We start from the raw sequence: 70,994 nt of genomic DNA on the forward strand, positions 1-70,994 counted from the left end.
TGGGGTTCTAGCTCACTTAGAACAAAAGCCAGCCATTACAGGTGTTCAATGTATGACTCCCCCACCCCCACCCCAAGCCAGGGATTGCAGTTAGCATTGTAGCCTCTTCTGTTTCTCTCTCTCTCTCTCTCTGTCTTATATTCTCCCCTATTCTAGGCACACTGCCTCCTTGCTTCCCTTGACCATGCCAGACATTCCTGCCCCTGGGCCTTTGCATCACCTTATTCACTATGCCTGACTGCTCTTCTTTCAGATACCCGCATGGCTTACTTTCTCATATGCCTTGGGTTTCTTGGTGAGGCCTTCCCTGATCACTCTGAGCATGTCTCACATCCAACTCTTCCCATCCCACGTACCTGCATTATTTTTTGCTCTAAGATTTGTAACCTTCCCCTATTCTACACATGGTATTGACTTGCCAGGATTATTGCCTATATCCCCAATTGAGCTCCTGTGGGCAAAGATTTTGTCAGTCTTGTTCACAGCTGCATAGTAGATGCTCAGTAATAATTGTCAGATGAATGAATGTGTGTGTTCACAGGAGAAATCATACTTTGTACACTATTCTGTGTTTTGCTTTTTACCCTATTTTTTCTTTATTTTTTAAATTCCTGTGACTTTTTTATTTTATTTGTATATTTTTTTATTGGAGTTCAATTTGCCAACATATAGTTTAACACCCAAATTGGCAAAGAAGAAGTCAAACTCTCCCTCTTTGCAGATGACATGATACTCTACATAGAAAACCCAAAAGACTCCACCCCAAGATTGCTAGAACTCATACAGCAATTTGGCAGTGTGGCAGGATACACATCAATGCCCAAAAGTCAGTGGCATTTCTATACACTAAGGATGAGACTGAAGAAAGAGAAATTAAGGAGTCGATCTCATTTATAATTGCACCCAAAAGCATCAGACATCTAGGAATAAACCTAACCAAAGAGGTAAAGGATCTATACCCTAAAAACTACAGAACACTTCTGAAAGAAATTGAGGAAGACACAAAGAGATGGAAAAAATATTCCATGCTCATGGATTAAAAGAATTAATATTGTGAAAATGTCTATGCTACCCAGGGCAATTTACACTTTTAATGAAATCCCTATCAAAATGCCATGGCCTTTCTTCAGAGAGTTGGAACAAATCATCTTAAGATTTGTGTGAAATCAGAAAAGACCCCGAATAGCCAGGGGAATATTGAAAAAGAAAACCAGAGCTGGGGGCATCACAATGCCAGATTTCAGGTTGTACTACAAAGCTGTGATCATCAAGACAGTGTGGTCCTGGCACAAAAACCGACACATAGATCAATGGAACAGAATAGAGAATCCAGAAGTGGACCCTCAACTTTATGGTCAACTAATATTCAACAAAGCAGGAAAGACTATCAACTGGAAAAAAGACAGTCTCTTCAACAAATGGTGCTGGGAAAATTGGATGTGCTATCCACGTGCAGAAGAGTGACACTAGACCATTCTCTTACACTAGACACAAAGATAAACTCAAAGTGGATGAAAGATCTAAATGTGAGACAAGAATCCATCAAAATCCTAGAGGAGAACACAGGCAACATGTTTTTTGAACTAGGCCACAGCAACTTCTTGCAAGATACATCTATGAAGGCAGAGAAACAAAGGCAAAAATGAACTATTGGGACTTCATCAAGATAAAAAGCTTCCGCACAGCAAAAGAAACAGTCAACAAAGCTAAAAGACAACCTACAGAATGGGAGAAGGTATTTGCAAATGACCTATCAGATAAAGGGCTAGTATCCAAGACCTATAAAGAACTTATAAGGGATCCTTGGGTGGCGCAGCGGTTTGGCGCCTGCCTTTGGCCCAGGGCGCGATCCTGGAGACCCGGGATCGAATCCCACGTCGGGCTCCCGGTGCATGGAGCCTGCTTCTCCCTCTGCCTGTGTCTCTGCCTCTCTCTCTCTCTCTCTCTCTCTGTGACTATCATAAATAAATAAAAATTAAAAAAAAGAACTTATAAAACTCAACACCCAAGAAACAAACAATCCAATCATGAAATGGGCAAAATACATGAACAGAAATTTCACCAAAGAAGACATAGACATGGCCAACAAGCACGTGAGAAAATGCTCCTATTTTTTCTTTTAGAGATCTTTCCCTATCAGCCTGTATAGATCTAGTCCTATGACTTTGAAAGACTGCATGACATTCCATAATAGAGATGTACCCAATTTTATGTAGTCATTCCCTTATTGGTGGACATTTAGGGTTTTGTTGTTGGTTTTTGTTGTTGTTTTGTTTCTGTTTTTTTTTTTCTCTTCAAACAATGCTGCAATTAAAAAGAACTTTGTTCCCTTACATTTTTTTTTTTTTTTTTGGTAAATATTTTCATGGGGTGAATTCCTCACAGTGGAATTCCTGAATCAAAAACTTGGATTTTAGGCACCTGGGTGGCTCAGGGGTTGAGTGTCTGCCTTTGACTCAGGTCGTGAGCCTGGAGACCTGGGATGGAGTCCCACATCAGGATCCCCGCAGGGAGCCTGCTTCTCCCTCTGCCGCTGTCTCTGCCTCTGTCTCTGTGTCTCTTATGAATAAATAAATAAAATCTTTTTTAAAAAACTTGGATTTTTTTTCTACTTTTAACTCAATAGATGTCACAAAACTATCTTCCTGTGAGATAACATCCCCCATCTATTGCATGATATCTGTTTCTTCACGTGGAAATCAGTAGAGTATCGTCAACCTTGCACATTTGTGTCGATCTGATAGGTGGCAGGTGGTGCTCTGATTTATGTTTTTTAAATTATGAGTGGGGTTGAGAATTCTTTTCTATTTCCATCGGCCATGTATATTTATTTTTCTGCATTCTACTTGCTTAAGTCCTTTGCCTGTAATCCTACTGGATTACTTCCTGTCTCCTTAGATTTGAGAGAGTTCTTTAAAGTTAAAATGATCCTCTCTTTGTCATATCACCTACAAAATTTCTCAGTCTGTCCTTTGGCTTTGTTTATGGCATTTTTTGGTATCGAAGTTGAATAAATTTTTAAAAAATGAATTAATGTGAAATTATCACTAAAACCATAGAATTAGGAGTAACAGCTTCATATATCAGGAATTTCACTGGCTTGTTTAGAAAATAGTGGTCATGCAGTTGTCATTACTATTAAATTTAAACCTGATTTGTATCCTGTTGTTCTTCATTGTGGTAAGACACATACAAAATTTGCCATCGTACCATTTTTAAGTGTACGGCTCAGCAATACTAAGGACATTCACATTGTTGTGCAACCATCACGAACGTCCATCCCCAGAGCTCTGCCCATCTTGCAAAACTGAAACTCTGTCCACGGTAAACACTGCCTTCCCATCTCCTCCTCCAACCCCAGCCCCCACCATTCTGATTTTTTGTCTCTGTGATTTTGATATTCTAGGGATCTCGCAGAAGTGGAATCATACAGTGTTTGTCCTTCTACGACTGGCTTATTTTGCTTCCCCAACTATGTTAAATGGAAGAGGCCAAAGCAGGCATCCTGGGCTTGTTCCTGATCTTGTTCCTGAAGCAAATGTTCAGTCTGTCCCCATTGAGTCTGATTCTAGCTATAGGCTTCTCATACATGGCCTTCATGATGTTGAGGGTAGTTCCTTTCTATTTCGTATTTTTTTTTTTTTTTAGTGTTTTTATCATGAGAGGGTTTTGAAATTTTGTCAGATATTTTCTCTGCATCAACTGCGACCATCTTGTGTTTTTTCTCTTCATTCTGTTGATGAGATGAATTATAATGATTGATTTCTGTATGTTACCCCAGGTTGCATTCCAGGAATGAACCCCACTTGGTCCTTGTGTATGATCCTTCTACTGTGCTGTTGGGTTGTCTTTGCTAGTATTCTGTTGAGGAGTTTTGCATCCATATTCATCAGAGATGTTGGTCTGTGGTTTTCTTATAGTGCCATTGTTTGGCTTTGGCATCAGAAGCAATTAAAATAAATAATTTTATTTTACTCTGATTGGCATCAGAGTAATAAGTGAATTAGGAAGTATTCCCTCATAAAAGGAATTAGGAAGTATTCCCTCCTCTTCCATTTTTGGGGAAGAGTTTGTGGAGGATTTATGTGAATTCTTTTTTGTTCCAGGACAGTGACTAACAGATCTCTACATTTCTCAACTCCTACCATGGTAAGTGTGATCACTATCTGTCACCACACAACATTATTACAGTGTTATTGATTGTGTTCCCTATGCTGTATTTGATCTTCTTGACTTACCTGCTTTATAACTGGAACTTTATGCCTTTTAATCCCTTTTATCTGTTTCACCCATCTCTTTATTCCTTTGCACTCTGACAATGACCAGTTTGTTCTCTGTGTTTAAGATTCTGTTTGTGTTTTTGTTTGTCCATTTGTTTTATCTTTAGGTTCCACATAGAAGTGAAATAATATATATTTGTCTTTCTCTGTCTGACTTATTTTACTCAGCATAATACCCTCTAGTCTAACCACGTTGTCACAAATGGGGTGATCTCATTCTTTTTTATAACTGAATAATATTCTACTATATATATGTATATACCACATTTTCTTTATCCCCTCAGCTATTGATGGACATCTGGGTTGCCTCCATATTTTGGCTATTGTAAATAATGCTGCACTAAATGTAGGAGTGTATATATCTCTTCCAATTAGGGTTTTCATTTTCTTTGGGTAAATATCTGATAGTGGAATTACTGGATTGTATGGTATTTCCATTTTTAAGTTTTTGAGGAAATTGTTTTTCCACAGTGGCTGCACCAGTTTGCATTCCCAACAGTACATGAGGGTCCCCTTTTCTCCACATCTTCACTAACACCTGCTATTACTTGTCTTTTTGATACTAGCCATTCGGACAGGTGTGAGGTGACATCTCTTTGTGGTTTTGATTTGCATTTCCCTGATGATGAGTGATGTTGAGCATCTCTTCATAAATCTGTTGGTCATCTGGATGTCTTCTTTGGAAAAATGTCTACTCAGGTCCACCGGCCACTTTCAAATTTAGTACATTGTTTTTTTTTGGGTTGAGTTGTGTAAGTTCTTTACACATTTTGGATATTAACTCCTTATTGGATATGGCATTTGCATATATCTCCTTCCACTCAATAGGTTGGCTTTTTGTTTTGTTGATGGTTTCCTTTGCTGTACAGAAGTTTTTATTTTGGTGTGGTCCCAATGGTTTATTTTTACTTTTGTTTTTCTTGGACATCTGCTAAGGCTAATGTACAAAGGATTACTGTCTATGTTTTCTTTTAGGAGTTTTAATAGTTTCAGATCTCACATTTAGATCTTTAATCCATTTTTAGTTTATTTTTGTGTATGCTGTAAGAAAGTGGTTCAGTCTGTGTAATTCTTCTTTAAATGTCTGGTAAAATGAGACAGTGAAGCCGTGGAGTCCAGGGTTTTCTTCGTTGGGAGATTTTGATTATTGATTCAATTACCTTCTTAGTTACACATCAGGTGTAACTAGTATCATTGTCAATCTTCTATCTCTTTATGATTCATTCTCGATAGATTGTGCATTTCTAGGAATTTCTTTACTGTATCCAGAGTATCAATTCGTTGGCGTTGGAATTTTTCATGGTATTTGCCTTTACCCCTTTACACTTGGAAACTGAATGGGAAAAAATCAGAAAGGAAGTCAAGCCATGAGGGACTTTTAACTCTGGAAAATAAACTGAGGGTTGCTGGAGGGGAAGTGGGTGGGGAGTTGGGATAACTGGGTGATGAGCGTTAAGGAGGGCGTGTGATGTCATGAGCCCTGGGTGTTTTATGCAACTGATGAATTACTGAAAACTACATCTGAAACTAATGATGTATTTATTATGTTGGCAAATTGAATTAAAAAAAAAAGAGGGATGTTTAGGTGGCTCAGTAGAGAGTGTCTGCCTTTGGCTCAGGGTGTGATCCTGGGTTCCTGGGATGGAGTCCCGCATTGGGCTCCTCATGGGGAGAACTGCTTCTCCCTCTGCCTGTGTCTCTGCCTCTTTCTCTGTGTCTCTCATGAATAAATAAATAAAATCTTTTTAAAAATGTTCCCTCTTTCATTTCTGATTTTAATTGTTTGATTCTTCTCTCGTTTTTTCTTAGCCAGTCTAGCTAAAGCTTTGTCCATGTTGTTGAATTTTTCAAAGAACCAACTCTTGGTTTTGTTGATTGTTGCTATTGTTTCTTTTAAAAAAATTCTTTATTTTGTTTATTTCTGCTTCAACCTTTATTATTTTCTTCCTCTGCTAGTTTTGGGTCAGTTTGTTCCCTTTTTTCCCCCTAGTTTCTTAAGGTGTGAAGTTAGGTTGTTGATCTGATTTTTCCTCTTTGTAATGTAAATGCTCACAGCTACAAATTTCCCTCTGAGTACTGCTTTGGCTGCATCTTGTGAGTCTTGGCTTGTTGTATTTTCACTTCCATTTAATTTCTAATTTCACTTCCAAATAGTTTCTAATTTCTCTTGTGACCTCCTCTTTGACCGATTGGTTGTTTAAGAATCGTAATCTCCATAAATTTCTAGATTTTCCAGGTTTCCTTCTGCTACTGATTTTTTAGTTTTGTGGTTGGAAAAGTACTTTGTATGATTACAGTCTTTGCAAATTTCCTAAAACTTGTTTTGTGGCCTAATATATGGTCTACCATAGAGAATGTTCCCTGGGCACTTGAAGAAAATGTCTATTGTGCAGTCATTGGGTGGAGTGTTTTGTGTATATTTATTAACCCAGCTAGGCTCTAGTATGATTCAAGTCATTCTTCTCCTTAATGTTCTCCTTTCTGATTTCCTATTGATTATTGGAAGCGGATTATTGAATCTTCTATTACTGGGTTGCTATTTCTCCCTTCAAGTCTATCAATGCTTGCTTCACATATTTAAGAGCTCTGATGCTGGCTGCATAAATATTTATAATCACTATATCTTCTCAGTGAAGTGAATGACATATTTTGTTGCCATACAGTTTGCATTTTATAAAGTCAAATATATCAAGTCTTACTTTTATGACTTATGAGTTTTCATCTTGTTTAGAGAGACCTTACCCACTTTGGCATCAAAAGATGCATTAACCAATGCTTCCTTCAAGGGCATTGTTGTTTTTTAACAACAATGTTGTATTGTTGTAATGTTGTTTTACCGTGTGATCTAACCAGAGTTTCAAACACCAATATTTACTGTGGGTGTGAGTCTTTAACACTCTGTCTGATTGTGAACAATCACAATCCCCATGGGGAGCCCTGAGCACAGTGCCCCCAGACCGGGCATGAGTGTAGACCCCAGAGCTTCTTCCTTGTTGAATGATCTACCTGGCTTAGTCTCTTCTCTTTCCTCTTTGCTTGTCACACTCCTACCAATACCTAAACAATTAATTAGGTATCCTGACCCACTTTCAGAGAAGCCCATCTCCTGCCATTGCTGACTTTCCATGTCTGTTATTAAACTGTGGGTTTCAGCCAGCATTTCATCTTGCCTAGCACAGTGCCTGGATGATGTACATGCCCAATGCATATGAATTAAGTAAATACATGAATCTTACTATGATCCAGACCCCACACATATAGAGGAGACCTCAAGATAAGAAGATTAGGGACGTGCTCCTCACACTCATGCTTGGGCCAGGTCCACAATTCTTTAATGTCATCTAGGGAGGGGGCCTGACCTGAAAGAGTATGGTTGAACCCAGAAAGCCAGTCATTTCTGCATGGGGTTCACCATCTTTCCCATGAAGAGAGGAATGTTGGTGTTCTCATCCTTGATGATGACTAAGAAGGGCCAGTTGAACAAGATGGACAGATGCTTAGACCAGGTGTTCTCTTCTGAAGGGATGACTCCAGAATATTCTGTTACATTCTCATCGATGCTCAGCATAGCCTTATGCATGGCCTGGAGGGAAGAGACAGACGGACCTGTTTGAGGCAGAGACAGGCTTCACCATCTCCCACCCAGAGCGGGGAACAAAGCCCAATGTGATGAGATGAGAGCTGTTCTGGGGCCTCAAGGAGGGGATCTTTCCAAAGCCCCATTGAAAACTTGGGTATTCCTAGCATTTCCTTGAAATAAGACTGAAAACAATGACAAATGAGCAGAATTGCTGGCTGGGTGTCTACCATTTGAGCATTTTTATTAAAGGATCACAACATTCACAACTGAATCATCATGCTGTAGTAGAAAAAATATGACTTTCCATCACAAGGATCTGGGTTTAAATCCCATTTTCCCCCCTAACTAACTGTGTCACTTCAAGGAGATGACTACTCTTCTCAAAACTCTGATTTCCTATATGAGAAAATGAGACCTATCCCGTATGGACTCCCAGGACTACTAAGGTGCTTCATGTGAGGAGCCTCAGTAGCATAGGTGCTCAATAAACATATGTGAGTGCATAATGCATGTGTGCGCCTGCGTATGCATGTGTGTGTGTGTGTGTTTATGTGTATGTGTGAATGGGACCTAATAAGTCAGAGTTCTTTCTCTAGTAATTATGGGTCAACTGGTTACCTAACATCTTTGAGGACACTTCTCCTTAACCATTTTCCCCTATGGGTCTGGCTCCTTCTTTGTGTCTCATGATCATACCCAGGCCTCTCTCCTTCCTGGCAGGTCCTTCCCCATCCACGGCCTCCCTCCCTGCAGGCACACAGGCCTTCACCACCTTCCCAGGCCTCTTCTGACTCCACTGGCCGACCCTCACTTCTCCTTCCTCACCAGCCTCCACCGCCTCCCTGGGAAGCAGCCACAGCCTCAGCAGGGAGACTTCCCTGACCTTCATCCCAATGGCTCCTGCCTTGGTTCCAATTTCAGATGTCCAGTGCCCTGGGGCCCAGGACTCGGAGAGGGACTTTCCCTGTGCCTGGTCCACACCAGCACTCAGATCCCAGCCGGCAATTGAACTGTGGTTGTGTCTTTGGTCACCTGCAACTTTCCTGAATAAATGGCCTCCCTAGGTGAAATCCCTCGTTAACTCAGACTCAGTGGTTGGCCAATAGCTCCTGGTGTCACTGACACAGGGGACAAAAGTCCTTTGAAATCCCTGAGCCCAAGCCTGTCTTTGTAAATATGGGTCCATGGAGGCCCAAAAGAGGGAAAGCCCTGGCCAAACATGACACAGAGGGTCAGTGACACAAGCACAGAGGAAATCCCCAAAATGCTAGAAGCTCTTGAGGCCACCTCCTCCAGGGTCACCTGCCCACACTCCTGTTTGAGTGGCTCCAACGGCCCTCCTGGGGGACCTCAGTCTGCAGGTGTGCTTGTGTCCCTCTGTCCCTTCCCCCAGACCCCCTGTGAGCTGTGTCCTTGGACACCTGGCGACAACCCACCTTGGACAGCATCAAGGGCCCTTCCTCAGTGTCTCAGAGAGGTCAGCCTCAGCGCTGAAGACCTTGGTGATGCCCATTTTGCTCAGGACGCTTTTCAGATCGTAGGTTCCAGAGATGGACAGTTTGGGCAAGCGCAAACTGGCAGACCTGTCAGGACGGTTGGGAAACAAAGGCGTTTCACAGTTGAGTGCTTCATTTCTGGCTGTTTCTCCCGCTCAGTGGCCCCTCTCCCTGTCCACACGAAGACTGGGGGGTGTGCATGGGTTTATCCTATTTCTAGCTTCTCCAGCCCCTGGGGCAAGAGAAGCACAGGGGTGGGCTTGTCCTGTAAAGTCTCAGGCGCTGTGTCCTGCCTCCTCTGAGCAGCCCTCCAAGGCACTCCCCTGGGGAGCCCTGAGCACACTGCCCTGCAGGGTCAGGTGCCTCCAGACCAGTACTTCTCCGGGGGGAACGTCGGTGTGGTGCGGGTGGCGGGGGACATTAGCTCAGTGAGGCATGTGTGAGTGCAGGGGCTGAAAGCTCAGCTGTCCCCTCCCAAGGGGACAATATGTGGTCCCAGAAGGGTCTTCCAGAGTGAGGAGGAGGCTTGACGTGACCAGATCTGGGATGTACCCCACCTGGTTCTCCTTCCTCGACCTTGGTGCAAGGAGCACAGGACTGGGGGGCAGGGCTGGGGGTAGGAGAGGTCTTCAAATGCTCTTTCAAGCGTAACTTTACGCTCCTTGTATTTTCACATTCACTGGTGTGTGTGCGTGTGTATTGTGCGTTGTTCCTGATAGTAACTGTGTTCATTCTACTTGCAATGTCTTCCTTTTGCGTGTTCATGCACCTCATGCATACGTGCAAATGCGTTGTGGGGCACACACGATAGAGCGTTCCCGGGGCTTGGGCACCACACGGCTAGGAGCTGTGCACTAGTCCGGGCTGCAGGCTCTCGTGTCGCTTCATTCCGGGGACCTCATCAAACCGCCCCGGTCTAGCGACAGAGGAACCCAGACCTTGCTCTGTGTCCCCCTTCTCGGTTCCCTGAGGCATGTGCTAGCCCTGGGACAGGGGAGGGCCATGTCCACGGTGGGGCAGGGAGTCCCCCCGGAACAGGCCTGGAGCCCTGTGCCGTGTGAGTGTTGCGGGCCCGTGTCTGGAGCACAGAGTCGGGCGCAGTGGTGCAGCCCCCGGGGTGTGTGTCCAGCCTCCCCGCCTGGCCAGGCCTGCCGTGGCCGCTCCCTGGTCATTCTCCAGTTTGAGGATCACCTGGCTTGTCTTTTTTCCAGGAACTTGGCCAGGACCTCCTTGGCCAGCTTGCTCTCCAGCTGCTGCCTCTTCTTGAGGTTGGGCAGGATCAAGAAGGCGCTGACTCTGCCCTGGCAGCTCTGCCTCAGCAGCCAACTGGAAAGCTCCTTTTCCCAGTGGAGGTCAAACATGCCCAGGCGGCTCATCATGAGCACCTTGATTTTGGTGTTTTCACTCACGTAGAAGTTTCCTTCCACGATGTGCTCAAACTTGAAGTTATCCTCCCATTTGCCTGGAAAGTTGAAAGTGGGAGATGTGCATAAGCGTGCCAGGAGGAGTGCCCAGGTCAGGCGCTTGTCTCTGAGGCTCAGCTGCATCACCTGTCAATTGGGGTTACAAGGATCCCATCAGGTTACTGAAAGGCTTCATGGGCTTGTACTGAGGCTAGAGGAGGTTCTAGAATGTATATACTGCAGAAGCCACATGGCACCAACTTGGGTGGACAGAGCAAGCATTTTGATGTGGATTTGATGTTGGCTTGTGGATGGCCTGAAGATGATTAACGAAAATTATTAGGTGTAGTTGGAAACTCCCGAAGTCCTACTCAGCACCTCACTGTCCACATACCCCTGCCCCTTTTTTGTGGGAGGTTCTTGTCATTCAGGGAATCCCTCTCGCCCCCACTCCAAGGCTTTCCCTGGACCACTGTGCAGGACGCAGGTGCCTGGGCAGCTGCCCCCGACCCCCACGTCAAGAGAACCTCCTGTCTGGGCAAGTCAGAGTGGGAGGGTGCCTCAGGGACCCCTGCGCCCAACTCTCCCATTGGACAGAGATGGACACTGAGGCTGGAGAGGGGCCAGACCTTCCAGAAGCCCTCCAGCAGAGCCAAGAGACCTGCCCACCCTGGCCCCGGGCTCTCCATCATCCTGTTGCCTCCAGAGCGAGGAGCCCGCACAGTGAAGGAGGCAGCTCTGGCCTGGCTCTTCCCTTCCCCGCCCCAGCCCCTGTTCCTCTACCTCACAGTGCCCTCTGAAGCCTCCCAGGCCCCCCACATGGCCATCCCTTAGGGAGGAGGTCAGGCTGGGTTTCAAGGTCAGCTGAGCACCTGCTGTGTGAGCGTGAGATCCCGTGTTCCTTGTAAGGTGTTCAGTCCCCACAGAAAACTGACAACAAGGGTACTATCATGCCCTTATTGCAGAGAGGAAGCTGGAACCTCAAAGTGGTGCAATGACTTGCCCACAGTCACGTAGCTAATAATCAGCAGAGGAAGGATTGGAAACCTGGTGTTTCTGACTCCAAAGCTGTCCCTCCTCCCACTGCACTGGCGTTGTCACAAATGTGACCCAAGAAACCTCATTCCCTCCTACACTCTCCTAAAGCTGCTTATTTGACCTCCCTCCTTGGTAGAGATTGACAGGGCACAGTGGGACATTAAAGGCTCTGAAAAATCCTGCAGAGAAGATGACAATAAGACTGTCCAACCTGTCATCTCCTGACCTTAGTTGATCACAGAAAGTATGACAGTGGTTGTGTGTGGGGAAACTGAGTCACGCATGCAGAGATGCACCGCCATACCCCATCCTGCACTTCCCAGTAAAGCTTAGACTTGTTAGAATATTTTTGCGTGTTTCCTTTCAAACCAGCTCAGGCTGGTGGTAAAACCTATCGTGAAAGAATGTAATTCACCAGAATAAGAGTTGTGTCTCTGTCAAGATCTTGGACCAAATCCACAATTTTTCCTTGGGTTCCCTTCTCTATGTACTGGTTGATCTGTTTCGTGGCCTCCTCTGTGTCTCTGAAGTTGACGGAGAAGTGATACAGCTTTGTGACATCCTCCAAAAACTCATGCACTTGCTTCAGATTTTTATCCATGAATAACACACTTGTGCTGGTCAGCTGGAACTGGCTGGCTGACAAGTTGAAGGTGTCAAGGAAATGCTGCAAGCATTGTGGGTATTGGCCTTAGCTGTCTCCTTGAAGTTAAAATCTAGGCCCTGTAGGATCTGGGTGCCAGTGTTCCCTTTGGTCCCCAGGGAGAGCTTTGTGAAGGCTGTAGCGATGCTCACGGGGGAGAAGAAGATGTTGTTGTTGGATTTTGGGGCCAGTCTGCGGTACAGGCTGAAGGCAAAGTTGTCCAGTTTGGTGGCTATGTTGGGGAAGCGTCCATGCTGATGGAGACTGTGATCCTGCCTGGGGGCGAGCAGGGAGCCAGGAACCTGATAGCACAGACCTGCCAGCAGGAGGAGAACCCAGGGGATGGAGGATGGCATTGTCCTGCAAGAGAGGGAGAGAGGGAGAGAGGGAGAGAGGGAGAGAGGGAGAGAGAGAAGGGGCACCCGCCCAGGTCAGGCCACGCGGTTGAGTCCCCCGGCCGCTGACTGACACCATGTAGAACACAGAGTTTGCTGAACCTCTCCTGTGTCCTGGCCCCGGCCAAGCACTTTCCTACGTCCTCATCACAGGACAGAACAGTAGCAAGGCCCTCGCAGGGCTCGCCACGTGCCGACCCCCGTTCTAGGCACTGCGCCGTCTCATCTCGTTGCCCTCTTGTAATGACCTATGACCTGGGACAGTTGTCCATTCTCTGATGAGGAGACCGAAGGCCAGAGAGGTTTAAGCCACCTGCCCAAGGCCACAGAGCAGGAAAGTAGCAGGAGGAGAATCACAGACCCGGGCCAGCTGGGTGATGGGAGTTCACGCTCTTGACGGCCGTACAACCACCTGCAGTGGCCCTTGCCCTGTGCGCAAGCGCCATGCCCCTGTTTTGCATAATGGGAAATTGAGGCACAGGAAGCATGATGTACGGGTGCACGATTACCCAGGAAGCAGGTACAGGGATGACTGGATCTGGAATAGTCCCCCGTTGGCCCCCATTGGCATGAGGCTGTTGTCCGGAAGAGGTAAGCACTTGCCCAGTGACACAGAGACAGAAACCCAACCTGGCTGACTGTGGCCCAAACTCTCCCTGACTCCCTACACTTCCTGCTCCCTTTCCTTGCAGCTGCTGCTGCCCTCGGGTAGAGGCATCTGAGCCTGGCGTGGATTATGATCTGACCCTACAATGTTCCGAGTCTGGGGGATGCTGCTGACAAAAGCACAGAGGCCCCTTCACCTCACGGTGCTCAGAGGCATTAACTTCTGTTTCGATGACTTGGGGCTTGGAGAGCACGCAGTTCAGGGACTTTCTGAAGGCCACACGGCTGGCCAAGCAGCGCTGGCACCAGGCAGGTCTGCAGGCTTTGTGCCTGGTGCTCTGTACAAGGTCAGATTCGCCTGATAACTACCTCCCTGAAGCGGGAACTTGGCTGCTTCTGAGGCTGAGCACAGCGGGAGTCAGGGGTCTCAAGCTCAGTACCATTGATACTCTGAGCTGGAAGATTCTATGCTGTGAGGGGCTGTCCCGTGCATTAGAGGATGTTTAGACGCATCCTAGACAAAACTTGATGCCAGTAGCAATGTCCCCACTTGCAGGTATGACAATCAAAAAATTGTCAGACGTTTCCAGTGTCCTCTGGGGTCAAAGTGCCCTTGTGCAGGGGGAGGAGGGATTCAAGGCCGTGTGTCCTTGGGAGGCCTCCTTTTCCCTAGGTGGACAGACGTCTCATTTCAGAGCAGGTCTGGGTCAAGTGAGTTCATTGTTCATTGGGGCACAGAGTCCACTGGTCCCAGTTAGTTTGGGGTGTCCATGCTTCTTGGGTGGGAGCCCTGTCAGTGGGGAGGTCTCAGGATTCTGCTATGACATTTTGTGGCAGGCTTTCAGGACACCACAGCAAATCTCCTCACCTGACACTCAGATGCCCCTGTGTTTCTTCTGCCCTGGGAGTTTTATGACAAGCTCTTCTGAGTGTCAGGGCTGTTCCTCCCAAACACTCACGCACAGCTATAGCCCCTAGGAGCCTTTCTTGAGCTGGCCTCACGATGAGTCCCAGATCTAAGCCCCCAAATCGTCTGTGGTCCCCACAGCCAGCTCACCTACACCCCTGGACACCACCCGAGTCCCTGCCTGTGCTTGGATGGCAGCGGCTTTGGAGACGCTGGACCCTCAAGGGGACAGAGGGGTGACGTGGTGGGGAGGAAGTGGTTAAAAGCCCACTTTTTAGCTTCAGACAGACCTGGGTTCTAACCTGCTTCGCTCATTCACTAGCTGCGGACCCAGAGCAAAAATTTTTCATCTCTCTGATCCTCCTCTTTAAAATGAGATTGTTGGAGATGCGAGGGAAGCCGGGCTAGCGGTCAAAACTCACGGCCAGAAGGGACCCGAGAGATCCACTTTTGGGGGGAAGAGGGTGGTGGGTTTTGCAAACGAAAACTTTTACAATCAGTAAGGGGCCAACGAGTGGGAGAAGGGCCATGAACCTAGATAAGAAAGGGGAGGAGGTGACAGACAAGATAGCAGGGTTATCTGAGGAGTTAATGAATACACTTCAACCTTGCAGAGGAGGAGTTCCAGTGACAAGACCAAGGCCAAGGTCCACTGTGCGGGGGGTGGGGGTGGGGTGCAGGGAGTGGTGGAGGGGACCATGGGCCATCCTTTGGAAATCTGGGGAGCAGGCTACCCTGGGGGAAAGCTAAAAGGGCATGGGCATTCTCCAGTAAGATAGTTAAGTGAAGGGCATGGAATCTACAGGGCAAGGTCAAGGACTCTGGCTCTGGCTGGAGTTGAAAAGGAGCCACGTAAGACAGAAGGATCCCGACGCATGTTGGAGAAGCGTGTTGAGGAGCATGGAAGGGACCCTCCAAGGGGACTTGTCCCTGCCACCTGCAGGTGGGAGAGACACAGGTGAAGACCACCTGGACCACAGGGTCCTTTCCAAACCTGGGGAGGGTGGGAGAAGGCGAAGGCAATCCCCCAGCAGCCCCACCCAGCAGCATGCATCGCGATAGCGGGCCTACTATGTGCTGGGGGCCTTTGAATGGCGTGATTCCATCCTCCCCACTGGTGGTGCTGAGCAGAACGGCCAAGGCTCCGCTGCCTGCCTGCCAGTCCTGAGCCCGGCAAATCAGAGCCAAACCTATCGGTGCCTCAGTTTGCTCCTCTGCTGAGTGGACATAATAATCCTGTCACAGGGGCCCCCGCCTCGCTGACCATGTCAGCTCAGGAGGAGGCTGATGGGAAGGGACTCACTCAGTAGAATGCACTGGTTGCCCAGAGAGGCTGGCTGGGCTGGCCGCTCACTGCAGGTGTCTCGCAACGGCTCCTGGGGCTTCCCTTATTTATAGGGCAGCCTCAGGGGACTGGGACACCCAGTCCTGTGGGCCCACAACCACGTCCACTGCAGGAAATCAGCCTGGGGGGCTTCCAGAGTGCAGCCTGGGCATGCCTGATATCATCGGAGGGCCTTGTTGTTCTCCTTTGAAATGGCCTAGTCCAGCAGAATCAGCAGGTGCAAGAGCCATCAGAAGGGTGGGGTGCTGGGAGCCCCATGGCCATGCAAGACTAAGTATTTATTTCGTCTTGATGCTGTCCTCACAGAGCTGTTGAGAGGAGAAAATGAATTATAATCCCCCCAGAGCCTAGAATTGTGTCTGATACATGATTGACCTCTGCTGAGCATCAACTGTCTGATGTCACTGGACTTGTGACTGCCAGGGACTCAGCCCTTGGAATCTTCACATTGGGAGCTGGAGTCCATGTCCTTTGGGCTCCAAAGTCTGTCTGGGCACAGAAAGGAGGTGACGGGCACCTGCCAAGTGCCGAGGCTCAGGAGAATCATGGGGAAGATCTGCACTGGGCTGCCCTGAGGTGCTTAGTATCTTAAAGAATATCAAGACCCTTGGAACCTTAGTGCTCCCATTTTACTGGTGAGAAAAGCGAGGCTCCCAGAGGGGTGGTGACTTCCCCAGCTCCCAGGGCATGTTAGTTTGTGGTAGAGCCGTGACAAGATCCCAAGGCCATCTGACCCCCAGCTCAGGTCTTCACGAACAAAATGTGCAAATATCTGTCGTTCATCCCTCTGCTGATTTTCTGCCCCCAAATCAAGAGTCAGAGGAAGTCAGACATGTGCGTAAGCAATCAGAGAGATTTCTTTTACTCTGCCCTTACCAGCCCTCCTGAAATGCGGCCCGAGTAATACAGCGCGGAAGTGACTTCCAGCACAGGGAGTGGGCACCTGTCGTGGAAAGGCAGCTTTGACTTCTAAGAACAAATGTCCCTGGTCACTGGCCGTCAGCCCCTCTGGGACCAGGCCCTCCCTGCAGGACTGTCTGTCCCCCTGTTACCTTGGGCCCCGGGGACTCAGCCCTGCCTCCCGAGAGTCTCCGGCACCTGCTCACCTGGGCAGAGCCCTTGGCCACCATGCCTCAGCTGGCGTTAGGCAAGACAGGTGCATCCAGTGTGGACCGGGAGGTTGGACTCGCCCCTGAGATCTGAGATGGACGGGACAGCCTGGGCCTGAGCACGGCACCTGATTTCTAGGCCTGTGCCGGGCAGATCGTCTAACCTCTGTCCGTAAATGGGGGATAACGAATTGTAGCCTGTGTCCTTCGGGGATTGGGCTTGAGGGTCAGCCTAGACAGTGAATGCAGTTCAAAGAACAGGCAGAGCAGAAGCTTCTCCTGTCCTCTTACCACAAGGCTGCCTTGATGGTTTGCCCACCCGGGAATGGACCCTGTTGGTTCCCAGGAGCCAGTCAAGTGCTCCCTGGGGACTTGAATTGGGTTTCTGCCACCAGAGCCCAGACACATGTAACTGCAGGCCATTCTCTGAAGTGGAATGATGGTTTCATAGGTGAGTGCCCTCAGCGCATCCACCTTCTTGGTCTTTCCCTGGGCTCCAGGGGTCCAGCTGGCCTTTGCATCTGCTCCCTCCCTCCCCAGTGTGGGTGTGTGCAGTGTGATGCAGCCTGTTTGCTGAAGGCTGTGAGCTCTTCAACCTCCGGTGGGAAGGGCTCCCACAAGTCAGCTGCTTTCCCTCCGGGGCAGAGGGTGTTTTGTCGTGCAGGTGTCCTCGGCAGGTGGCTATGCCCCCCAGCATTTCTCACGGTGGGGCAGGAATCTAGCTTGTGGTTGTCTGGGAGGGAGCGTGGGTGATGCGGTGAGGTGTGCAGGGACAAGTAGCGCTCCCAAAGCCAGCTCTGCTACTTATTAGCTCCGTGACCTTGAGCAAGACAGGCAGCCTTTCTGAGCCTCAGTTTCTTCCTCTGGAGAATGGGCACATGAGAGCAGAGCCGCTCCACAGCGCTGCTAGGAGGAGGAAACGGGAAAATGCCTGCTTAGCCCCTAGCAGGGCACCAGGCTTACAGGGGAGCTCATGAATGTCACCAATGTCGTCCCTTACATCGACACCTGGCTCTGCTCCCCTTTGAAAGGTGTTTTGAGTCCCTGCTTGGAAGCATACACCAACTCGAAATGGGTGTTTAACCGTGATGAAGATGCGAGGCCCAGAGAGGCTTGGCGACTTTGCTAACATCACACAGCTGGGACGCTGCCAACTCTGAACTTGCTCTCACTCTGGCCTCATTCCAGGTGTCTGACAACGGTTGTCTAGGGCATGGAACTTGCGCAGGTTCGCAGTGTCCAGCCAGAGAAAAATCAGGACGACATTAGACTTCCCTGGGAGGCAGCTGAATTTTTATCCATTATATTGAATTATGTGGAGTTGCACACATGTAGCCATTCTGACTTAAAAGGTTTAAATATTAAATAAATAAATAAATAAATGGTTTAAATATCATATGATTCCACCCAGTTGTGTAGATATACATTCGGTCCCCATGAGTGACTTAGGTGGGAATTACTGTTTTTTTACGGGATGGGGCAGTCCTTCCCAGGGACAAGGGCTCCCTCGGGCTGGGTTCCTGCAGGACCTCCTGACCGCCGTAATAACCCTTCAGTGGGGACTCTGTAGGATGAGAAAGAGCCACATGGCCCTTAGTGAAAGGGCTGCTCCTGGGATGGCCACTAGCTGTGGTGTGGGAGTTGTGGTTTCCCTCTGAGGACCAGGGGGAGGGCCACGGGGCAGGATCAAGGCAATATGAAAAATGTCTCCTGTCAGAGCTTAGTCAAGGGAGGGCAGGTAGGGCTAGTGGGGCTGATGGCCTACTTCCCCTCCCACGACCATGAAATCATTGTAATAACTTTGCAGAGCCACAACTTGGCCACATGATTGGGAAGAAGACGACACACAGGGTAAGTGTCTTGGAGGGTGGGGCTGGCAGTTCGGGATGAGTCTGAGCAGGTGACGCAGACCAGGACCCAGAGACCCACCTGGAGAGAAGAGGAAGTGGAAGACCGGTATTGTGTCTGAAGGTCCCTGAGCAGAGACAAAAGGACAAAGACGGAAGATGTGTATTCCCAGTCTAGCCCCATGGAGAAAGTCTCCAGGAAGAATCAACCCTGGCGGGGTGCCTGGGTGGCTCAGGTGGTTAAGCCTTTGCCTTCAGCTCAGGTCATGGTCCCAGAGTATTGAGATCAAGCCCTATGTTGGGCTTCCTGCTCAGCAGGGAGTCTGCTTCTCCCTTCCCTCTGCCTCCCCGCCTGCTCATACTTTCTCTCTCTCTCTCTGTCAAATAAATAAATAAAATCTCAAAAGAAAAAAAAAAAAGAATCAACCCTAGCTTTTGGCAGGAAAGACCTTTGAGTGATGGGAGCCCAAGCTTAGCTTAGGTGACAGGGTGGGATGAGAAGGGGACCGAATATTGTCTCTTTACGGCTGGAGATGGGGCAGCTCCGAGCCCCTGTGTGAGCTGAAGGCTCTGGGAGCCACAGGGAGGCAGCCTCGTGGTCGGTGCTGGCAGCCCTGCAGGCCGAGGGGCTCTCAGGGGGGGGTCACTCTGCACACAGCGGGCCTGGGGGGCTTAGCAAGAGGAGGAGGCTGGTGGAGGTGGGAGCTGCAGGTTGGTATCTGAGCCCTTGCCATGCCCCTTGGGGATTCCCAGGTAAGATTCGAGCCTAGAGCTTTTCCACAGTGACTGGGGCAAAGGCAACCCTTCCTCCCAGCCTCGCAGGGCACCCGGACAGTGTAGACGCCTCATGCAGAATAAGACAGCAGGTGCACAGTGATGGCTGGGACCTCCCCCCCACCCCCACCTCTGCCTCTCGCCTCCTGGGGTTGGAGACAGAGACTCAAGACATGAGGGGCTGAAGGAGTCACGTGTCACACTGGAGCCTGGGGTGGGTCACTCTTTAATGGTATCTGGAAGGGACCTGACCCACAAGGCAGTTACTTTTGGGTGGGGTTCACCACCTTTCCCATGAAGAGGGGACTCTTGGTGTCTCTGTCGACGATGATGATGAGGAAAGGCTTGTTGAAGTCGACACTGGGCGGCATGGACATGGGGATGGCTTCCAGAAAGGTGGCTCCCGCAGCTTCAGTCCCTTTCTCGTCGATGGTCAGCACGGCCTTGTGCAGCCCCTGTGGGGATGGAGCACAGCAGGCTGATCTGAGTGGGGTGCTCCCCTTCCCTGGCCTGGGAGCAGGGCCCAGGGAGGGGCTCACTCAGGCCTCTCTCCCTCCTGGCAGGTCCTTCCCCATCCACGGCCTCCCTCCCTGCAGGCACACAGGCCTTCACCACCTTCCCAGGCCTCTCCTGACTCCACCGGCCGACCCTCACTCTCCTTCCTCACCAGCCTCCACCGCCTCCCTGGGAACCACAGCCTCAGCAGGGAGACTTCCCTGCCCTTCGTCCCCATGGCTCCTGCCTCGGTTCCAGTTTCAGATGTCCAGTGCCCTGGGGCCCAGGACTCGGAGGGGGACCTTCCCTGTGCCTGGTCTACACCAGCACTCAGATCCCAGCCGGCAATTGAACTGTGGTTGTGTCTTTGGTCACCTGCAATTTTCCTGAATAAATGGCCTCCCTAGGTGAAATCCCTCGTTAACTCAGACTCAGTGGTTGGCCAATAGCTCCTGGTGTCACTGACACAGGGGACAAAAGTCCTTTGAAATCCCTGAGCCCAAGCCTGTCTTTGTAAATACGGGTCCATGGAGGCTCAAAGGAGGGAAGGCCCTGGCCAAACATGACACAGAGGGTCAGTGACACAAGCACAGAGGAAATCCCCAAAATGCCAGAAGCTCTTGAGGCCACCTCCTCCAGGGTCACCTGCCCACACTCCTGTTTGAGTGGCTCCAACGGCCCTCCTGGGGGACCTCAGTCTGCAGGTGTGCTTGTGTCCCTCTGTCCCTTTCCCCAGACCCCCTGTGAGCTGTGTCCTTGGACACCTGGCGACAACTCACCTTGGACAGCATCAAGGGCCCTTCCTCAGTGATCCCAGAGAGGTCAGCCTCGGCGCTGAAGACCTTGGTGATGCCCATTTTGCTCAGGACGCTTTTCAGATCATAGGTTCCAGAGATGGACAGTTTGGGCAAGCGCAAACTGGCAGACCTGTCAGGACGGTTGGGAAACAAAGGGGTTTCACAGTTGAGTGCTTCATTTCTGGTTCTTTCTCCCACTCAGCGGCCCCTCTCCCTGTCCACACGAGGACTGGGGTGTGTGTGGGTTTATCCTATTTCTAGCTTCTCCAGCCCCTGGGGCAAGAGAAGCACAGGGGTGGGCTTGTCCTGTAAAGTCTCAAGTGCTGTGTCCTGCCTCCTCTGAGCAGCCCTCCAAGGCACTCCCCTGGGGAGCCCTGAGCACACTGCCCTGCAGGGTCAGGTGCCCCCAGACCAGGACTTCTCTGGGGGGAATGTCGGTGTGGTGTGGGTGGCGGGGGACATTAGCTCAGTGAGGCATGTGTGAGTACAGGGGCTGAAAGCTCAGCTGTCCCCTCCCGAGGGGACAATGTGTGGTCCCCAGAAGGGTCTTCCAGAGTGAGGAGGAGGCTTGACGTGACCAGATCTGGGATGTGCCCCACCTGGTTCTCCTTCCTCGACCTTGGTGCAAGGAGCACAGGGCTGGGGGGCAGGCCTGGGGGTAGGAGAGGTCTTCAAATGCTCTTTCAAGCGTAACCTTATGCTCCTTGTATTTTCACATTCACTGGTGTGTGTGCGTGTGTATTGTGCGTCCTTCTGGATAGTAACTGTGTTCATTCTACTTGCAATGTCTTTGATTCCTTTTCCGTGTTCATGCACCTCATGCATGCGTGCAAGTGCTTTGTGGGGCACACACGATAGAGCGTTCCTGGGGCTTGGGCGCCGCACGGCTAGGAGCTGTGCACTAGTCCGGGCTGCAGGCTCTCGTGTCGCTTCACTCCGGGGACCTCATCAAACCGCCCCTGTCTCGTGACAGAGGAACCCAGACCTTCCTCGAGGCGCCCCCCAACGTGCACTGGGCTGCTGCTCTTCCAGCCGGGTCCCGGCGGGCCCTTCCCATCTAGCCCTGAGCTCTCCGGCCTCTAACTCCACAGCCACGCTCCCCTTGCCCGCAGCCCATGTCCCCCTTCTCGGTTCCCCAGGGCAGGTGCTGGCCCTGGGACAGGGGAGGGGCAGTGCCCACTGGTGGGGCAGGGAGTCCCCCAGGAACAGGCCTGGAGCCCTGTGCCACATGAGTGACACAGGCCTGTGTCTGGAGCACAGGGTCGGCACAGTGGTGCGGCCCCCGGGGTGTGGGTCCAGCCTCTCCCCGACCCCAGCCGGGCCTGCCGTGGCCGCTCCCGAGTCGTCCTCCAGTTTGAGGATCACCTGGCGTATCTCTTTTCCAGGAACTTGGCCAGGACCTCCTTGGTCAGCTTGCTCTCCAGGTGCTGCATTTTGCCCTCGTCGGGCAGGATGAAGAAGGCGGTGGCGTTGCCCACGTACTCCATGAGCAGCACCCAGCTGGAGAGCGTGGCACAGTGCTGGATGTCGAACATGCCCAGGCGGCTCATCATGGGCACCTTGACCGTGGTGTGCTCATCCACGTGGAAGTCCTCCTCCGTGGTATGCTCCACCTCGAAAGGCTTCTCCCATTTGCCTGCAGAGAAGGGAGGGTGGGCATCAGCCGGAGGAGGGAAGAGGGTTGGATACGATGGGGGGATTAAGAAAAAATAAGTGGGAAATATCAGAAAGGGAGACAGAACATGAGAGACTCCTAACTCTGGGAAACGAACTAGGGGTAGTGGAAGGGGAGGTGGGCGGGGGGTGGGGGTGACTGGGTGACGGGCACTGAGGGGGGCACTTGATGGGATGAGCATTGGGTGTTATTCTGTATGTTGGCAAATTGAACACCAATAAAAAATAAATTTAAATTAAAAAACAAAGAAGCCCTGAGCCTCCTGCCGAGATCCTTCTCTTTGAACCTGTTTGTAAAGCAGGTTCTGTAAAACCAGGGCTACGATGAATGGTCTACTGAAGGACTTTTGTGAGAATAATGCAAGACCAGAGTAGGATCCAGAATGCCTACACTATAGAGGCTAAGGGATGCCCATCTGGATGTGCAGAGCAAGCATTTTTATTTGTATTTTGTGCTCACTAATTTGAGGGCGACTTGGGAGATTCTAAGTGAAAATTATTGGCCTCAGTTCTATTGACCCTGACCACCTCCCCATCCGAGTCCCCTGCCCCTTGTTTGTGAGAGGTTCTTGTCATTCAGGGAATCCCTCTCGCCCCCACTCCAAGGCTTTCCCTGGACCACTGTGCAGGACGCGGGTGCCTGGGCAGCTGCCCCCGACCCCCACGTCAAGAGAACCTCCTGTCTGGGCAAGTCAGAGTGGGAGGGTGCCCTGGGGACCCCTGTGCCCAACTCTCCCATTGGACAGAGATGGACACTGAGGCTGGAGAGGGGCCAGACCTTCCAGAAGCCCTCCAGCAGAGCCAAGAGACCTGCCCACCCTGGCCCCGGGCTCTCCGTCATCCTGTTGCCTCCAGAGCGAGGAGCCCGCACAGTGAAGGAGGCAGCCCTGGCCTTGCTCTTCCCTCCTCGCCCCAGCCCCTGTTCCTCTACCTCACAGTGCCCTCTGGGGCCTCCCAGGCCCCCCACATGGCCATCCCCCAGGGAGGAGGTCAGGCTGGGTTTCAAGGTCAACTGAGCACCTGCTGTGTGAGCGTGAGATCCCGTGTTCCTTGTAAGGTGTTCAGTCCTCATGGAAACCTGACAACAAGGGTATAATCATGCCCTTATTGCAGAGAAGAAGCTGGAACCTCAAAGTGGTACAATGACTTGCCCACAGTCACGCAGCTAATAATCGGTAGAGGAAGGATTGGAACCAAAGCTGTCCCTCCTTCCACTGCATTGAGTTTGTCAGAGACATGATCTAAGCAGCCTCATTCCCTCCCACACTCTGCTAAAGCTGCCTATTTTACCTCCCTCCTTGGTTGGGATTGACAATGCACAGTAGGACATTAAAGGCTCTGAAAAGTCCTGCAGAGGCGATGACAATTTGGGGTGCCTGAGTGACTCAGTCAAGTATCTGCTTTCACTCAGGTCGTGATCTCAGGATCCTGGGATCAAGCCCTACATCGGGCTCCCTGCTCATAGGGGAGTCTGCTTCTCCCTCTCCCTCCGCCTGCTACTCCTCTTGCTTGTGCTCTCTTTCCTTCTCTCTCTCTGTCAGATAAATAAATAACATCTTTTTTTTTTTTTAATGATGATTTGACTTTCCAACCCATCATCACCTGACCTTAGGTGATCATGGAAAGTATGACGTGGCTGTGTGTGGGAAACTGAATAACAAACACATGCAGAGACACACTGTCCTACTCATCCTGCACTGCCATGGAAAGTTTCACAACTGGGTGTTTGAGAATATTTTTGGATGTTTTTGTGGGAAATAGCTCAGGCCGGTGTTGCAACCTTACCTTTAAAGAAAATGTAATTCACCAGAGCGAAAACTGTGTCTTCGTCAAGATCTTTGACCAAATCCACAATTTTTCCTTGGGTTCCCTTCTCTACATAATTGTTGATCTGTTTCTTGGCCTCTTCAGTGTGCCTGAAGTTGATGGTGAAGGCTTCTGAGTGGTACAGGTTCCTGACATCCTCTAAAAACTTATTCAGTAGCTTTATGGTGTCGTTGATGAACAGACCGCTGCCGGTGGTCAGCTGCAGCTGGTTGTCTGGCTGGTTGAGGATGCTGAGGAGTTGATGGAAGCCTTGGTGGACTTCCCTCTCTGCTCTCTCAGTGAGGTTGAAACCGAGGCCTTGCATGATCTGGGTGTGGGTGTCCCCCTTGGTGCCCAGAGAGAGCATCGCAAAGGCTGTAGCGATGCTCACGGGGGAGAAGAAGATGTTGGTGGTATTGGACTCTTGGGCCACCTGGCGGTACAAGCTGAAGGCAAAGTCAGCCAGGTTGGGGGCAATCTTGTGGCAGGCTGGCTGGTGCTCAGGATCATCCGTCTCCTGGACAGCGTCTCCCTGGAGACCCTCAGCCAGGGATCGGGGTACCAGGCAGCACAGGCCTGCCAGCAGGAGGAGGCCCCAGGTGATGGAGGATGGCATTGTCCTGCAAGAGAGAGAGAGAGAAGGGGCACCACGCCCAGGTCAGGCCACACGGTGAGTCCCTCAGCCGCTGACTGTCACCATGTAGAACACGGAGTTCGCTGAACCTCTACTGCGTCCTGGCCCCGGCCCTGGCCAAGCACTTTCCTACGTCCTCATCACAGGATAGAACAGTAGCAAGGCCCTCGCAGGACTCGCCACATGCTGACCCCCGTTCTAGGCACTGTGCCGTCTCATCTCGTTGCCCTCTTGTAATGACCTATGACCTGGGACAGTTGTCCATTCACTGATGAGGAGACGGAAGGCCAGAGAGGTTTAAGCCACCTGCCCAAGGCCACTGAGCAGGAAAGTAGCAGGAGGAGAATCACAGACCCGGGCCAGCTGGGTGGTGGGAGTTCACGCTCTTGATGGCTGTACAACCACCTGCAGTGGCCCTTGCCCTGTGCACAAGCGCCATGCCCCTATTTTACATAAGGGGAAACTGAGGCACAATGAATATAAGAGACTGGTGCATGACTACCCAGGAATCAGACCAGATCAGGCTCAGGTACGATTGGATATGGAAAAGGGACACTTCTACTGACTCCTCCTATTGAATGGACATGAGGCTGCGGCCCAGAGAGGGTAAGACCTGCCCAGGGACACACAGCCAGAGCACACGGAGCTGCAGGGTTGTCCCCACTCACCACTCGTGGTGAGCCTTAGCCCCCAGCAGTTTCATCCACACGGAAGGGCAGCCCCACATGCATCTGTGGCCTCAGCCACACGAATGGGCTGCAGACCCTGCAGTCAGCTTACCGGCTCATTCTTGTCACCCCCTCTGTCCCAGTTCTGGAGCTGGCAGTGGTGTGGGCAGCAGAGATAACTGATTCCTCTAGTATATTGGGGGTTGTGTGATTGTGTGTAGGGGGCGCAGTGTGGAAGTCGAAAAACATCTCTTTTCTTCAGAAAGTCCTACGTTCTGATGTGGCCTCTGTCACTAGCAGCCACGCAACCCCAGACAAGCTACTTGGTCTCCCTGGTTCTCATTTTCCCTCATATAGAAAGTGAGGGTATGGGGAGAATTTCATGAAATAGGTCCATATGCCAGACCTTACGCTGATGGGCTCTAGGGGCTGGTGAGGGTTGCAAAGCAGAAGCCCTCGGTGGGCAGGCAGGGGAGGGACGTGTGTCCCATGGCTTGGGGTGGGAGGGACGCAAGAGGGAGCAGCAAGGCTGGTGGCTGAACCAGCTAGAGCAGGCCGGTCACAGTCCGTGTCACCCACAGCACCACAGAGCCCGCCCTGGCGCTCAGAGCTCCCTCTATTCCAGGGGTGCGCCCGCCAGGGGCCACCAGTCGGCACCCCCTAGGTACAACCTGGTCCCCTGCACAGATGGAGAAACTGAGACCCGAGCACTGGAGAGTGAGCCCGCAGCTGTGTGGTGAGCTGTTTCTCACGTAGCTAAACTCGTCGTTTTAGTAAAAGACAAGGACAAAGGAATCCTTGTATTTAGAATTGGAAAACCCGAGGGGAAGAAGCCAGAAATAAGTCTATCCTTGCAGACTTTTAAAAGTTTCTTCTGAATAAGACAACAAGATGAAGCACAAAACTGGTCTGTCTTTGCCACCCTGGCCTTCGTGCCTCTAAACGATCCAAACATGACACACCACACGTTGCGTAATACATGTTTATCTTTTTCTGAAACTAGCCAGTGGGTTCAGAGCGGTCAGTGTTCACACTGGCTCTGTATGTTCCCATGTCCCTAGGCCTCTCCTCGCTTCCCCGCCAGGTTTGGCACCGGCCTCTGTGGTTTGCAGAACCTCTGAGCCCTCAACTTTGCAGGGCTCAGAGATCATGAGGCCAAGATTTGGGTCTCTGCAAATGGCCCTCTGGTGGGGCCACCTTGGCCGTGGGCAAGCATCTTCTTGTCCAGGGACCTGGTCCCCCCAGCTGTGGAAGTCGAGGTAGGGGAGGACCCCAGTGAATTTCCCCTGCACTAATGTTGGATTCTCAATTAGAAGGTATCTGGGTTTGATGGAGCAAGATAGATGGAGACTTCCTGTTGGGGGTTGGGCGGTGGAGTGAGGTGCCCCCCCCTCTCCGAGGGCTGCTGGCCTGGGCTGAGCTGGGGAGGGGCCGCATCCATCTCGGTGGATGTAGCATCACCTATTCTGGCTCCTTCTTTTTACAGTAAAAAGTCTGAACCCCGGGGAGGGTGAGGGCTTTGTCAAGGCCACACAGCAAATTGGCGACAAAGTAGGGAGTTACTCTTGGCTTTCCTGCCACTTGAACTGCAAGGGTTCCAGAGACAGCCAAGTCCTCTGGTCCCAGACTCTGTGAATGTCAGAACTGGGCCCCGAGGGACCCTCACATTGGGCTTGAGCCCCTGCTGGCTTCCTCTGGCCTCACAATTATGCTGTACAACTTCAGGTCCCCCATGCCCTTCTATCACAGGCAGCACCGCCCCCCCCCGGCACCCCCTGAAGCCTGATGTTCTGGAAGGTAGCGGGAATTGATAAAGTTGACAAGGAAACACCCGGAGGTGTACAGACCAAGGGTTAAGCCCAAAGAGTGAAGGTGTCATGGTGACATTGCTGGGGTCCAGGGCAGGGGGGAGGAGCGCAGGAGGCAAGCCATCCCTTTACCTAGTCGAATTCTATTTCCACCTGTGAGCATAAAATGAATGATCCGGAGTGAGCCAGCAGGGTCCGGGAAGGCCACAGGGGCGTCAACGCCCTGCTAAAACCTGGCACTGAATAAGCCCCGGCGTGACCCAGCCCTGCTGTGGACGGGCAAGCAGCCCTGGGCGAGTGACTTCACTCCCCGGAGCCTTGGCTTCCCGACTGCAGAGGAAAGAACCCCTCACAGGGCAGATGTGAGGGGCGAGCAAGGCCATGGGTGGGCGGGCACCTGCCAGGTGTGGAAGCTCTCGCCCTACCTGCGCACAGGTGGGGCTCGTGGGTAGAAATAGGCAGATCTCTTCCCGGCCAGTCGCCACATTGCGAGGACCAGAGAGGCAGCCCCTGCTCAGCCACGAATGGCCTCTTGAGTCTGGAGAATTAGAATTCGATTCTCCGAGTGTGTATTTCGCTGCGAACCCCGTGCTGAGCCAACACCAGTGTCACTGTCACGGTTGTCACACCCCGTAAACACCAGGTGTTTTGCGTGCCCCGTCTCATCTAATGTCCCCTCAATGCTTACCCTGTGGAGCGGGACTGGCCATCAGCCCCATTTTATAAATGGAGAAATGGAAGACGCCAGAAGTTGAGCAACTTACTGAAAACCACCCACCTGGTTGCTTACGGGTCTGGGATTTAATCCCAGGCATTTTGATTCCAGAGCTTGGCATTTACAAAGGTGAAGCCAGAGACCGCGAAATAGAAAACGCTCGAAAGTGGTCAGGCTAAATGCAGAGGGCAGCATCCCGGGTGGGCTCAAGCCAGCAGCTCTGGGGCCCGAACACTGGGTACAATTCCATAGCAGCATGTGACCTTGGACAGGTTACTTGACCTCTCTGAACCTCTGTCTCCTGGAGATGACAAGGGTGTGCTTCCTCACAGAGCTATTGTGCAAATCAAATATGTACAAAGTTCCGAGAAATGCTTGACCACAGTCAGCTGTCAGGGAGGCTTAGCTGTTATCGATGGTTCCGCATCTTTCGGAGCGCCACGTGGGAGTCTGGAGGCCTTGGCTTGGATCATCTTGGAGCCCCCATCTCCAAGAACGGATGACAGACAAAACTGTGTCCTTCCCAGAGATCAAGGCTGGGGGCGGGGTTGGGGTGAGGGGAAAGAGGGCAAGGGTTGCCTACAGTTTGTCCAAGGGGACAGAGAGGTTGAGCCGTGGTTCAGGGTCACCCAGCATCAAAAGCCTCAAGGCCAGCCTGGCTCGGTTTCTCCCATTCCCCAGCTGGCTCCTAAGACCCCAGAGAATTATGTTGGCAGGAGGAAGAGGTTTGGGAGCATGAGTTCTGGAGCTAGGTGACCCCAGTTGGGATCCTGGCCAGTGTGTACTTTGGGGCCAGTTAGGAGCATCTCTTTCTGATTTCTTTAATCTCTAAAATGGGAACACCCTAGGCAACGCCCTCAGAAGGTGGGTGCGAGGCTTCAGTGCTGACCGCACCCGAGGAGCTCAGCAGCCCGCTGGCTACAGCGAGGCCTCAGGAGCACAGCTGAAAGCCCCAAGGACGGGGCCCCCCTCTAGGGTTTCCCCTCTTCCACCGTGCATGGGGGTCTCAGAGACCCACTGAGCACAGGCTGGGGCCAGCAAGGTTCTGTTCTGGGAGCATCTACAGAAGACGGAGGCCCAATGAGTGGCTGGAACTCTGGGCTCTGGTGCCACCTGGCTTCCCCACAAGGTCCCTATGGGAGCCTGGGCTCCCCACTGTCCCTCTCCGGGCCTTATCTTTCTCACCCGTAGAAGGGGAAAAAGATACGCACCTGAGCACGGGGAAGGTGACAAGGCCAGCAGGTGGCAACCCACAGGAAGGACACAGGAGCTGTGCCAACAGAGGCCTGCTCCCTCCTGGGGTCCCCACCTCCACACTGCGCCCAGACGGCTGGTGCATCCACCAGGAGGTACTGGGGAGGCCCTGCAGGGACCTCCAGGGCTGTAGTTGCCATCACGACAGGGGGTCCAGCCTCCTCCTGTCCCCTCACCTGTTCCATCCTCCCTGCCTCCCAGGGGCTCTCCCCAGGGGAAGGCATACTTACAGTTTACTGTCCCAGGCCGGGGCCGGTGACCAAGGCTAAGGAGACAGAGCCCCGTTCGAGTTCGTATTTAAGCTGTGGACCCGCAGGGACGACGGGGGTGGTTGCTGGTGAATATTAACCAAAGTCACCCCGGTTATCGGAGGAGCAAACAGGGACTAAGTCCATAGGCCAGCGCCGAGCTGCCCACCCGCCTGCCCGTCTGCGCCCGGCCCTCTGTCCAGCTCACCAAAGGGATCATTGTGCCCAGCTCATAAACCGCGGCGTCCTGCACCCGCGGACGGGTGGCATGACTCACACACTCTTTGCAACAGCAGCCTGCCCTCCCCCTGGGGGGCTCTCAGTGGCTGCTCCAGCAAAGGCTACCCCTTGCTGAGCACCCCCTGAGACCCCGGGAGGGGGCGGGGAACTAAAGCTCCTTTGGCAGGCAAGGAAACCCAGGATGCTCATTCATAGTCACCAAGCTGGCCCCAGATTCAGACTCTCTCGATTTTCCAGAGGAGAAAGTGGGCCACGGGCAGTGCTGACACAGCTCCTCTGGGCTGGCACGCGGAGGCCGGGGGTCAGAGGGCAAATCTGTAAAGCAGGGCTGTGTGAGCTCAGGCCAGCTGCTTCACCTTTCTGCACCAGGAGGTGGTCTTGTCTGCATCGGAGGGGGTTGGAAGTCCCGCTCCCTGGCACGGTTGTCAGCGATGTACACAATGACCTCCCTGAAGTGCGGGGCGTGCAGTGGGCTCTTAATTTGGGCTGCTCAGCCCTGCTCTCTGGGCTTCTCTGGGCAGGACGGGGCTGCATTCCTGGCGAGCCTCAGCCTGTTACTGGTCCCAGCAGAGGCATGCGATCCGCATGTTGCTTGAATTTTCCTGGGAATGCGGCCCTGTTCTGGGGCTACTGCAGGCCCCCCCTCCACCCCCGCCCAGGCACTGGTGGTGGGGGAGGTGGTGGTACAGGGTTGAGATTGACAGCGATCTCTTTAAAAACGCCCTCTCTGTGCACCCTGACACCTGCCTGGCACATAGTAGGCACTCTATAGATACTTAGTGGGGTGGCCGAGTGCTTTTTTTTTGTCCCTCCTCTCATTCCCCTGGTCCCAAATGTGGGACCGTGCTAGGGGAACGATCTGCAGCTTCTTCAGACACGTAGGCTCAGACCTGAGAACCCAGCCCCCCTCTTCACTGACTGTGAGATCTCAGACAAGCGGTTTCAGAACCCCGTGCCTCAGTTTCCCCACCTCTAAAATGAGGATCGCAACGGTGCTCCCCTCGTCAGGCTGCCGTGAAGATTCAATGCTGAAGTCCCAGGTTAGCTCAGAGCCTGGTGTCAGGTGTGTGCAGGGAGCCCTTTACGGTGTTGCCCTACCTGTGCCAGCGGGTCCCCCTGGTATCACTGAGGGAGGGGGCATTCCAGGAATTTCCCCCAGGCTTCTCCCATTCCGTGCTCTCAGTGACCCTGCGAGGGGAGTACGTGCGGCCCACCGCCATGCAGGAGCAGGGATGAGCTCAGAGCGGGGAGGACCCCCCACTCCCATCCTGACCGCCCTAGTTCCACAATCTGGCTTCAGGCTCTTTCCCCTCAGTTGGCTGAATGGGCTTCTCCTCACGGGGGCTCTATGTCTCAGCAGCTCAGAGAGCTCGGCTGTGATGGGGGTGAGGCCTGGCCTCCGTACCTCCTGGCCATTTCTTCCTCTCCCCATGCCTCAGTGTTTCCATCTGTACAATGGCCTCCCTCCGAACCCAGCTGCCCCTCCCACCTCCTGCAGTGGATAGGCAATGCCAAGTGGCCCACCTTCCACGCTGTTGCCAAGCTTGGCTCCCTCAGCCCGGTGGCCTCAGGGCTGGTGGGAGGGCAGTGCCCTATGCCCCTCTACCTCCAATCCTTGTGCTGCGGTGGCCTCCACACCTCCTACGGCAGCCTCGCCTCCTCCTCCTCCTCCTCCTCTCCTCCTCCTCCTCCTCTTCCTCTGGGACTCTGTGTGCACCCTGAGCAGTGCAAGGTCTCTGCCAGCCTTGGAGGAAGGAGGCTCTGGGTGTCAGAGGCAGCAGGTCCGGGAGGGGCGGGGAACTGGAACAGGAAGCCGCCTTGCACAAAGCTGTGGGTAGCCAGGCGGGTGCCAGCCGGCCCTTCCTGGTCCAGGCAGTCCTGCCTGTCATCTGCTATTCTAGTTGTGTCCACCCTGACGAGTCACCCAAGTCCTCTGAGCTTCTGTAAGAGGGAGGGTCACATTGGGCTCACAGGGCTAGTGCAGGTAACAGGTGTCACCTTCCTGGCCTAGGGCCTGGCACCAGCATTTGGCAGCTTTCCAGGGCTGGGCATGGAGGGAAGGACTGAGCCACCTGAGAAATGCCCCGTGGGAGCCCCATGGAAGCTGGGAAGAGTCTGTGAAGGGAGATGTGTGTCACAGACTTTGGCTGGGTACAGAAGGGATGCAAGACGTCCCAGGAGGGACTGGGACATTTGGAAGGGAGCGCGTGAAGTGTCCCGGGCCCTGTCCCATCTGAGTTGGGCTTCTATGCTCAGCCCTTATCTCCCCACCCTTGAGGTCCGTGGTCCCCACTCCCCTGGGATTTCCTGCTAAGGAGAGCTCCTCTGGACCCCATATGCAGGAACAAGGGGTGGGATGATCCGGGAAACCGAGAAAACACAGGATCCTGGTTAGGGGTCGGGGAGGGCACCCAGTGACCATTCTTAAGGACAGTGTTCCATGAACCAAAAGCTATGGGGGGTGGAAAGTTTTGTCCTCTTGGTTACTTCTGGAGTCATTGATTGTAGCCTCTGGGCTGATTCCCTGGGAGCAAATGCATCGTAGGAAGATCCCATAGGCTGGTTTAAAGAAGAAACTTCTGGGGATACCTTACCCTTCCTTGGGCCCCACCTAGGGGTGGGAGTGGGATGGAGAGAAGCCTGAGAGCTGAGCTGTGCGGTCTGCCATGGTGAAATACTATACCATGTATGGGGGGAGGTTGTGAGAGGGGCCCTGGGCTGAGTGGATCAGGCTGATCAGAAGAGTGGAGATGGACTTTAGGGGCCTTGCAGCCACTGGTACAGCTGTCTGGAGAGCGTGGGAACCAGCCTGTCTACACTGCCCCATGCCCCTGCACAAAGGCACCAGCCTCTCAGACGTGCTCCCACTCTCGGGTCCTCCCGTACTCACTATGGGGTCGCTCCCCCCTCCAGACACGGGCTTCCTTCTTTGGTGTGGGGCTGTGGTTAAGGCATGAGCTCAGGAGCTGAACATCTGGTTCAAGCCTGAACTGCACTCCCAACCTTTGTGAGAGCCTCACCACCTACTCTCCTGGTGCCTCAGTTCCCTCATCCGTAATATGCAAGATAAGATCCGTAACTTGTACCAGGACTGTGAAGAGTCCCTGAAATGATTTCATGTCAGACTCAGGGCAGCCTCGGCCCACGTGGGCCCTAAATCCATGCCAACCACCATGGGATCTTCTTGGATGTATTCTGGGCCTGGAAGCCTGTTCAGATGGGTCCCTGGGGTCCAAGCAGGAGAAACATGTGGGGAATGACGTTCTTTGCCCTGGCACACCTCTTCACATCCACACTTCCGCTGATCCCAGAAGGCCCTGATCCCCTCTCCTGGGTGCTATGCTCATCCCGCCTCCTGGAGGCATGGGGTCAGGAGCAGAGGGCCAAGTCGGGTATGGGGTGGTTGGAGCCCAGTGGACTTGGTTGCTGATCTCAGAGCCTTGGTTTCCTCATCTGTGAAATGGGAATAGGAATCTTTTTCTCATATAGTTGCTGTGAGGCACAAAGGAGGGGATGCTTGTGGGGCCTTCTACCCCAGGCCTGCTCTAAGAGTGAAACTTGTCTTGTCAGAGCCTGTTCACGTTAGGAGGGTTAGTTGGATGCTCCCACCTTTCCCTCCCAGGACGCGAATTAAATTTGCACCATGAGTTTGCCTCCCGTTGGCATCTTGCAAATCATCCAACTTACAACACCCTACCAGACCCTCTTCCCTTCTGTATTTGACCCAGTCTGAGCTCACTTCCTCTGTGTGGTTCGGGTCTTAGTTTTTCTGGAAACATTTGGCTTACTCATGGTTTCTTGTTTTCACTTTTCATCTCAACTCAGAGGAAAAGAAGGCAGATTTATGCCTTTTATTTAGGCAGACAGTAGAGTTAATAGAAGGAATAAAGAACAAATCTATAACTTTATCTTCTACATGTTAAAATTAATAAATCCAAGATTTATATCATAACTAACCTTTTCTACACTTGGTTTTAACTTTACTCTCTTGAATGTATGGGCCATTATGGTCATTATGGCCTTTCAGTATTTAGGAGACTCATTTTGTCCTATTTAACTATGGTAGTATTTCCTTTAGGATGGTCCAATCACCACATTTTGGCCAATGGGAGCCTCTAGAAGGTATCTCCTTTCTCCTTTTAGTGACCCTTGCCAACCTTCAGAAAGCATGCACTTGTATTCAAGTGATGACCCCATGCCCCAGACCTTCCTCATCTTCTCTTGCCCCTGGACATCGTGCCAGCAACCCTCTCTGGGAGAGGAAGGGAGCAGGGGTGGCAGGAGCCCTGGCTGTACAGCACTCACCCCTGCATGGGGCCAAGGGGGACCCCAAAGGACTTTGGGACTTGTTTTCCAGAGATACGAGCCCTGTGTGGGTGGCTTAGATAAGGAGGGCATTAGGGGTCTTTGAACTTGCCCAACTCCGACCTTGGGCTGAAATGGTTCGATTCACCTGGTCTTCTTCCCTGTTGACTTTAAGCATTTCTGTTTGCTCAGTTTTAACAAGCCTTTTGCGGCTCTCATTTGGTGATACAAATCCCCAAACTGACTCCAGCGTGTGGCCTGTCACCACGTGCATCATGGCTGGGAGTTCTCAAACGCTTACTGTCTGCTGGGCTCTGTTTTAATCCTGTAGCATTAATTTCCCCTTAGTACAGATATGGAAACTGAGACTCAGAGAGTTACCCTGATGCTGACAATATGGAAATCTGCCTCCCTCTCCCTCCCTCATCCCTCCTTTAATTCCTCTATCTGTAATCATCTTATGGGGTCATCTTCCTTAATTCTCCCCATCTATTAATGTCTATATCATCAGGTCATTCACTCCCTAAATGTCCTGTACTGGTCACCCACTGGCTCAGAGTTTGCAAAGGTGAAAGGTGTGCTTCCCCCTGCCCGGAAACTTGCATGCTAGTAGGGGCTGAGTCTGGGGACCACAGATCCCCTTTCGTATGTCCTTGTGAGGGAGGATAAGACAGAGGGATGGGGAGGAGGGGTGGGTTTAGGAGATAAGCAGGAGGTGGGAGCCACACATGAGGGCTGACATGGGGGGATAGTGACAGGAGGGCACCGGAGCTGACCCCAGGGCCTCTGGCAGCTGTGTTGGAATCCACATCTCCAAGCTTTCTCTTCAGTGCCTCTTTCTGGCACTGCTCCACCACCCTAGACATAGTCTCCTCAACCCCTGGTGACAGGAAGGAACAAAGACTCCAAGGGCAGGCCCCCAGCCAGCTGGTGGGACCCTGGGGCATGGGCTTCATGGGGCTTTGTGGCAGCTCTCCTACCTGCCTCTCTCTCTACCCCATTTCAGCCCTGGGGCTCAGTCCCCCCATCACCTGCCCCAGCAGCCCTTCCCCTTGCCGGGTACTAGTCAGGCAGCTGATAACCAGCTTCCGCAGGCACCTGGCTTCTCCTGAAGTCCTCTCCAGTGGGGACTGTTTATTCTCCAGCATCCCTAATCCTGGCTGCCATGAGAAAGTCCAATTCTCCTGACTCACAGCTGTCTCCAAACCTCTCTCCCTCAGGCAATCAGGTAGCCAGGGCGGGCCCACCTTCCTCCAGCCTTATCCTTAACATCGCAGGCCCACGGATCACATCCTACACCACAGGAGAAGGGCAACAGGGGCTTCCGCATCACTCAACATCCCTGTGGATGGCCCTCTGAGCCCCTAGCCTCTTGCTTCCTCTCCATCTTACTTCTGGTGACCTTCTCTTTCACTTCTCTCCACCCTCATATGATCCATGATCATCCCTTGGACCTTGCTGTCAGGTCTGAGGTTTCTGTGTCAACTCCTCATCTCCAGCCCCCCTCTTAGCTACACCCTCCTCACCCATCCTCAGCCTTCATGGGCCTGCCGGTGTAGACACGCGGAGATGCTGAGGTGTGACCAGCATAAACCTCATGGGACATCTCGTCAGCCACTCTCCTGTCAATACCTCTGCAGTAGATAGAATAACATCTCCAGAGATGCCCACGTCCTAATCCCCAGGACCTATGAGTGTATCACCGCACCTGGTGATAGGGATGTTGCAGATGTGATTATAAGATGTAATGATGCAATAATCTTGAGAAAGGGAAATTATCCTGGATTTTCCAGGTGGGCCTAGTGTAATGATGAGGGTCCTGATAACAGAGGTGCTAGAGGGTCAGGATCAGAGAATGGGATGTGACAACAGAAGCAGAGGTCGCATTGGCATGACGAAGGGGTTTATAAATTAAGGAAATTGAGATTTCACTCTCCACAGAACACTTTATTAGAACACAACCGTGCTGTTTGTTCACCAACCACAGCCGCTTTCGTGCTGTGGGAGCAGAATCAAATAGTGTTGACACAACCTGTGGGGCCTGCAAAGCCGAAGATTAGACCTACATACTCTGGTCTTTCCAGAACAAATTGGCTGATCCCTGCCCGAGACCACAGCCCACACCAGCTCCACGGGTTCCTCACGGCCGTGCCTCGGAGGCTGCCAGCTTTTGTACAGGTTGCTCTGTCCCGGGAGGGAAGCAAGGTGGACTCAGTGTGTCCCTTCACATCCAGAGCCAGGACGAACTCACTGATGAGCCTTCCTGCCCCTCTACCCCTTTCGACCTGGCCGTGCTGGGGGATGTCTCCTTCCTTGCTGCCTCCACAGCATACTCCGTAACATTTATGGTGACAGCTGACAATCGTTAAACACCTATAGCCTGTCAAGCATCATCTCAAGCATTTCAGAGGGATCATTTTGGCTCGCTCTCATGATAGACCTATGAGATGGGTATCTCTGTTATCCCCATTTTACATACAAGAAAATTGAGGCTTATAGTGGTTAAGCCCTGGAGCCCTAGATCCCGGAGCTGGCGAGGGGTGGATGGGAGATTGGAACCAGGCTGTGTGACTGCCGGACAAGGGCATGGCCCCTGGGGCTCGATTACCTGACTGCACGCAGCCTGTTTTCTGACTCTGACTCTGTGCTGAGCACAAAGCAGGACCTCAAAGGCTGCTTGATGAACTGAGATAAAGTGAACAAAGAGGTAGAGATGCAGTGTTTTTTCTATCAGATGGTTAAGGTGTCTTGCCAGGGTGAGAGTATGAAAACCCATAGAAAGTTTCTTAACTCTAGGGAGCAAGCTGAGGGATGCTGGACGGGGGGAGGGCAGGGGGATGGGGTAATTGGGTGATGGGCATGAAGGAGGGCACATGATGCAATGAGCCCTGGGTGTTGCATGCAACTGATGAATCACTGATTTCTGCCTCTGAAACTAGTATTACAGTATATGTTCCTTAAATTGAATTTAAATTAGGGGAAAGGAGAAAAAATGAGTGGGAAATATCAGAAAGGGAGACAGAACATGAGAGACTCCTAACTCTGGGAAACGAACTAGGGGTGGTAGAAGGGGAGGTGGGCGGGGGGTGGAGGCGACTGGGTGATGGGCACTGAGGGGGGCACTTGATGGGATGAGCACTGGGTGTTATGCTATATGTTGGCAAATTGAACACCAATAAAAAATAAATTAAAAAAAGAATTTAAATTAAAAACAAAAAAGAATGCTATAAATGTGCATGGGGTATGCAGCTTCCTAGATTGAAAACCAGTGGTCTGTCTATCTGAGCTGGAAGCCATCCTGTAGGGAGGCCTCCCCCCAGTCCCCACCACAGGGAGGCAGAGGGGACAGGGGCAGTGGGCTCACAGTCAAGACCTAGAGGCCAAGCCTGCCCCCCCCCACAAAGCTGTTGCCTCTGTGCCCCCCATGAGAAAACGGGAAGGGCTCACGGAAGGCAACAGAGCGAGGGCTGAGCTGGGATGGCGAAAGAGCACCGAGGGAGGGTGGTTGCGTCATGTCATGTCCACTTCCCTTCTCCTGTGGCTGCCTCGGCCTGGCAGGTGCAGGTGCCGCTCCTGGTCCCGCTGCCCAGGAGCTGACCCTGCCACCTCCCATCCCCAACTGCTCACAGCCTAATCCTGGCAAAAGCAGCTCATTCCCAGGTGCCAGGTACTGTGTACACAAACCGTCTTCTTTCCAGTATTTTATTATATCCACTGTGCAGGTGAGGCTCGGAGAGAATAAATAGGATGACTTCATGAAAGCTCTCCTGAGCCCTCCCTTCCCTACCCCCTTTCTCCACCTGCTAATCACCTGACACGTGTCATCACTGCCTCCCTGTTTCACTTCTTATGTATTCACTTTTACCAAGGTGTCATTTACATGCAGTAAAACCATAAATCCTAAAGGCACAGCTCTATACATGTTTACATTTGTGTGCATCTGCGTAACTGCCAGTGTGATCCCGATACAGAGAACAAATCAATCAACCCGGGAAGCTCCCCGCCTCTGTCTTCCGATCTCCCACTGAAGGTGACTTCTTGGACTACTGTCCCCATAGGTCAGTTTCGCCTCTTCTGGAAGGACGTGGAGAGAACGGGAGGATACACTGTGTACTTTTTTTCGGGTCCGGATCCTTTTGTTCCACATCATGTTTTGGAAATTCATCACGTCCCCGGCTGAGTACAATTGCACTGCATGGGTGTACCACAATTAGTTTCTGTTGACAAATGTCTGGGTGTCTCCAGCTTTGAGACTATGATGAATAAAGCTTCTATAAGCACTCAAGCACAAGGCTTTGTGTGAACATGTTTTCTTTCTTTCTTTTTTTAATAATAAATTTATTTTTTATTGGTGTTCAGTTTGCCAACATACAGAATGACACCCAGTGCTCATCCCGTCAAGTGCCCCCCTCAGTGCCCGCCACCCATTCACCCCCACCCCCCGCCCTCCTCCCCTTCCACCACCCCCAGTTCGTTTCCCAGAGTTAGGAGTCTCTCATGTTCTGTCTCCCTTTCTAATATTTCCCACCCATTTCTTCTCTCTTCCCCCTCTATTCCCTTTCACTATTATTTATATTTCTTTGGGTGGACTAGCTAGTTAGAGGGTGGTATAAGCTCAACTTTTAAGGAAAGGCTTCCTCTCCCTCTCCACCTTCCACCCTCGGCCCCCCAAATCCAGGAGGGCTTCTAGGGCTGCAGAGGGGGCAGTGGCTCAGATCCTGGATCTGCCTTCTGTGCTGAAAACCTGGGGCCAGTCACTTCACTTATGTGCAGGATGGAATTGATAATCAACCTCTCAGGGATCCAGCGAGGATCTCAGGAGACACCGATCACAGGAGCCCAGGATCAATAAAATATCACTTTGCTCACGGTCGAGTGAGACGTGTTTTAACAGTGAATAAAAATGAAATAATTCAATGAAATGACTGGGAACAAAAAACAAACTTGCTCCAGAGATTTAGTAGAAATCAATGATCTCCATTGCACTTAAACGGGTTCTCAGGGCCTCGTATTCAACTTTCCACTTTGCAGAGCGTTGAGCAATTAAGATAAACAAAGCTTGGTCAACACTGCCTTCTGTGAAGAAGGTCTGTGCAGAGCAAACAATGGGGGCGTGTGTTTTCTGGGGCCCTCTCTGCCCCTCTTCCCTCTACCTCTGGCTTCCACGGGGCTAAAAGGGAGGCAGATGGGTTAGGCTCTGCTGAGTGACTTCACTCAGGTGCTGGAAGGTTTGGGGATGGAATTAAGGCGGATGTGCCCTCATCCTGTGGCTGGAGCTTCAGGCCCACCAGGGAGGGCTCACTGGAGGGTTGAAGGCAAGTGTTTTTACACACACACACACACACACACACACACACACTACCACCACCCCAAGAGACTCTGGGGATCCCCTTTCTTGTATGCAGACCCTTGGAAAAGATGATGTCCTGACATGGTCTGGGATAGTGTGGACTTTGGAAATTTCCATGGAATTTGAGGATAGTTAGAGCCAGCCTCGGTTCACTGTGGACAAGTTACTTAACCCCTCATGGATTTCCTGACCTTATCTGTCAGGAAATAAGTGGAGATTATGGTTCCAAGGTCTTAGGGGGTGATTAGGATAAAATGAGTGAATTGATCTATAAAGGACCAACCTTTATATACTTAATGAACGCTGATTCCTGGGGTACCTGGGTGGCTCAGTGGTTGAGTGTGTGCCTTCAGCTCAGGTTGTGATCCCAGAGTCCTGGGATCGAGTCCCGTGTCAGGGTCCCCATAGGGAGCCTGCTTCTCCCTCTGCCTGTGTCTCTGCCTCTCTCTGTGTGTCTCTCATGAATAGATAAATAAAATCTTTTTTTAAAAAATGCTGATTCCTGTTCTCTTCTTTCCCTCTTCTGTCTCAGTCTTTTGGTTTGTTTTGATCACAAAGAAGTAAGAGAAAAAGGTCATTCAGAATATACTGTATACAGTAAGAGATTACACATGTAGAAACCAAGCATAGAAGCTTCTAGAAGGAGACAAACGAGTGATAATTCTGGAACACACACCTCCCAGCTGGAGTGACTTTTACTTCCTTCTATATATTCTTGTGTGTTTATGTTTTCACAAAAAGAATGGGTTGCGTTTATGGAAAAGAACATCTTTAATTCCTTCTAACTTAACGACACCACAGAAAGATGTTATGTTTATATATGTGACCGTTTCTGGGAGGGATTTTTTTTAAAGGTAACTTCCCCAGGATTTCTCTTTCCCTCTTTGTCTTTCCTCCAGATGCCCTCACCCCTGGACGTCAGCTGATGGAGTAGAAAAGCTTCCACGGTGAAGTCAGACAGAGTGCAAGGCTCACATCTTAGTTGTTTACTAGCTGTGGGGCCTTGTGAAAATGACTTAATCTCTCTGTGAGCCCAGCCATAAAATAGAGATCGTATCTACCTTATGGTGTTTGGGGGAAGGCTGAATGAGATGACTGTATATGGTCCAAGCATATAGAAGCTTCTTAAGGAATGGAATGGCGGTTTTCCTCCTGGGCAATGTGTTAGATCACTGTCTTCATGGAGATGGCCTCTGGCAACCCCACAGCAGGCCTGGGCAGTAATCACTGCTGGCTATCCTCATGTCTGCAGACACGCAACCGAAACTCAGAATTTATTATTATTTTTTAAAGATTTTATTTATTTATTCATGAAAGACACACACACACACACACAGAGGCAGAGACACAGGCAGAGGGAGAAGCAGGCTCCCTATGGGAAGCCCGATGCAGGACTCGATCCCAGGGCCTTGGGATCACAACCTGAGCCAAAGGCAGATACCCAACCACTAAGCCATTCAGGGACCCCTGAAACTCAGAGAATTTAAATAACTCGCCCAGTATGACCCTGGGAAACCAGCAGTGTTCCTTCTTCCCTGTATAATACAACAGTAACATTATATATATATTATGCCTGTGTCATATTTTGACTTTGACTATGATGCTTGGACAGGCCTTAAGGTCTGTATTTGTCACACATTTGTCCTCATTTGGTTTGTACCATGTGTGTACCCTCTAACCGTAGATTGGAGACCTCCCTAGGGATAGGAATCTGGATTTCAAGATTTTCCTGTTAGCCTCATTAACAAGGAAAAACTCTGGAATATCCAGCTGTTTTGACATCTAAAGAACATTTTCTAGATGCAAAACCATCACCCAGCAAGGTGTTTGTTCAGATCTTTTGTCATACTAATTAATTGTGTGTTGGTCATTGGGTCAAGGAGGGCAGGTTGGAGCAGTTCTCCTGATCCAGGGGCAGCCATAATTCACAACTACCTGTGTTACAAAGGCTTTAATCATCCTAATAGGCTGATGCATCTCTATTAGGAAACTTCAAAAAACAGTACCTCCAAATATGTTATTTATAAATGATATACATGGGCAACTGTCCTGATGCATTATTTGCCTTAATAAAACAAATAAAAATAAACATTTTTAAAAGGAGACAAAAAATGAATTTCACAATATTTTCTCCTGTACTCTAATAGACCCAATGGATTCCTCTGGGCACCCCTGGATTAGGTAGGGAAGCCATGTAAGTTTGCAGAAGTCTATGGCATCAAAGAATATGGGTGGACATTGCTGGAAATCCATATGGATGTTAACACAAACAATATAAAATGTGAGTTCAATAAGCTCTATTTCCTCAAAAATGTAAGGACAGAGCTTAAAGCCAGAGTGTAAGATTGGTCAAATCAATGCTTTGATTTGAGAGTAAATTATGTCCAGGAGTGTGAGTTGGTCAGGATCCACCTCAGCCTGGCCACAGCTTCCTGGCTATTGGTGGAAGAATATTCTAGCCATTTCTCAGAGTTTAGTCACGGAGCCCAACCTACCAGGACAGCTCTGGTACTTGTCTTTGCTGGCCCTTTTGCCTGGAATATTCTCCTCCTCCAGGCTATTCTCGTGGATGATCCTGATTGCATTCAGCTCATGCCTCAAATAGGCCTTATAGAGAATGCTTTTTTGGTCACCTCATCTGAAATATCTGTCCTTCTACACCATGACACAATGTCCTTGACCTGCTTTGCTTTTCCTCATGACACTTGTCACTACCCAACACTATGTGGTATGTCTATATTTACATTATATATTACCATCTATTTGTTAATTTGTTTATGTCTGGCTCTCCCACTAGACTACGTTGGCACGAACATTGTTTTCTCATTATACCCTCAGGTCCTGAAACAAAAACTGGTATACAGTAGGAGCTCAACAAATATTTACTGCATGACTGTATGAGTGGGATGAAATCAGGCATAATTTGTTTTCAATATTATCCTCTCCCCTTAAAACTGAGTTTGATAATTTTGGCAAAATCTAAGATCTGAACCCCAAAGACAGTTGCAAACACTCAGGGCATCTTTCTTGCCAGAGTGTAGCCTCCATGAGAGCAAGAACCATGTCTGGTTGTTCTATGCCAAGTCCCCAGCCAAGATCAGCTGCTGTTGCAACAACAGCTGTAAGTCCCAGGGGCTTAGCACAACAGCATTAGGAGGTCCTTCTCCATCTTGTAGCAATGGCTTCTGGAACATATGGCTTCCAAGGATCAAGGAAAGAGAGAATTGGAGAGGACACACTGGTTTTTTTTTCTTCCATTTCTTTTTTTTTTAATTTATTTTTTTATTGGTGTTCAATTTGCCAACATGTAGAATAACACCCAGTGCTCATCCCATCAAGTGCTCCCTTCAGTGCCTGTCACCCAGTCACCCCCACTCCCGCCCACCTCCCCTTCCACCACCCCTAGTTTGTTTCCCAGAGTTAGGAGTCTCTCATGTTCTGTCTCCCTTTCTGATATTTCCCACAGGTTCTTAACAGCACTGACCTGGAAGTCACACACTATTCTGCTCACTATCCATTTGCCCCCATCCTGTACATGACCTTTACCTAATTGCAAGGGAAGTTGGGAGATGAAGGGGAGCATGGAGGTTCCTGTAAGTGTTCATCTTCACAGCCACATCCAACCTCTAGTACAACGCCTGGCATACATGTCTATATATAACAGCCATTGAATAAATATTTGATGAACATATTTAAAATCTCTAAATTTCATGCATAAATTCTTCTAAAATCTCTAAATTTCATGGATAAATTCTTCTGAATTAAGACTTATTTTCTAACAAATAGTTTCATAAATTCTTTTTTTAAATTGTAGTTTATTCTTTTTATATTTGAGTATAGTCGATGCATAATTTTACATTAATTTCAGGTATATGACTTAGGGATTTGACAAGTCTGTACATTAGGGTATGTTCACAGCAAATATGGTGACCATATTACTGTTACAACAATATGGTATATTGTTGAATATATACCTTATGCTATGCTTTTTATTCCCTGTGACTTGTTGGTTCCATAACTGGAAGCCTGTATCTTTCTCTCTTCTTCACCCATTTGCCTATCCCCTACCCCCTTCCCTCTGGCAACCATCAGTTTTTTCTCTGTGTGTATAGGTCCAATTCTGATTTTTGTTTGTTTATTCGTTTTTTTTAGAGTGGGATCCACTTATGAGTGGGATCATATGGTACGTGTCTTTATCAGTCTGACATATCCCACTTAGCATAATATCCTCTAGGCCCACCCATGTTGTCATAAATGGCAAGATCTCATTCTTTTTATGGCTGCATAATATTCCAGTGTGTATATATACAACATTTTCCTTATCCATTCATCTACTGATACACTTATGTTGCTTCCATATCTTGATTAACTGTAAATAATGCTGTAATAAACACAGGGATTTGGTAATTCTTGAGGATTTTCAATTCTCCTGAGCTCAGGGCAGTTTGGAAACAGGTCTCCGAGTATGATTTTCTAAGTCATGATTCCAGACTAACTGTGAGTCTCTGCATACCTGAACATGGGAACAAATCAACAAAAAATGCTCTTGGTATTTTTGTCCTGCAACGTCAAGTATAGCATATTAAAAACCATCAAATCCAGAAGGAACTACCTGTCTGTGAGTCCCTAAGACCCCCAGAGCCCTGAGATTACCAGGTCTTTGATTTGAAGAAGTTGCTGAATGAATGCTTTCAATCCACAACCCAAAATTTCTACTTTTTGCCCCAATTTCTTCCCTTTTTGCTTAAAATTGGGGCTTGTAAGGGGCTCTTGCAGGAAACCAGTTTATATTCTTGACCGTTTGCCTCCCACACTATGCAGGAAGTCTGATAGTAGACCTCTCAGCATATCTTTTCTGACAGATTTTTCCCTTGGAGCCCAGGAGTACCATCTTGATCCTGCGACTTGCATGAACTTTTTGAAAATTATTTTACCCCTTTCAAGTGTCCTGATGGGTTTTGTTTTATCAGTTGTGCACACATGATCATTTGAAATATCCACTTGCCCTTAGTTTTATGGATTATCTCATGCTTTAATGGTCTGTGAGACATTAGAGAAGGTTTCATACACTTAGTGTGTGAGTGCACACATGCACGCACATGAGTTTAGCACCTGGCATTCTGAGTGCCTTGGGAATCACAGCACTCTGCCTTGTAACCGGGGAAAATGGACCTGCTTCCCAGTAGGGATGGCAGAGAAGTGTGTAATGGAAGAAGAAGAACAGTGACATAGTGTTCTCCTAAATTCCCTACATCTGATTTCATGTTGAGAAGCTTAGCAACCACATCATGTTAAGTAAAACAAGCAAGATAGGAAAAGACAAATAAGGAATGACTGGGTGGCTCAGTGGTTGAATGTCTGCCTTTGGCTCTGGGCATGATCCCGGGATCCAGGATCAAGTCCCACATCGGGCTCCTTGCAAGATATCTGCTTCTCCCTCTGCCTGTGTCTCTGCCTCTCTCTCTGTGTGTCTCTCATGAATAAAGAAATAAAATCTTTTTAAAAGACAAATACTGCACGAACTCACTTATCTATGTAATCATAAAAGGTCAAACTCATAGATCCAGGGAATATAACTGTAGTTACGAGGGTCTGGGAGCGCAGGAAATGGGGAGAGGTCAGTCAAAGAGTACCAACTTCCAGTCACAAGATTGCTAAATCCTGGGCTGTAGTGTATAACATAGTAACTATAGTTAAGATGCTGTATTGTATACTTGAAATTTGCTGAGAGAATAGACTTTAAATGTTCTCACCAATCCCTGACACCCCACAAAAAGGTAGCTACAACTAAGTGAGATGGTGGATGCAGTAATCATTTCACATTTCAAATTGTAGTGTATTTCAAGCTATCACATTGTACAGCTTAATTATATAATTCTTATTTGCAATTATACCTCAATAAAGCTGGAAAATTAAATTTTAAGAAAGATGGGGCCATTTCAATGAGTCTTGCCTCTTGCAGAGACTATAAACTGACCCTAACAAAGAAACTATTAGTTATTCACAATCAGAGGACCAGCACCTTTTCATTGGAGTGTTCTAGAGTCCCAGTGTCAGTTCACAGACGACTGAGTAGAAATTTCCAGAAGAGGGAGGACTAAGTTGAGTGTGGAGACTAAACTATTGTGGCCAATGTCTGGTCTTCTTTTCTTCTGGGAGGCAACACCTTTCAGCCAACTTGCAGTTTGGTGGGTTCACATTCTGGCTGAAGAAACGTAGAAGAAATGCTGAATATCACATCTGGACTGAAGGGATACGGAGCCTCTGAGTGATTCCGTCTCTTCCTCACAATGGTCCACGTGGGGGCCTTGTGCTGAGATGTGAAGCCATGACAGAGGGTGGCCTGGATCACTGGACCACTTCATGAAGGACAGATGCCCTGGAGAGTGACTTAATCCTGGAGCCAAGTGGCAATGAAAGAGAACTTTTTTTTTTTTTTTTAGTTTGTACATTTTATTTATTTATTTATTTATTTATTTATTTATTTATTTAATAAATTTATTTTTATTGATGTTCAATTTGCCAACATATAGAATAACACCCAGTGCTCATCCTGTCAAGTGCCCCCCTCAGTGCCCGTCACCCAGTCACCCCCACCTCCCCAGCCCACCTCCCCTTCTACCACCCCTGTTTGTTTCCCAGAGTTAGGAGTCTCTCATGTTCTGTCTCCCTTTCTGATATTTCCCACTCATTTTTTCTCCTTTCCTCTTTATTCCCCACGAAAGAGAACTTTTGACAGTAAGTCATCAACATTGTAGAGGCTGTTACTGAAGCATAACTTAATCTACCTTGACTAATACAGTAAGACATAGACACTTTGTTGATGCTGCTTCATGCTACAGCCCAGTTCTTCTTTTGACCATAGAATTCCTGTTATAAAAAGTATCATGTTAAAATAATAAATCTCCTATTTACCGAGAGGTGAGTGGGGTTATTACTTTGGTTCTCAGCAAACTCAAAATGAGCATAATGATCCCCCTGTTTGATGTAAGATGAGACCCTAGGTCTCATTGGTCTGCTCATGGATGTAGACATTCAGCTTTTACATTTTTTAGATAAAACTCAACATTATGGCATCTGAAGGTGAGATGTTTCAACTCTCCTGCATGCAGGCTTATTAATTTATTTTTCCTAAAAATTCTCAGGCATATCAGACTTGGGGTTAGGTGCCCTCTGTGAAAGTCATGTAGGATCTATTTTAACAACTCTCCAGCTGAGGCTGGTGGCCATGCATCTGGGCCAGGAGCAAATGTTTAAGAAGAATGAACATGCACAATCTGGCTGGACAAAGTTAAGTGAGGACTGGCTTCAATGGCCAGCTGTTGATTCTTGATTTGTACTGCAGTCTGTTGATCTACACTTCCATCCAAGACAACTGTTTTTCCTCTCTGCCTTCCCTATTCCTGGGAACAATGCCAGTGATATTCATCAGCTTACCCCCTACGCAGTTCTTATGTGCGCGTCATGGTATGTTAACCATGGGCCAACTAGATTAAGTGACCCTATAAGAGGGATAATTGCCATTTCTCCATTAATTTTCTCAATTATTTTACAAGTATCAAGTCAGGGGCTGCCACCCAATATATACAACTGGACATCCGCTTATGAGTTGGTCCTGAATTCAGAAGTGATGGCCTCTGGCCAAATCTGCCTCCAGGTACTAGCTACCCAGCTGGAGTCTGAGCTCTGGGGGTGGGAGGAGCACAACTCAGTTCTTAGATGTGCAGAGAAAACACATCGTGCCTGGAACGGAGTTGTACGGATCAAAAAATAACCAAGGCAGGTTTCTCAACACCAATCAGCAAAATCTATGTCTTAGACATAAGTGAGGCCTGGGGAGTATTACAATGCTTGGATTCCAGCAACCAGGGACCTTAATCAATGACTTTGGATAGCAATTGCCATGGAAATAAATGTAAACAGCAGCTGACTCCAAGCGTTGCCTTGAGGAATACCTGAAACTCCTCATATACCAACTCGGTACTGACCTTCTGTGTCACACCATGCTCCAGGTATTTAGGATATTGATCCTGGTAGCCCTTAACGGCCCCAGTGAGAATCCATGCCTTTCTTCTCTACTTTAATCCCTATCACTGCCTTGTTGGCATTCTCTCGTGCCTGGGTATAAGGTTAACTCCTCCATGTTTCCTCATCTAGAAGTGATCACAGCAGTCCCTGAACGCCCAGAGCATCTCATTCCATGCTGTTTATGTACAATCTGAGATCAAGGACAAGATTTGGTACCAATTCCCTGGCAGACAACCCACAGCAACCCCATCTCTTCCAGGTGTCTTGGGTCTTTGGTACGTTTGCACTCAAGTCCCTGGATGCCCACCCCTCTTCCCAAGATTGGTTCCTGATTTATCTGAACAGGCTCACTTTCCATATGAGGGGTCTCCAGCTACTGAGGGAACAATGGTCAGGAGAGGCCAGAGATTGAAATTGCTCAGTCTTTTCAGCCATGTTGTCTGTGTTCCAGTGTGTGGCTCTGCACAGAGCTGCCAACTGCCCCTCGCATCAACCCACAGAGAGAAAAAGGATCTTCTTGGTCTCCTATCACAAAATACATTATCAGTGCATATGGGGAAAGGGCAAAATCTGAAACCTGCTCATTCCCATCTTTGGGCATCTCAGGGCTCCTGATGTTGGGTTTGGTGGGAATATGCTGTGCTTGTTAGCAGAGGGGAATGATCAAGTAGAGAGACAATCATTGGTGGCACAGAAGTGAGAGGAGAATCACTGGGACATTGTCTTTGACATTGTCATCTCTTTAGTAAAAGAGATGGGTCTCATACATAGGAGAGATGTTGGCCTTTGTTGGAGGCATGAATGCTTCATCCCTAGTACAAAGGGAAGGAAGAGTTTAAGGATGTACTTGCAGGAAAGTAGAAACATGTTGAGCTGAAATCTTGTAGAAGTTCTCTTTTGGTTGTTTCAACTTTCTCTGTGCAGCAAGAAGCAAAGCCATCAGCTGAGAATAAGAATGGGGAGACAGTTTTGGAAGTCTTAGGAGAGGGGAGAAGGTATGAAATTGTCATGGGAAATGGGAAAGAATGGGTTAGGGACATATGGTGTGATGTCTGAGCAGCATTAAGGGCCCCTTGATGACAGATGATGGTGATCATAAGGTTAAAGTATGGTCACTATGGCCATGTGTTCTCTCCATTGCCTTCAGCTGTATGGCTACATTCATGGAATAGATGAACTATGGGATTTCATTGGAGCTTGGTTTTGCTAGTAGGACAAAGGGAGAACAGAGCATGTTAGCAGACTGATTGTAAGGATGGATCACCTGGTCACTGGTACAAGATCCAGAGTGTGACCAAGTGACCTTAGTGGAGAAGGAAACATCATAAAGCTCTGTTTGTGCAGATACTGAAATAGCTAAGAATTAGGAAAGGAGGAATTTTGGAGAGAGGGACAATGAACTAGTAGCTAAAAATCTTCAAGAAAGATAAACAAATAGGTGTAATGTCATGAAGGAAACTAATAAAGGTCTAAGATAGACAATCATGGTGTGTATGGGAACCTACTTTAGGTGGAGTGGTCAGGGAAATCACCTATGAAGATGAAGTCTAGTGGACACTTACAGGATGAAGACTGAGGCTGAAAACATGCCAGGCAAGGGAAACAACAGCAAGTGTAAAGGCCCTGAGGCAGGATGGAGCTTATTCCAGGACCTACAGGAAATGTGTGTGACCAGAACATAACAGCGAGTAAGAATATGGGGGGAGGTATTCGTTAGAACGAGGGGAAGCAGAGGATACAGTACACATCATGAACCTCAAATACCAAAGTGATTTCTTTAAACTTGCCCACAAAGCTTAACCGAGCACTGGACCATCTTTTTTTGTGGCAGGTGGTTCAGGGTTCAGCAACTTGTCTTTTACCTTGGAGAGGATATCACAAAATGGCCCAGATCACCAAATCCCCAGAAGCTCCAGTGGGGTGGCAGGCCAGTGAATACCTCTGCTATGCTAACAGGCTTGCTATTGCCTGCTCATCAGATGGCAACATGCATGTCATCCCTGCTGTGGACCAGTATGATCATATTTACAATAGTCCAGTATGGTCCAACTTCTATCTGACTTTTGTACAGGCCAGGCAGGTGAGGGACTGGGCCTGGAATCAGAAAGTGAGGATCCCAGTTCAGCTCTGACATTAGTCCGTGGGTATCCACAGCCAGATGCTTCCCCACGCTGGACCTCAGGGTAGAATTGGCGGAGGCTTCAGTGGTCACCTCCAACTTTGCCTGCATGGAACAGCGTCCTCTGCTGGAGAGATGAGGGAAGCAGAAGGTAAATACTGCAGGAACCTGACTGGGCAAAGATCAAGACATCTGGATTTTAACAAGACAAAAAACCAACCAACCAAACAACAACAACAACAAAAACCCCAAACCCACAAAAAACAAAAAACCACCTGCACCCACCTCTGGTCACCATTTCCTGAATTCTGTCCTTTACCAGGAGGGTCTTCTTTTCCAGTGTCATTCCTTTTCTCCCCAGCTCCCTGCACACCTCCAGGATTCTCTGCCTTCTTGTGTCATGGACTGTTCCCAGGGGAAGATCTGACCATGTGTCACACAGCAAGAGAGGCTGCAAAGACTGAAGACCCCACTGCCCCGGGTTCCGCATCCCCGGTGGTGAAATGTCAGGCATTAGTGACAAGATAGGAGGAAGGTTTTGAGCAGTAGGTGTCCTCCCAAATCAAATCTTCATAATTCCAACAAACAAACAAACAAACAAACAAACAAACAAACAAAGATTGCCTGGTTCTTTTACATTCACTTCACTTAACCATTTGTGAACGGGGTGGATGGGGTGGGCAAGGACCCTAAAGAAAGGCTAATGGACAATATCACCCTCTGCCCAGAGAAAGACACATACATAAATGCCCATGATTAATGCAGATGCCAGCTGGGGTGTTTCTGTCCCTTGGGGGCTGCGGACAGCTGTCAAAATGAAGGTTTGAATTTTGTGAGATTAGCACATATCCTCAGAGTAAAAAGAAGCAGCTTTTAGGTTTGCTTATTCCTCTGGGTTCTTGGTTTCTTATCCTTTTGTCCTAGGAATTAAGTTATCATCTATTTGATACTTTTGAGATTTTTGTTCAAGACCAGGTTTTCTGGCTGTTATTAACAGCAGGGTTGATTCAAATAAACAAGCTGACCACTACCTAGCAACAGGTGTGTATGGTATCAGTCGTCTGTTCCCCAGGGAATTCGTTTCCCTTCAGTTACCAGCCCTGTGGAAGCAGGTGGCTTGCTCTTGTACTCCTCATCCCACCAGGGTATCCAGCGAACAGCCCTTCTACCAAAGCTCACTCTCTGCTCGTTCTGAGGCAAAGCCTGGCCCATAACTGTGTGTGTGTGTGTGTCTATGTGTGTGTGTTCCTCCAGGCTGGCATTATTTTTTATTTTTTAAAAATATTTTATTTATTTATGCATGAGAGTCAGAGACAGAGAGACAGAGACACAGCAGAGGGAGAAGCAGATTCCATGCAGGGAGCCCGATGTGGGACTCGATCCCAGGACCCGGGGATCACGCCCTGGGCCAAAGGCAGATGCTCAACAACTGAGCCCACCAGGTGCCCCACCATGCAGGCTTTAAATAATCTTTTTATCTTTGAATAGTTTTAGACTTACAGAGAAGTTACAAAAGTTGAGTTCCTATAGACCCAGTTTCTCCTACTGTTTAATTCTTGCAGGAGCATGACATATTTTTTAAACTGAGAAACCAATGTGGTCATATCATGGTTAACTCAATCCCAGGGTTTATTTGAATGTCCACAGGTTGGTTTGTTTTCTTAAAAAAAAACTAGTCACCAATATTTAAAAATCAAGAGATTTTTCATAATCACTTCTAAAATTAGAAGAACTGACAAATGGGTGTAGCCCACCTGACAATGGCTGGCTGAGCCAAATTAATAATAATGATAGCCGTCACTAGAGCAAACATTTATTGAGCACTCATTATGCACTAAGTTTTCTCCTAAGTGATTTGCACGTATTAACACATTTCACCTCACTAGAAGTCTTTGGGTGATTCACAGTTTTACAGAAGAGGAAGCTAGCACTGAGGGGCTAAGAATGCCCAAGGTCACCCAGCTGGGCTGTGGGTGAGCAGGTGTGCAGGGCAAGCAGTCCCGTGTTCCCTGCCACCACTGGCTACTGCCCCCTGGCCCTTTTAGACTACCGTCCCCCATCTGACTATTTCTCCATTTACGTTTCTTTCTGGGATGCTGTGGACAACTGATTTCAAAATATCTGCTTTTTGGAACCATCTCAGGCAGCCCTTCCCAGTTGATAAAGTATGCTCACGTCAATGACCTCACCTGATCCCCAGCAGTGAGGTGACCCTATATCTGGGGCATCTCCCTCGCGTCCGAGGGGCTGGGGTAGGTGGAGGAGTAGAGAGACTGGAACTATTACTGTAATAGTTGGTGGGGTGCCCCAAACATCCCACTCCCTCTCGTTGGGGCTGAGGATCATTTTCCTGCTGCAGACTGGCAAGCCTCTGAGTGGAGAGAATATTTATTCAGAGGCATGCCTGGCCTCTTGCAAGAGCCTCCTGAGTCATGAGTAGTAGTTGTAGGAGTTGCCCGTCACAGGAGGAAGGCCAGGCCTGCACACATGCACAGGAAGCTCACCTTCACCCCAAATAACCTCCATTCTGCACAAAAGGACCACAGCCCACCACACAGAATGCACCTGACCCTACTGCATCTATGTTGGTAGAGCCACACCGGTTCCCTGGGCAGCACTGACACAGCTGCAGGAGACTCACACCAGCCTCAGTACCTTGGTGAGCTTCGTCCCCCCGCTTCTGCACACTGGGCATCACTCAGACACCCTGGGCTCAAGATGGGCCCAGGAAAAAAGATTTCAGGCAAACCAATTTGGATTCTTACTGACCAACTCTTAAGCTAGGTGCAAGGCAGAGAAAGATCCCTATCGGAGGGCAAGGAAGACACTTTTGGCTGAATTTAAACTCTACTATGAATTTGGATGAATACCAGTTATCCTGTTCTTGCCGTGTGTCTTTGTTATAAAAAGAACCATGAGCTGACCATTTTGGGTGGCGTTTGTTCATGGACTCCCTCAGAAGCAGCTAGAAGTGGCCAGTAAATAATCTCATCTTCTCAAGGAGGACGCTGAGATCCCCTCTGTATGGTCTGTAGAGGGTGAGCAGTTTGGCTGAAGGGGAACTTGGTATTGAGACCACCACACACCCCCTCACGGTGCAGCTGCCTGCTTCTTCTGTGTATTTTTGGAAACTGTTCTTGATCTTTAAGGCAGCTCTGCAGGCTCATAAGCTCTTCCTTTATGAGGCCATCTGTTCTGTCCATTCTGCTAAGAATGTGCTCCCTTATGAGTTCTACGCCTGTTGCTTCTTTCCTAGCTTGCGTAGAAGAATAGATTTATAAGTGGGAGCAGAAGATTGAAAAGTTCTGGAGAAAGGAATAGAAACTGTGCCAGGAACTGGAAGGGGTGTGTGGGACACCTGGGCACACATAGTGTGTGGAGTGAGTCCAAGAGGGTGCTGCAGCGCAATGGCCAGCCGCGGGTCCGGAGGGGAAACTCAAGTGTTGGCTCAGCCTTCCATTACCTGGCAGGTGCTGCAACTGGGTGGCTCCACTGGCTTGTGAGAGGGAGGGACACCACTGAGTAATGAAGGTGACCATGAACAAAGGAAGAATAAAAGAAAAGGACTGCCTGTAGCATGAGAAAGGTGGAGAGAAAGAGAGGGTGGTGTCTCTCGTTGTCTTTAAGCCAATTGTCTCCACCATGTTGATCGCCTTGGCCCTGGTGATGACTTCCCTTGAGTAGTAAGTTTTAAATAAATGTTTAAATGGTATTTATTCCTGACTAGGAATGTGGGATGGCCAGAAATTGTGCCTGCCAGCCCGCTCAGATTTAGTATCTATAACTTGATGGTTCGAGGCGGTGAGGTCTCTGGCAAGAACACATCAGTGAGGGTCCACCAAGGATTGGTGATGTAAGGTTGCTATGGATTGTTCTAGCTCTAAAAGAAAGAAATGGAAATGTTGACCTGACACCCGTCTCATCCAGCAGAAGATTAACCATGGATGCTGTGCTGAGAACAATTTAGGTCTGCCAGGAGAATCCCTTCTTCCATGTTTGCTTGGCTGGACTTTGCTCAGAGCTACCTAGGTCCATGCTTTTCAGACTGTCATCAAATTCCCCAAGCTGGAGAGGGAAGTGGGCATATTTCCATGGGGTCTGGAGTAGGATGGGGCTCCAGAAGCATGAGTTCCTTTGAAAATTTAGCAAATCTTACCTTTTGCTCTGTAATGTCAGTATTTTTTTAGACTTGAAAACAATGTTCTTAATCAATTCCTATTGGGCAAACTGAGGCTCTGATGATCTCAAAGCTTTTTAGGACTTGGCACACACAGTGGGCACACTGATTTTTCTGTCACAGTGCCATCCCCTGGTCTCCAACCCACTTTCTTTTTCCAGAGAATCCTTGGTTACCTCCACAGACAACTAATAGGATAGAAAGGAAAATTGGGGCAGTCTTCCCAAAGTGCTGGATTTGCAGAGGTTTTCCCAAAGAGATTATTGGCTGCGAAACCCTGTCCTCTATTGAAATCCTGGTAAAACTGCTATACACTCAGCACCAGGACAAACGTCCAGTCCCCAGCCTCTGCCATTCACTCAGTCCTTCCAGCTAACCTTTCTTTTCTGTGCTCTCAAGCAGCTTGTTAAAGCTCTCTGTGCTCTCTTGAGGCTGCCCTCATCCTGTCTGCTTGATCTTGGCAGTCAGTGTCACCTGCCACTCCCCTGACAGACTTGCGTAGAGGGGACAGGATTGATCTTGTTTTCCCACTCACGTTCTTCCTAATGTCACTACATTCATCCTTGCCCTTTCTCCCCAGTGAAGACCTCTGTATTCTTGAAGAATATTTTCTTTAACTCTGTAATTCTGGGTTGAAAATTTTCTTTCAGTTGTTTAAAGATACCATTCCACAGTCTTCTGGCCTTCATGGTTCTGGTGAGATGTTTGTGGGAATTATGACGTATCATTTTATTTCTGGGCACTTCCAAGATTTTCTTTCAAAAAAGACAAAAGAGGGAGCCTGGGTGGCTCAGTGGTTGAGCGTCTGCCGTCAGCTCAGGGCATGATCCTGGGGTCCTGGGATCGAGTCTTTCATTGGGCTCTCCATAGGGAGCCTGCTTATGTCTCTGCCTCTCTGTGTGTGTCTTTCATGAATGAATACATAAACAAAATCTTAAAAAAAGAAAGAAAAACTATTTTCTTTCCAAATCTTGGTTTTCAGCAGTTGGACTGTCATGTGCTTAGACACGATTTCTTTTTCATTCTTAATTATCCCACTTGGAGTTCCATGGAGCGTCTTGAATCTGTAAATTCATGTCTTTGACCAAATTTTGCAACTTTTGACCATTATATATTTTTTCCTCTTCTCTCTCTCTCTTGCTTTTGGTACTCCAATTGTTGATATCTTAAACCTGAACTCTGATCATTTTTCAATCTCTTTTATTTCTCTTGATCAGATTGGATATTTTCTACTGATATATGTTCAAGTTCATTGGCTTATTTCTCTGTCATTTCTGATTTGCTTTAAGGTCATTTGGTGAATTTTTATTTTTATTTTAAGGAGTGCATTTTTTCAATACCAAAATTTCACGATTGATTGATTGATTGTAATCTTTCCCTCTTGAAATTTCTATTTCCATTCATGGTGGGCAAATTTTCATTTTCCTTGTTGAGCGTTATTGTTCTAGTTGCTTTACAGTCATTGGCTCTATGCATTGTGAGTGACTTTGGATTGCATCCTGGACATTGTGAATGCTGTGGTGTGGAGACTGGATTTTTTTATATTTCACTGAGGATTGTTGATGAGCTTGTTTTGACAAGCAATCAACTTGGTTAGACTTATAACAACATAGATGAACCTCACACATATAATATTGAGTAAAAGTAGCTTGACACAAAAGATTATATACTGTGTTACCCCATTTGTGTAAAGCTCAAAATTAGCCTAGATTATCTATGCTCAAAAGTTAGGATGCTGGTTACCTTTGGGGGTGCTTTAGTGGTTTAAATGAAACAACATGGGCTAAGACAAGACTTCTGGTTATATTCTGTTTATATATATATTTTTTTTGAGACAGAGAGAAAAAGGGAGAGTGCACACAGGGATGAGGAGGGGAGAGGGAGATGGAGAGAGAGAATCTCAAGCACACTCCACACCCAGTGCATAGCCTGATGTGGGGCTTTATCTCACAACCTTGGGATCATGACCCAAGCCAAAATCAAGAGTTGGATGCTTAATCAACTAAGCCACCCAGATGCCCCTATATACTGTTTCTTTTTAAGCAGCTTTATTGAGGTATAATTGACATATAATAACTACGTTTCAAAGCGTATAATTTGATAATTTGGGGCATATGTATATACCCATGAAATCATAATCACAATTAGTGTAATGGACATATACATAATCCCTCTGCACAAGTGGTGTAATCCAGGTGTAATCCCCTCTCATCCCAAACCTTCCATATTTCCAGTTACCTCTGATCTGCTCTCTGTCACTATGGATGGATCACTCTTTGCTTTCTAGAATTTTTATAAATGGCATTGTACATAATATACTCTATTTTTTCTGATTTCTATCACTTAGCATCTGTGTATCTGCTTTGGTGAAATGCCTTAAAATATGTTTTGCTTATTTTTTTAAATTGGGATTTTTTTCTCACTATTGAGTGTTGAGTGTTGTTATACATTCAGGAAGGTCCTTTATCAGATATGTGATTTGCAAATAATTTCTTCCAAATGTGGTCTTGTTTCTTTTTAGCCTATTAACAGTATCTTTCAAAGAGAAAAAGTTATTGATTTTGATGAACTTTGATTGAATTTATTGTTTTGTGGATTGTGCTTTTGGTGTCATAGCTAAGAAATTTTTGCCTAATTCAAGGTTATCAAATATTTTATTCTTTGTTTTCTCATTGAAGTTGGTGGTTAAAGTTTTAGTTTTACTTCGGCAAATAGATTTTGAGTTAATTTTTGTATAAACGCTAAGATATAGATCAAAGGGTTTTGTTTTGTTTGTTCTTGCTATCAAGTTGTTTCAGCACCATTAGTTGAAAAGAATATCCTTTGGCCCATTGAATTGCTGGTGCAACTTTGTCAAAAATCAATTAAGCATATCTGTGGGTTTATTTCTATGCTTTCTGTTCTGTTCCTTTGATCTATTTATGTATATTTCTGCTCATACCACATTGCTACTATAACTGCGTGTTGTAGCTTCGCCCTGTTGCTTTATAGTAAGTCTTGAAATCAGGTAGTGTAAATCCTCCAGCTTTGTTCTTTTCTTACCAAGTTGTTTTGTCACTTCAAGGTCCTATGCATTTCCATATGGATTTTAGAATCAGCCTCTCAATTTATTCATTAAAGCAGAGTGGGATATTTATTGCAATTGCACTGAATCTTAGATCTATTTGGGAGAATAGACATCTTAACAATATTGAGTCTTCTGATATATGTAGTTTCTTCTGAGAAAAAAAGAAATAGAGTGAAACATGAAAAGACAAAGTCTGAGTATGGGTTTTTCAATGGCCTTGAGCATGTTACTTCCCCCACTCTGAGCCTCTGTCTGTTTCTTTTCTGTAATTAAGGGGAGAATATGCTTTGTGAGATCAAGCCAGATAATGAGAGAGAAGCAGACAATGTTTTGGGGTAACTAAGAGTTTTTGATACAGTGGATGTTATCATCAGGCATCTGGTGGGTTTGCCAATATAAATGTCCAATCTAGAGGGCATGGCACTATTTGCATATAAGATTTTATTATCTTTCTCCTCTTCATTATAATCACAGTGAACATCACTGTCAGCCAGTACTAAGCCTTCCAAGTGAGGCCCCACGTACTCATGAAGACAGCCATCACCCTGGTTTGGTGATTACCCCCATCTGATGTCTGTTAATTGGCATTCACAGCATCTCCTCTCTCATTCGAAGTGCTCACTGTTTTTTCAGTATGATGCCCAAGTCTGACAATTTCCTTTTGCCTGCTGCCAATTTTCAGGCTGCTTCTGTGGACTCTGGTTTCTGTCTTGTCTCCTCTGGTCATTTTTTTTTCCTACTCGACTTCTTGTTTCCAGAGCCCACTTAGTCTAGCCCCACTCTTATCCTTTATTCATCAGCCTGGGTTCAGTGCCACTCACTGGCTGCTGGGACCAGAGAATCCTGGAACAAGCGTTCTGGCCACTACCTGTGACCAAGCTCTGACCAAGTCCTAGCACCTGTCTCAGGTGTCAATGGATCCTTTCTCCTTGCTCACCTCAGCCAGTGCCAGCTGCTAATGTGAAACAATCTGTTCCTGGCCGACTTTGAAAGATCTGGTAAAAAACATTCTCATTTCTCTATCTCTACCAGGGCTTAGGTCTCAGATCCCAGATGTACCAAAACCCAGCCCAGATTCTTCTATTTACATTTCGTGAACCTTGCTATGTTAGAATTGACATTTACATTTTCATGTGCTTTTTAATTTTTCTATTTAATGGTCCTTTTAGTCTCCTTTCTTGTCCTGTCTAGGATTGATATTTTTATTATTCCATTTTTTTCCTTGCTGGGGAAGATAAACACTTTGACTACTCTGTTAGTGCTTATCCTAAAACCTACACCATGCCACCTTTGATTTATCAAGGTACAAAACTAATTAGTACTTTAACTCTCCTCCTGGACAATGCAAGGCCCTTAGAACACCTTAATTTCATGTACCTCTGTCCTAACATACAAGCTGTGGTGGTGGTTGTGCATTTTCAATTCCATATAAATGATGCAATTATATTATTATTGTCAGGTAAGCCCACGTGTTTGCTGGTTTGTATTCTTCACTCCTTCCTGCATTTGACCTTCCTTGACCTTCCTTCTTTCTTATTCTTTCTCTTAGTGAGTTTGCTGTTGGCAAATTCTCTTTGCTTCTCCTCCTCTGAAAACACTTGATTTCACCTTCATCCTAGGAGGTTAGTTTTGCCAGTCGAGAGAATTCTACTTTCTCTATCAGCACTTACTTTCGTTTCATCTTATATCTGTTCCCATTGCCTTTTGGTTTGCATCCTTGACCTTGAAACATTAGAGGTTAGGGTCCTCCCCCTTTGAAGATAATGTAAACTAACTACCTGGGCTGCTTGAAAAATTGGCTTTGTTTTTTATTGTCTGCAGCTCAAAAAGATGTGCATCTGTGTTTGGATTTCCTTTTTTAAAAATTTGATTCTCCTTGGAATTTATTAGGTATCTTAAGCTTCACAAGAGCTATCTTTGCTCAGTTCTGGAAAATTCTTGGCCATTATTAGAAAGTGCTTCTGTACATTCTTTCTTTTCTGTCTTTCTGACATCAGTTATGTATATCTTAGGCTTTCTCATGACACTGTTTATGCTCATTGACCCCTCTTTGTATTTTTATCCTTATCTCTCATCCTGCACCCTGGAGAATTTCTTCTGATCTATTTTCCAGTTCACTTAATTTCCTCTCCTCTTTTTTTCAGTGCCATAAAATTACTTTAGTATCATCCTTCTGAGATTGAGCACATAGTAAAAAATAAATAAATAAATAAATAAATAAATAAATAAATAAATGGAATAACATAACATCTCTTACAATCTCAAGTGAAAAGCATCAAAATATACTAATTAAACTTTCTTTAAATAACCCTCTCAAGCAACTGGCTAAAGAACAGAGGATGAGCTGTATTAACAAGAACACTTTTGTGGGAGGACCTAGGATGAGTTAGATGAGTTTGTGCTTAGATGCTCTGTCAGAGAATACATTCCTCATATTCTAAAACTAGTTCTTCTGCAGAAAATTTGCTTGTGAAATATCACACAATCTCCAAGTATCCAGAGAAAAAGGTCTTTCTCCTGTCACAAGGACAGTGAGCTGCTCTCCAGCAGGTGGCAATGCTTTCTGCTTTTACTTGATTCTCTATGTGATCTGCATGATGGTCTTTGGTATCCATTTTCTCTTGCACAGGGATTCTTCCCAAGAGCCAACTCCACTAAATTTCCTGCATGCCAATCTCCGAGTCTCAGGGTGAGTTCGCTGGGAACCCTGAACTGCAACCATAAGTTATAGAGCTGCCCTGAGCTTCTGTTCTTTCACCTGTAAAGCAGAGATGATTATCGCAACTAATTAGTGTGGGGATTAAATGAGATAGTGCATGCAAGGTGCCCGACACACTTAGCACTCAGAGGAGTTCGTTATGAAGATTATTAATAAAATGGAGATATTATTGTCTGCATTTTACACATGAGGAAATAGGCGTAGAAAGTTTAAGTAACTTGCCAAGGTCCCATAGCAAAGAGTGGAGCTGGGATTTAAGTGTTAGGTATGTACGTGTGTGGTTATATATATGTAAGTGAATATATATGTGTTTATAGTTATATATGTATGTAGGGGTATATGTACATATGTGGGTTTTTTCCTTTTTTAAAAAACATTTTATTTACTTATTTATTTTAGGGAGAGAGAGAGAGAGAGAGAGAGAGCATGTGTGGCAAAGGGAGAAGTAGAGAGAGATCTCAAACTCTATGCTGAGTGCAGAGCCCCCTAAGATCATGACCTGAGCTGAAACCAGGAGTCAGAAGCTCAACCGACTGAGCCACCCAGGCACCTCTGTTTTTCTTTTTCTCTGCTCCTACTTTATGTTGCCTATTGTTCTTTGGAGTCAACACAGAAGTTTGAGTAGAAGTTTAGATAGAATAAACAGTTTGTGGAGGAAGTTGGCAAGGGCAGAGAGAAGCTTGTCTTTTGGGGCTTTTGAAAAATGTGTGACAATCAGCTTCAAAGAGGTAGAAAGAAGACCCAGGTACACAATAGATCTGTGATAAAGGGATTGAACTAAAAGGATAATAAAGCATGGGAGTGAAAGGAAACTATTGTTTGAGACTGCCATTCATATTGCAGAAATTGAAAAGTTGAAGCAGTGTATTTCCCAGAAATTGTGATGGTTTTCAGAGTTATTTTAAATTAATTGTCAAATTCTTAAAACTGGGGGAGAAAACCATTAGAGTTTATGTTCTCTAGGCACTTTGCACAATCCACATGCAGTTTTTATTTTTCTTGTTCCACTCCAGAATAATGGAAATAATACTTTTTATGAAGGATTCTCCAGAGCACCCTGGAGGAGAGTAGAAGGAACATAAAATGAAAAGTAAAATGAATAAGAAGTTCTGGCTATAGAATTGGGAATCAACAGAAAGAAGTGGATGAGGAGACAGTATTTAAAACAGCAGTCATGCCAGCTCTCAACATCCACCCTTCTGAGCATTTTATTCTCCCAAGATGCTTATTGTGGCCTGAAATCTCGCCATTGGTTTGGGATAGAGTGAGATCCAAGAGAAAATTGGTGAAAGCCTCCTGGTCTTTTATAACTTTTTCTATTCTGTCAGAGATCCCATAGACCTTTTAAAGAAAGCAACGCTTCACAATAACAGAGCACATGGTAGAAACACAACTGTCTTGAGATACACCCCAGGGACAGGAGAGGTTGGGCAGTGCAGTGGAGCACAGATGGCCATCTCCCATTTAGAGGAGAGGATGACTCTCTCCGGCAGAAGCAAGCAGGCTCAGAACCTACCAGAGTTCATGTGATGGAGGAATAAAAGGGAACTCTTAATCAGGAGCTGTATTGTGCACAAAAATCATGTGTCTGTAGGTACAGATAAATCATGGCCTCTACAGCTAGAGAATTGGAAGCTCTAGCTTCCAATTGGCACAGAAACATAGACACTTTGCTCTACCAAGAAAATCGAGAAACAGATCCATGTGTATATGAGAATTTGATTTACAAAAGATCACAGTTCAAATATACTATGGCTATCTTGTTGATCCAATATAACTTTTGGGGAAGATAACTTGCAAGAAAATGCTTCAATATCCTGTAATCTGCATATCCTTTGAGTGAACAATTTGAATTCTACTTACAGAGTTAAAGGATATGCATTGTAGTATTTTTAAAATTTGATAACAACCGAGAAGCCCATTCAAAGAGAATTTTAACACTAAAAATGTATGGCGCACCTCAAATATGGAATATGATACGGTCATTAAAACAATACATTATTACGTCCAAAAAAATGTTTAAAAAGCAGTGTGTTGAGAAGGATTCCATTTTGGCAAGAGTGTATTTGTGAGTGTGTGTATGTGTATGTGTGTGCGTGCACATGTGCACGCATGTGTCTATTTCAGCATGGATGTATTAACATAAAATAATAAAAGGCTAATAGGATTCACTCTGGGTGGTGGATTGTTGAGTGACTACATTTTATTTTTCATATTGCTTTTATGGCTTTTATGAAATGTGTATAATGATCGTGTAAGACTCATATAACCAAACATTAATAAAGGCAACTTTTGTAGAGGGGATTGAAAAACTGCCATCGGTAGAATAGTTCTGTCTCCTTCGCTAAACCCTACAACTGACGACATCAAGTGTCTCACTCATCTAGCCGTGGAGCACATTAGTCCCCAAGAGCAGAAGTGTCTTGGAGGGCAAGCGAAAAATCTGCACCCTGATTTAGCTATTTGTCTCACTTATCCGAACTTGAAATTCAAAGCCCAATTGTTCACATGGTCTTATCTCATTCAGCTAAGTCAGACATCTATGGACTTGACCTTTTTAAGCGATTGTAGGTGCCACTCATTTGAACAATACAGTGTCTTTTAAATCAGAGCAGAAAGAATTGTGCTAATGTAAAGCCCAGCTGGAGCCGGATTCCAGGAAGAGACAATAAAAGCATTTTATACCCACAAACATCCATGCTGTCTCTTGTCACTAAAGCCCTGTAGGTTACAGATTTCCCTTTGCTTCAAAAGCTGAGATCTTATAACTGAGTTCAGTGTTCAGTGTACGTTATATAAATGATGGGTAAAATCGATTTCTGCATTTTTTCATAAAAGGCCTTCCTGGTAATTAGTTTTAATCTTGAGATACATTCTTTCATATCATTGCATTCTGTAAACAGCCTCAAATCTTTTGGGAAGGAGCTTAGATTTGAAACCCCTTTCCAAGGAGCCCAAGATGACAAGGACATGGTGACCTTTGGAGACATGTATAGCCTCTGCCTTGTAGGAGGCCCAGTGTCGCAGGTCCAGATTCAGCCCCTAGGACTAGTGGGGATCTGAGGGTGGGGGTCTTCCTAGCAGAGACATTGGCCTATGCGGTGGAGTCTCTCTGGTTTCTCTCATGCATGATGCCTGAGGGGAGCTTTCCTGAGTACCCCTAGCCTCAGAGACTCAGGCACTAGCCTAGGGGGGTTGACCTCAGAGAGGGGGCCCTGCAGTGGGTGGAGGTGGCCGAGCCAAGGATGATGTCTCCTGAGGCTCGTGGAGGACTGCAGCCACAGACAGCAAGGCTCAGTGGTGGTGGCCACAATGGGGGCACTCACTCCATCACTCAACGACAGTAGACATGGCACTGCAGCCTATCCTTGGGTCCCAGTCTTCTGGCTCTAGGAGCTCTGATTCTCCATCAACACCCCTGGCACTCCCTGCCCATCTGCCAATTCATTCAACCTGTTGTGGCTCGAGGGCACCCCAGCCTCTGTGTCCTGGGTGTAGAGCCTCACATGAGTGCATGCACAGGGGGTCTGGCCAGGTGCAGAGCTGAACCTCCCAAGGAAGAGACTCTGTCCCTCTTGGATTTCACTTTTTTTTCAACCTGGAGGTTTCTCTCACCTGCCTCTCAACCCCCATAAGATCTCAAACCAGTGCCTTTCACTTAATGCTGGGCAGCGGTGACTGGTGCTCCGGGTCTTCTCTACACAGAGTCAGTATTGCTAATGCCGCCTAGAAGCGTATGCTGGTAAGGCACCTTTAATCCAGGCTTGCCCCTCAGGGGCTGGGTGACCTCGGGCAGGACAACCATGTCTTTTGGCCTCAGGTGCTTCCTTAATAAAAGGGGTAAGACGAAGAAAAAAGGGAAGAAGAAGGAAGAAAGGACTCTAGATGCTGACATAGTGCAGACCACCAAGCGCTGTTCCTTAGAGTGAGTCAGACAGAGCACGGATCTGTGGGTACTAAGAAATTTTATATGAAAAAAATTTTTCAGTGATCAAATGACCTTGAAAAATACTGGATTCAAAAAAGCAAGGCAAGTTTCTTCCTGCAGGACTTTTCTGTGCCTTCCACATGATTATGCATTTGAAATCTCTCAGAAGGAAGTGCCTAGTGCTGTGTCCTGAAGTTATTTAGATCTAAGCCTTGCATAGAGCCCCTTGAGGGCCTTCTGTGCACACGATCCCTTTTGGGAACATGACAGCAGTGGCCCTATTTTGTTCCCCCCTACAACCTCAGTGCCTCGAGCACCACCCAACATCAACGAATGAATGACCACAGTGTTTATGCCCATTAGGAACTCAAAACATACTTTTAGGTTGAGGTGAATTGATTTCGCTGAAGTCCTTCCAAATACCATTCTGTTATTAAGGATTCAACATGGCCTCTCCTCAACTATATTCAATCCATAAACCTGAATTTCTTATGAAGCAGAATTCTGGAGGCAGGGACCTAGTCTTGCCCAGGTAGGTATACCCATGGTAATGGGGTTACTGCAGACAAGGTAAGTGGGTCAGCATAGGGAAAGCAACAGGAAGGATTTCTGGCATTGAGTCAGAGCCCAAGCAGGAGAGAAGGCACTGGCATGAAGGTTTGCAGCTGTCTAGACCCAGAGATCACCGCCAGCAAATTCCTGGTGCCAGGGCCAAGCATGAGAAGGGGCCCTCTCCCTTGGATCACTGTGTCTCTCTATGCATCCCCTGCTTCTCCATTTCACACATGGTCTTCAGTGACTGACCTATGATCTTTTAGCTCTAACCCCACAGTGCTCTGACAAATTGAGAGAAAGGCCTTGATTGGTCCAGGCCACACAACTCATAGGTGGTCAACCAATGGAGCATTGCTCTTGAATCAAGTTCTATCCCGGTATCAGTTGGCCCTTAAGGGCTAGCAGACCCCAGAGATGGGGGGCATGAACAGGTACTTCAAAAGCTGTTGCATCAGTCCTTGGGGAAAAGACTGGGGAGAATTTAGAAAATTTGGGTGTTCAGACCCGTGACCTACCATATTGTCTTCTCTGTCTGGAATTCCCATGTCCCATGCCCACATATGCCCTCCTCTTTGCCTTGGTTACCTATGCTGTATTACAGACCATCCAGAAGTTAGCTCATGAGCGTGTTGGTCAGTCCAGCAGTGCTGGGTTGACCTTGACACGGCTCATCCTCTGCAGTCAGTTGGCAGGTCTGCTGGGCGACTGGTCTAGGATGGCCTCACTCACAGTTTTGCAATAGGCTGGATATCAGCCACACTGTTGGCGGCACTGAGCCAGTGTCTCTCATCGGTCAGCAGACTAGCCTGGATTCGCTCACACAGCAGACACAGGGTGCTGAGCTGGTTCCACCTTGCAGCTCTCTCCTCTGAATCCTCTTTTAACCAAACTCACTGCTCTTTCTATCCTGATGACCAGGCTAGCCTGACCTTCAGCTTGATGAACTTTCTTTTCTTCTGACCCTCTCATGAGTGTTGAACATATACACCCTTCCCTGGCTTAACAGATTTCACAAGTAAAAATATAAGACAACTTGTTCAAATGATTTGAATATTATATACAAAACAACAACAACAACAACAACAACAAAACCACTTTTTAAAGTATAAGTATATCCCAAATAAGCCTGGGATATGCTTATACTAAAAGATTATTTGTTGACATTCAAGGATGCTGGGCATCCTTATTTCATCTGGCAACTCTCCCTTTCCCAAAACTCCTGAGTCCAGCCTCAAGAGAGAAAAGGGGGCACTGACCTGCTTCTAGAATGCATCTAGAACCCTCTGTAACCAGTAAGTGGCAAGGCTAGACTTTGATGATGGAGCAGTGGGTATGGGATCAATGTCTTTTTCTCTCACTACCTCTTTCCATGTAAAAAGTAGGTGATAAAATGTAGGCTGAGGGTAACCATTGTTTGAGGGACCCCAGTTAGTTTGAGAAACCCTGGAGCATCCATCTCAAACATGGACCTGATGAAGGTATCAGCAGGGATGCATAAGAGTCCATGTTGCCCTGCTCATCTAACTCTGTTTGGTACTGAGGCCAATGAATTTCTCAGCTCAAGCTATCCTGGTATCCATTTAGTAGCCCGAATGTTTTATAATATTTCAAACGGGTGGCCCACAAGTTGAATTCAGGACTTGGATTGGGAACTTTGCCCATGAGTGCAGACCCTGTGGGTTAAAGTGTCAGTCAAGAGATGTGCTCTCATCTTTGGCTCTCCGTCCACACGAGAGAAGGCTGGGCTATAACACCTACTTCCTAACATCTCTGTATAGGTCCAATAGTAAGGAAGTCCAGCGGGGAGCCCTTCAAGCAGGTTTGGTCATCCCTCCCTCTAACTTGGGGGAAGGATTTCTTTTTTATGTGGATGGCCAAAGCAGACCAGCACACATTCGGCATGAGGCATTGGGGTAAACATGTGTCTGCTTCCTTAACCACTAGAATGTAATCCCTGTGAGCTGGGCTCACTGTCTACTTTGTTCAGTGCTCTATTCCCACTGCCTGGTGTTCAGTAAGTCTGGGTTGAGGTGGTGAATGCATGTGTCCCAAGAGCAGTGGCTGTCCACACACTTTAATATAATGTTCATCTCCCCTACAAGTCTGTGAGCCCCATACCAGGGACCCATGTTTGTCGGGTTCCTTACCTTACTCAGAATCTTCCAGAATGCCTGACTTAATGAAAAATGTTCGATTCAGGAACCTCTTCCTTTAATATCTCTGACTTGCGTGGCTCCAGGAAAATCAGTCACTTATTTCTGCAGGAGCCAATTCACAGTCGGAGAGAGTTTTGGCAGATCTTCAAGTGTTTGAACATAGTTATTACTCAATGTCTAGTCCAAAGCAACAGAAAGGTATTGTGTATGCCAGGTTGCCCGGGGATGGGGTGGGATTTCTGGGGTTTCTTCCTTTCAAATAGGAGAAGGAGTGTCCACAGGACCAACAGGCAGGGAAGCTAGGATGGGGAAGTCCGGAGGGCCACATGAGGTTGGCTGGGACAGGGGATTGTGGGTGCTGGTGGTGTGACAGAGGAGGGATATGGGACGGGCCGGGAGGATAAGGCATGTGGTAGAGTAGACCTCACAGTGCAACACCTTCTTGGCTGGCCCCTCACCCTGGCCTCACCACACTGGGTCTTATCTGTGCTCAGCTGTCAGATGACTTTTCAAGCCACACTTTGTCCACATCTACATCTGTTCGCTGGCATACAGCTACTCCCCACTGTCCACAGGACAAAGTCCACAGCACTTATCAGGCATCCAAAGCCTCCACCCTTTTACCTCTAAACACCTCGCAAGCATCACCTTCTACTGTGATCCTAGGTGATCAGTTTTCTATTACTGCAAAACTGGGTTTCTCTCTCTCTTTATTTTTTGTCAGAACATACTTTTCCTTTCTTTCCCCACTGGCTCTTCTCCACAGAGGGTCTCCTCCGCCCTCCCCCAGATTGTCTTACCCTCTTACCCTTCATTTAAGACCTACTTCATTTTCAGACTCAAGTTTGACCTCCTTAGGGTGTGGATGGGAATATTTCTTCCAATGGCATTTTGGGGATGACTCTTTCCTAGACATGCACCACCCACAGCTGCCCTCTAGGTCTTGGCACTGCCTCCATTGTGGGGATGGATATTTCCTCCTGCATGACACATAGATGGAGCTAAGTTGGCATCTCTGTGGTTTTCCCATTAGATTTGGACAGATGCCTCCTTGAGACTGGAGGGGGACACTTGTAGGAGTAGAGCCTCCAACCACTAAAGATGCTCCACTGCAACTGAATATGGACCCCAAATTGATCCCACTGACCAAGTTTGTGTCCACTTGGCCATGTTAACCCTCCCACTTTCTTTGATTTTGGGGTTGCCCTTGGCCATTTAACCTCCCATGCTACCTAGGCCTGTTATTGCATTGACCTATTATTACACTCCTTTCTTTTCATAGACCGTGATTTGGAGCCCCCACCCTGGTCCCAATCTCCTCTGAAGGTGATCTAGTCCCTAACATGTGTCCCATTATATTTTAGGAGGGCCTCGCTTCTCTGTACAGCCAAGGTAAGTGACTATGAAGGGGAAAAGCTGCTTACTCCTTCTAATGTCCTTTGTGCCTTGTCCTGGGACCCTCAGGGAAGATCTGCAGTGGTGGCCACACACAGTGGTGGATATCTCCCAGGAAGCCAAAACATGAAGCTGTTTTCATTTTTGTCTTTCTGATCACAGTTGATCCTGGGTTCAATGAGACTGTAGAGGAGGTAGCTCAAAGCTGCTCTGCATATTGACCTTCCCTTGTAAACATGGCACCTCAATGTTCACACAACCCAAGGTCAACTTTATTAGGATCTTTGTTCACTAATTAACTGATTCTCACAGCAGTCCGTGGTGGAGACTGGTGCTGGCTTTCCTAATTGTTCTGGGGGGAGATGAGCCACCACCTGGCCTCCCACCACGGTCACCCAGCAGCTGGGTTGACGACTTTGCCCAGGAAGAGCAAGCTCTGAGTGGTCATCTCCCACAGGAGCACCAGGAAAGGCCTATTGAAACGAGCCTGTGAGGCCAATGTTGCATTCAGGGCCTGGGGCTGGGAGAGGAGGCTGGAGGCAGCCCCTGCCCTGGTTCCCCACACATTCATGTCCACTGTTGCCTTGTGTGACACCTGGAGGAGGAGACAGGGACAGAGATGGCATCAGCTCAGGGTGCGCTCAGAAAACAAATCCTACCTTGTGTGGTTCTAGGGAGCTGAGTCACCTCCCCAGGCCCCAAGGGCCCCATATCCCCAGGAGGCAACTCCAGTCATCATTGCTTCTGCTTCTTCTCTGCATTTTCTCCCCACTACCACATCCTGGGGAATGAGAGCACCTTGTTGGTGCTATTTGCTCTCTAGCAGAAGACAGATGAGCCTTAGCAGGGCTGCACAGGAACCAGGCTGCAACTCCCAAAGGCAAGTTTTAGAGCATACCAAAAGCACCTGGGTGCTGAGACCATGGGCTGAGCACAATTTCTGCCCCGAGCTTCACGCCCGTCTCCAAGCCTTGCTGGCTTCTTTAAAATGAGTTGCTCAGCCTAAATCAATGGTTACTAATGTGAGCTCAAGGAACCTGGTTGTCCTATGTGCCAAACCCTCTACCAGCCTCCGTGAGAATTCCTTTTTCTAAACCCTCATCTTCACACTCCTTTTCAGGAAGAAAGGATTCTGAGGCTTTAAAAAAAGAATTGAAACATTCTGGCCTTGACTATCTCTTGCATTTCTATAAAGTTCTATGAACTGGGTGGCTCAGCGGTTTAGCGAGTGTCTTTGGCCCAGAGCATGATCCCGGAGACCCAGGATCGAGTCCCATGTCGGGCTCCCTGCATGGAGCCTGCTTCTCCCTCTGCCTGTGTCTCTGCCTCTCTCTCTCTCTCTTTCTCTCTCTCTCTCTCTGTCTCTGCCCCTGGTGAAGAAATAAATAAAATCTTAAAAAAAAATTTCTATGAAGAGATACATCTAGCATTTAAGGTCACGGTGAAAGAAATTCTCTAAAAGGCTGTTATTTCTTTTCCTGTTCACCCTCTCCACCATGGGCATGTACATACAATCACACACACACACACACTCACATGCACACACAAAGGACTATATCCCAATTGCCTTGGTTCATGTTCCTGATCTCAGCTGGTCTTTCCCAAGCAGAAGACACAATACTTCCCTTATGAAATTCACAGTAAGAGGGCACCTGGGTGGCACAGTCAGTCGAGCAATTGACTCTTGGTTTTGGCTCAGGTCATGATCTCAGGGTCATGAGATCAAGCCCCATAGAACAGAGCCTGACACTGGTCTCAATTCCAAGTCTGCTTGGGATTCTTTCTCCCTCGCTCTGCCCTGCCTCTTCCCCCTGTGTGCTCAATCTCTCTCTCTGTCTCTCTAAAACATATAAATAAACTTTTTTGAAAAAAAAAGAAATTCATATCAAAAACTCAAACAATTATGACCCTATCCTAAAACATAAAAGATAGAGCAGGGAAGGAAAAGTGCAATATTATTTCCAGCTATTAACTCTCCCTTCCTAGTAAAAGGTCATGGATCTCCACCCATGTCCCGTGACTCATAATGCTTCCTGTAGAAGAACACAGACTGCCCCCCCCCAACTGATGGCCATCTTGACTATGAGACTTGCTTTAGCCAGTAGCACATGAATGGCCTTGGCATAGGCCACAGTGAAGAAAAATGTGAAGAGCCACCACACAGTTTCTCTTGCTTTTTTCCTATTGCTATGGGAATGGCATGTCCCCAGTAGGGGATTCTCCTTCCACCTGCATCCTGGAAGGGAAAAGCAGTGTGAAGTAGATCTACATTCCCTGATCATGACACACTTCTGACATGTAACATGAACATGAAATAAACCTGTTCAGGCTCTGAGATTTGGGGGATGCTTGTCTCTGCAGCAAAGCTGATGGATACATTCTTTTGTTTATGCCCCACTACTCTATCTAACTACAACAAAGACAGAGTTTCACTGCCTGCCCTGGGGGAAGTATAAGGAATGAAGACAAAACTAATCCCACACCTGTGGAAATTCTGGCTCCATGGATGACTCTGAATACTTGTCACTTTTTCAAGACTCCGTGTCCCTGCTCTGAGGAACACAGAGGAGAGGTGGAAAGGGAGCTACCCATGAAAAGAAGCCTTATAGATTGTGATCAAGACCCAGAAGAGGAAAAAGAAAGGAAAACTTAACTTTCAAATGCGCACATCAATGGAGAAAAGACCCTCCCCTCCACCCATGTTCGCCACCTTACCCGGGAGATGGTTTTGTTGAGCTGCTCAGTGATTCCTGATAAGTCAGCTTCTAAGTTGAAGATGTTGGTGAGGCCAATGAGGGGAAGTATTTCTTCAAGATTATATGTTCCAGAAATGGAAAACCTTGGCAGATGTAAATCCAGCAGGCTGGAGAGAGAATCAGCCAGAGAGGTGGTGCTGTCTCATTAAATATGCTGCTTCCACCCTGTCTGTTAGCAGCCCCAGCTTTGGGAAGAAGTGTTTCTCAGATGGGAACCATCCCATCACAATACTCTCTACTGTGTCAGGACATTCTAGGACCCTGGGCCCCCCTTCTCTTCAGATCTTACAGACCTCTTGTGACCTCTTCAGCCCTCCTGTGTCTGGATCTGAGAAGACTTTTGGCATGGCCATAAGTTTTCATCTCCTGCACATTTATGAAGCATTTCCTACATGCTGGATATCAAGCAAGGGATTTTGCAAGTCTTTTTTTTTTTTTAAAGATTTTTATTTATTTATTCATGAGAGACAGAGAGAGAGAGAGAGAGAGAGAGAGACAGAGACATAGGCAGAGGGAAAAGCAGGCCCCATGCAGGGAGCCTGATGTAGGACTCGATCCTGGGACTCCAGGATCATGCCCTGGGCTGCAGGCAGGCACTAAACCACTGAGCTATCCAGGTATCCCCGATTTTACAAGTCTTAATTGATTAGATCCAAATAATAACCATGAAAGATAAA

At 48.0% G+C, this 70,994-nt stretch overlaps 2 protein-coding genes and 1 pseudogene across 5 annotated transcripts in view; all 3 read right to left on the reverse strand.

Moving 5' to 3' along the window:
- Window positions 1-7,671: 7,671 nt before the first annotated feature.
- On the reverse strand, window positions 7,672-12,796 carry LOC140640426 (alpha-1-antiproteinase-like; annotated as a pseudogene).
- A 6,835-nt stretch (window positions 12,797-19,631) lies between these two features.
- Window positions 19,632-31,547, reverse strand: SERPINA1 (serpin family A member 1). 4 transcript variants are annotated; one of them, XM_072839792.1, is made up of 5 exons: window positions 31,401-31,547; window positions 24,175-24,815; window positions 22,081-22,351; window positions 20,698-20,845; window positions 19,632-19,878 (listed from the first exon to the last, which is right to left on the reverse strand). In XM_072839792.1, the coding sequence occupies exons 2-5, from the start codon at window positions 24,809-24,811 to the stop codon at window positions 19,687-19,689; spliced, it is 1,248 nt and encodes a 415-aa protein (XP_072695893.1). In that variant the 5' UTR covers window positions 24,812-24,815; window positions 31,401-31,547; the 3' UTR covers window positions 19,632-19,686. The 4 variants fall into 4 exon arrangements, with proteins under 4 accessions (XP_072695893.1, XP_072695895.1, XP_072695896.1 ...); XM_072839794.1 differs by having other exon boundaries at window positions 31,369-31,527; XM_072839795.1 differs by having other exon boundaries at window positions 31,287-31,445.
- A 36,264-nt stretch (window positions 31,548-67,811) lies between these two features.
- SERPINA11 (serpin family A member 11) overlaps window positions 67,812-70,994 on the reverse strand; it is a 16,641-nt gene continuing 13,458 nt past the window's right edge. The window contains exons 4-5 of the mRNA XM_072837758.1: window positions 70,277-70,424; window positions 67,812-68,156 (exon numbers count right to left, since the gene is read on the reverse strand). Coding sequence (XP_072693859.1) covers window positions 67,953-68,156; window positions 70,277-70,424 — 352 coding nt within the window. The 3' untranslated portion in view covers window positions 67,812-67,952. The remainder of the gene's footprint in view (window positions 68,157-70,276; window positions 70,425-70,994) is intronic.

The sequence above is a fragment of the Canis lupus genome, chromosome 9, assembly GCF_048164855.1.
Source record: "Canis lupus baileyi chromosome 9, mCanLup2.hap1, whole genome shotgun sequence".
Taxonomy (NCBI): Eukaryota; Metazoa; Chordata; class Mammalia; order Carnivora; family Canidae; genus Canis; species Canis lupus.

Bases quoted from the DNA above. Each gene is read 5' to 3' on its own strand.
- SERPINA1 (XM_072839792.1), bottom strand. From the start codon at position 24,811: ATGCCATCCTCCATCACCTGGGGCCTCCTCCTGCTGGCAGGCCTGTGC. The intron at 22,352-24,174 runs GTAAGGTTGCAA...CCTTCTCTGCAG, and splicing joins GAATTACATTTTCTTTAAAG to GCAAATGGGAGAAGCCTTTC. The intron at 19,879-20,697 runs GTGAGTTGTCGC...CCATCCCCACAG, and splicing joins GGCCCTTGATGCTGTCCAAG to GGGCTGCACAAGGCCGTGCT.